The sequence below is a fragment of the Myxocyprinus asiaticus genome, chromosome 33, assembly GCF_019703515.2.
Source record: "Myxocyprinus asiaticus isolate MX2 ecotype Aquarium Trade chromosome 33, UBuf_Myxa_2, whole genome shotgun sequence".
In the NCBI taxonomy this organism is placed as follows: domain Eukaryota; kingdom Metazoa; phylum Chordata; class Actinopteri; order Cypriniformes; family Catostomidae; genus Myxocyprinus; species Myxocyprinus asiaticus.
The window spans coordinates 21,421,424-21,482,371 of NC_059376.1; the positions used below are offsets into that span (position 1 = coordinate 21,421,424).

General features: G+C 38.0%; 1 protein-coding gene across 2 annotated transcripts; it reads right to left on the reverse strand.

Moving 5' to 3' along the window:
• Positions 1 to 24,826: 24,826 nt before the first annotated feature.
• LOC127424368 (apical junction component 1 homolog) lies at positions 24,827 to 44,442 on the reverse strand. 2 transcript variants are annotated; one of them, XM_051669495.1, is made up of 2 exons: positions 44,362 to 44,442; positions 24,827 to 29,262 (listed from the first exon to the last, which is right to left on the reverse strand). In XM_051669495.1, the coding sequence occupies exon 2, from the start codon at positions 29,219 to 29,221 to the stop codon at positions 26,033 to 26,035; it is 3,189 nt and encodes a 1,062-aa protein (XP_051525455.1). In that variant the 5' UTR covers positions 29,222 to 29,262; positions 44,362 to 44,442; the 3' UTR covers positions 24,827 to 26,032. The 2 variants fall into 2 exon arrangements, with proteins under 2 accessions (XP_051525455.1, XP_051525454.1); XM_051669494.1 differs by lacking the exon at positions 44,362 to 44,442 and adding an exon at positions 36,530 to 36,760.
• Positions 44,443 to 60,948: the final 16,506 nt, after the last annotated feature.

Below are 60,948 nucleotides of genomic sequence, written 5' to 3' on the forward strand. Positions count from 1 at the left end.
CCCTTCGCAAACACGTGCAGACAGTGAGCATGGAAAGCCAGTAATATGTCATTAGAGCACAGTCTAAAATATCTTGCAAAAAAGGCAAGATTGTTTCCTAACACTCAGCAGATTTGTAAGATAGATCTTTTCCACATCCTGGAATGCAAAGCTAAAAAGGTTACATATACAGCACTCGGCAACTCAGATTCACCTACTTTACATTACTACTTTAGGTATAAAATAGGAGATTTTAGGCAGAATGTTAGCCTCAGTCATCATTCAATTTCATTGCATATTTTATTTTTTTTTTTCAATACATTGAAAATGGTGACTAAAGCTAACATTCTGCCTAACATCTCATTTTGTGTTCCACAGAAGAAAGTCATACAGGTTTGGAACAACATGAGGTTAAGTAAATAATTTTTATTTCATTTTTGGGAGAACTTTCCATTTAAAGTGCCGGCACGCTACACAAGTGTTTGTTGGTAGCTTGCTAACCTGCTTAGCATTGCTTATTATACTGTACGTTCATCATTTTATCCTTTCCATTTTACCGCGTGCTTAATTTTTTTTCCGCTTTTCTACTGTTTCAACTGTGTGTATTTTACCGGACGCACCCGTTTCTCTCTTTTGTCTTTCTTTTTTTTCTCCGCTTGTGTACATCTCGTTTCTCAACTGCATGGATTTTTTTTCTCCACTGTGTTTTACACAGATTATTGCATCAGTCTCAAACCTCTGCTGATCAGGAACCCCATCAAACCTCATCGATCTCAAACTCTCGCCACTCAAGAACAACTATAACAAAAACAGCAACAACAAACAATTTCGGTAAGTCATGGCATCCGCTCATGTTATTTCTTTCTGCATGCCACATGTTTACTATAGCTTCTTCAGTCAGTAGTGAGGGATTTACATGTGATAAATGTAAGGAATTAGTCAGGCTGATGGAGAAGGTTAATGAGTTAGAGTACGCATCCGAACGCTAGTGGAGAACAGTGAGAAAGAGAAGCCGGTAGATACAGTTTCGGGTGAGGGTAGAACACTGAGCAACTCACACACTTTGGTTCGGGCTGTAGAGTCCCTGCAGCAGGGCATTTGGGTGACGTCTCGGCGGCATACTCGCTCAGCAAAGCGAAACCACTCTCCCATTTCTGTTAGGGTTTCCAATCGATTCTCACCACTCAGTGATGCACCCACTGAGAATCATTTTGAAAGAGCCTTGGTCATAGGTGATTCTATTGTAAGGCATGTGGAAATAGAGACTACAGCCACCATTGTTAAATGCATTTGCAAGGCTCGAGCATCTGACATCAGAGCAAATTTTCTAGTGCTGGCTATGCAAAACGTAGATTTTCTAAAATTGTTATTCATGTTGGCACTGAATCCGGCTTCGCCAATCAGAGATCACTAAAGATAATGTTAAAAAGGTGTGTGAACTTGCAAAAATTATGTCAGATACTGTAATATGCTCTGGTACCCTCCCTGCTCATTATGGTGACAATGTTTATAGTAGATCAGTGTCACGAAACAGCTGGATGTCTGAGTGGTGTCCGGAGAATAGCATAGGATTTATAGACAATTGGAAGAGCTTTTGGGGTAGACCTGACCAGCTAAAGAGAGAAGAACTCCACCCTACAGGGAAGGTGCCGCTCTCCTCTCTAGAAATTTGGCTCATAGTCTTAATAGTGTTAGAATTTGACTAACTGGGGCCCAGGTCATGAAGCATACAAACTGGTTAATCCGAACGTCTGCTAGCTGCCTTGAGACGTCACACAGGTCACATAAATTACAACACATAGAGACTGTATCACCTAGATATCATATAGAGACTGTGTCTGTTCCCCGAACTAACAAACACAATCCCCTCACTAAATCATTGTAACCAGGTTAAGGTTGGGAAATGAGGAGGCGGGAACTGGCTGAACAGTCAAAATAATATTTAATAAGAACTTAAAAAGACACAACATGAACACACACATGGCAGCTGCATGTGGCTCTCTATCTCCCGAACTGCTGCGTTCCGCCGCATTTATCCCTATCCTCGGCTGATTAGCCCATTTGGGGGCCGGGTGTGCATAGTCACGGCCCAGCCCCGCCCTCCTCCTCATCACAATCATTTAGACATTTTTGTTACAGTCAAACTTGAAAAAAACTAAAAAAAGATAGATAAACATCATATAAAGGTAGGGCTACTAAACATTAGATCTCTTTCAACTAAAGCATCATTGTAAATTAAATTATTACAGATCATAGTTTGGATGCACTCTGTTTGACTGAAACCTGGGTTAAACCAGATGAATACTCCCCCAGGTTATTGTTATAAACATGAGCCTCGTCTGAAGGGTTGAGGAGGAGGTGTTGCTACAATTTACAGTGAAGTTTTTGGTGTTACTCAGAGGACAGGATATAAGTTTAAGTCTTTTGTACTAATAATGCTTAATGTGACACCGTCAAATATAAATAAAAAATATCTGTCGTCTTTTGCCCTTGCTACAGTATATAGATCACTCGGGTTGTACTCAGATTTCCTTGGTGAATTGCAAATTGTCTATCATATCTTGTAGTTACTGAAGATAGAGCTTTAATTGTTGGTGACTTCAACATTCACATAGATAACGAAAATGACACATTGGGATTAGCATTTATTGATATTCTCAGCTCTCTTGGAGTCAGACAAAATGTGACAGGACCAACTCATTGCCATAATCATACTCTAGATTTAATTCTGTCATATGGAGTTGATGTTGATACTATAGAAATTCTACCGCAGAACGATGACATCTCAGATCATTACCTCATCTCTTGTTTGCTGCAATCAGCTAATTACTCAGTCTACACCATGCTATTGTTCAGGTAGAGCTATTCTTTAGACCACTAAAGATAGCTTTACTAATAATTTTCCAGAATTGTCTCACAAACTCAGTAAGCCAAAAAGTCTAGAAGAACTTGATGTAATAACAGAAAATATAAATGCATTCTTCTCTAGCACTCTTGATATTGTCATCCCACTTCCATTAAATAAAATTAAAGAAAAAAAGCCTCACACCATGGTACAATGATCACACTCATGCTCTCAAGAGAGCAGCTCGGAAAATGGAGTACAAGAAGAAGAATACAAAATTAGAGGTATTTCACGGTGCATGGAAGGATAGTGTCTGTAGCTACAGACAGGCACTAAAAGCTGTCAGGTCCGCATTTCATAGAAAATAACCACAACAATCCTAGGTGTTTATTCAGTACTGTGGCTAAATTGGTTAGGAATAAAGCCTCAACAGAACCAGATATTCCATCGCAGCACAAAAATAATGACTTCATGAATTTCTTTACTGATAAAATAGAAATCACATGAAATAAAACTGGAATTATGCAATCAACTGACACTGCACCTCAGAAAACAGTGTCTCATAAATTTCCTCACAAGCAACTTCAGTCTTTCACTGTCATAGGTCATGAAGAGCTAACAAAAGTTGTCAAAAAATCAAAAGTACACTACCGGTCAAAAGTTTTGAAACACTTGACCGAAATGTTTCTCGTGATCTTAAAAATCTTTTGATCTGAAGGCGTATGCTTAAATGTTTGAAATTAGTTTTGTAGACAAAAATATAATTGTGCCACCATATTAATTTATTTCATTATAAATCTAAAATGTAATAAAAAAAATAAATAAATAAAAAACAGTTTTTGAAACTGATGACTTGGACCAAATAATAAAGAAAAGCAGCCAATAAGTTCCCAACATAGATGGAAACTCCTTCAATACTGTTTAAAAAGCATCCCAGGGTGATACCTCAAGAAGTTGGTTGAGAAAATGTCAAGAGTACATGTCTGTGAATTCTAGGCAAAGGGTGACTACTCTGAAGATGCTCAAATATAACACAGTTTTGATTTATTTTGGATTTTGCTTAGTCACATTATAATTCCCATAGTTCCATTTATGTTATTCCATAGTTTTGATTACTTTAATTTTATTCTAAAATGTGACAAAAAATTATAATAAAGAATGAGTAAGTGTTTCAAAACTTTTGACCAGTAGTGTATGTTAAATCCAATACCAACTAAGCACTTAAAAGAGGTATTCCCTGTAATCTCAGAACCTCTTCTTAATATTATTAACTCCTCACACTGTTCGGGACACAGACACACTCACTCAGTTTAAGTCTAGACTAAAGGCTCATCTATGTAGCCAGGCATACACCTAATTTATCCTTCAGTTCACAATTAGGCTGCTTTAGTTAGGTCTGCCAGAACTAGAAACATCTATCATGATCTATAACTCTGCATAACATTGAATGGCATCTACGCTAATATTATTCTATTTGTTTCTATTCTATTTGTTTCCATGTCTCAACCTCGGGATTCAAAAGAATAGATGCAGGTTATGTGCATGTGGGTCAATACATTGCAGTCACAATGCATAACCTGGTACCACAGTGACCTGTTTTAATGTTATGCTATGTAAGATGTGGCCCAATTTTCATGACACTATTCATAATGTCAGATGAGGACTAGATTAAACAGAGAATGATATAGATATGTCATACAGGAAATGTATAGCATGTTCACACCCGCAAGGTTTCCAAGAGATTTGAATTCACATTCGCAAAATCTTAGTGAGGTCACAGTTAAATGTGTTGTCACATGTTCAGGGTTCAGACCTTTTCTTATGATTTTTGCTTTTTAGGTTTAGGCTTTAAGAGAAATGAGTCTCTATGGCGAGGAAAAATGGAAAAGATTGAAAAAGAGAATAGAGGGAATACTCTTAGTCAATTCTCTTAGGAAGATGGCATATTGTGTGTGTGGCTTGCCATCAGTTGTTACCCAGTTTGTTTGTTTTTATGTGCTTAATATATCTTTTAATTCAGAATGTATCAATGACAATGGTGTACAAACCCTTCTCAGTATTCAATTTACTACTGATGAGCTCTTCAAACAAGATCAGAGAGGACCATACATTGACCCCCCTCCCTTTTTGGCGAATACACCTGCTTGTTTGTGCCGGATGCCGTGTTCTCTACCCGGGAGGAAGTGTCGCAGAAGATGAGGAAAGCGAAGTGGCATGGCCTTCACACTAAAGTCTCGCTTGACGTCTCAACGTGTGTTTCACCCATGCCTGGGCTTTACAGCACATGGAGTAAACTGCGATCGCTTCGTCTAAAAGGAAACTTGGTTAACTTTTGGGGAATTAAGCCCTTTTTCTGAACTTGTACCCTCTGGCTGCAAGTTTTTTAATTCACCCCGAGCCTCAGGTCGAGGGGGAGGACTGGTATCCATTTTTAAAAATAGTTTCTTCTGCTGGAGTTAATGACTGATGCCTATTCAAGTTTTGAACTTCAGCTGTGTTTTTGTTTAAGTTTATCATTAAACTATTATTTATATTGTCAAGCCGATTCTCGCCTCCTCCTTTCCCTTTAACCCCTTTACACTGGTGCCGAAACCCGGGAGGGTTAAAGGGAAAGGAGGAGGTGAGAACCGGCTTGGCAATATAAATAATAGTTTAATGACAAACTTAAACAAAAACACACAAACATGAACACATACAGGGCAGCTGCCTGTAGTTCTCTCTCTCTCTCGAACTGCCGTCTCCGGTCACCTTTATCCCTCGCTCACCTCTTCAGGCTGACTGGGGTCCAGGTGTGCATCATTCCGGCCCGGCCCTGCCCTCCTCCGTGCTACACAGCCTTATTTATTCATTTGACTTTGCTCAACTGGTGAAAGGCCCCACAAGGTCACACACTTGATCATGTATTGTCGCATGGCTTGTCTGTCTATGATGTCGAAATCTGTGATATTACTTTCTCTGAGCATATGCCAATAATGTTTACTGTTTCACTTTCACATCAGATTGCCAATACTCATATACCTGTTTGTTAGTCTCGCATGATAAAATCAACTACTAGAGGTGATTTTTCACCAGGGTTTGAAGAGGAGTGCAGAGGAACGGCTTACCATGTTTAATTCTATTTGCACTGCCATTTTAAATTCTGTTGTGCCTCTGAAGGCTAAACATCCTAAAACCAAATCTGAGCCCTGGTTAATGATACCACTCGTGCTCTTAGGCAGGTCTGCAGAAGAGCTGAAAGAAAATGGGAAAAAGATACGCTTCAGGTGTCATATGAAATATTAAGGGATGCCTTGTCTAAATTTCAGAGAGTTGTCAGAGCAGCCAAGTCTAATTACCTCTGTGATATCATTGAAAATAATTGTCATAGACCTAAAACTCTTTTCAGTACTTTAAAATATGTTATAATTCCCCCTGTTAGTGTTTTTCCTGTTGTGTCTACATCTCTCTGTGAAAGTTTTGTTAGATTCTTTGCTGACAAGATAGCAGATATTAGATCACATATAACAGTTTCTGCTCATGATCCGTCTGTGCACTGATGTGTTAAGCCAGTTTGACCCCATTTCACTTTCTTCCTTACAAGAAATTGTTGGCCAGCTAAAGCCTACTGTTTCTCCCCTTGATGTTATTACTGCATGACTACTTAGACATTTTTAACAATGTTGGGCCCAGTATCCTGTCACTTATCAACAAGTGCCTTACAACAGGAAATGTACCAGATTACCTTAAACATGCAACTATACAACCTATTCCCAAAAGGCCTAATCTAGACCCTACAATTATGTTTTAGACCTATTTCTAATCTCTATTTTATTTCGAAAATTATAGAGAAGGTAGTCCTTTGTCAACTTCAGAGTTTTTTTGAATGAAAATAAGATATCTGAATTCTTTCAGTTGAGTTTTAGAACTTTTTTTTTAGAAAAACTAGGTTTTTAATGATATTTTATTAACTATTTATTTAGGGGATTATGCAGTCCTTGTGCTTTTGGATTTGAGTGCTGCGTTTGACACAGTGGACCAGAGTGTTCTCATTTCTCACCTTGAGTAATGCATGAGCATCCAAGGAAATGCCCTCAGTTGGTTCAAATCTTACTTGAAAAATATAGGTTTTTCAGTTAATATTGGTGAATTTTCATCTACTAAAGCTCATCTTACTTGTGGGGTTCCTCAAGGTTCCATTCTAGCTCCTATTTTGTTTTCCATGAATATGCTTCCTTTAGGTTCTGTTTTTAAGAAACATAGTATATCCTATCATTGTTATGTGGACGACACCCAAATGTATTTGCCCTTGAAAAAAAAGACAAGTGTGGCTTGGAACCCTTTCTGGCTTGTTTATCTGATATAAAATCTCTTATTTGATCTAAAATTTCTTAAACCTGAATAAGTCTAAGACTGAGATTATTGTGCTTGGCCCTTCTGAGGTCTCTGGTATTCCTAATCTTCATTTTGGTGAATTATCTCCTTATTTTAAACCGTTGGTGAAAAACTTGGGTGTTTTATTCGATAGTGCCCTTAAACTTCATAAACAAATACATTCTTTAGTCAAATCTATCTTCTTCCATTTACAAGTTTTGGCTAAAGTCAAGGCTTTTCTCTCCTTCAAGGACTTTGAAAGGGTGATTCATGCTTTTATTTCATCTAGACTCGACTACTGTAATTCTCTCTATGTAGGAATAAGCCAATTATCTCTTGCATGGTGACAAATGGTTCAAAATGCTGCTGCCAGGCTTCTGACAGGTCTACGCAAACATATAACTCCTGTTTTAGTTTCCCTGCACTGGTTGCTGATTCGTTACAGAATTGAATTTAAATTATTACTATTTGTTTTTAGTCCTTAAATGGGCTAGCGCCATCCTATCTCTCTGCTCTATTGTCTGCTCATCAGCCAGGTCTAAATTGAAATTGAGAGGTGACCGTGCCTTTGCAGTAGTGGCTCCTAAGCTTTGGAACTGCCTACCTGTTTTCATTAGAACTGCCTGAACTAAATCAAAGTTAAAAACTCATTTACGTTCACTAGCTTTTAATCAATCTTAGATGTATTTTGATGTGTAATGCACTTTATTTCTGAACAGTATTTTTTATACATTGTGTACTTCATTGTGCACTACGGAAGCCCTGAACCACAAGGTGAAAAAAAAACTTTACAGTGAAAAAACCCCCCAAAAAACCAGTGTCTCAGTTCCTTCCTGAGCCTAAGTCTTAAATGTTTTTCTCTCTTCAAAATTTTTTTTCTTTCTTCAAAAAAGTTTTTTTTTCTCTTACAAAAAAACAAATATTTCTCTCTTCAAAAAAAAACACATTTTTTCTCTCTTCAAAAACATTTTTTTCTCTCTCTTCAAAAAAATGCATGCAGTACCAACCTTGGCCACCATGCTTTCTCTGTTGCTATATAGCTGAATAATACATTTATTATTTATTTAAGGGTTTGCAAACCTTAATCAAGACAAAATCAGGTTACATATGTTTGATATGGCATTCGTTGTCGTGTAACAACTGGAGTTATTTTTTTTGTTTGAAATTGTTGGTCTTTCTAAACCATCTATGCCGTTTGCTCAGTGTTATATGGTGGAACCCTTCAAAGGACAGACATAATAATAATTTCCCCATGTTTCCCGTTTTCCTCAATACATTCCTTCGCTTCCACCATGTAACACTGAGCAAATGGCATAGATGGTTTAGAAAGACCAACAATTTAAAATATATATATATATATTTAGAAGAGAGAAAAATAAATTGGAAGAGAAAATATTATTTTTTTTGGAAGAGATAAAAAAAAAAATTTGAAGAGAGAAAAAAAAATTAGGAAGAGAGAAAAAAATGTAAGACTTAGGCTCAGGAAGGAACTGAGACACAATTTTTTTTTTTTTCACCGTTATTTGATTATTTTTTTCCACCTTGCGGTTCAGGGCTTCCATAGTGCACTGATCTGGGCACCGTATGTAACATTGTCAGAGGGTATACCTCTGAAACACTAGAAGAGACACATGTGAGATTAAATGGGTCTTTTTCTCTGGAGAAAATCATGAAAAGCAGGAGCCTCAAGCCAAAGTTTACATTTGCTCTCCATTGCTGTCTAGGAGAAACAATTGAGACTTTTCTTTCTTTTTTATGGGGATTACCTCATGAGTTATGGTTAATTCTTATTTTTCACTCCATATTGTGTAATAACTTTTACACAGAGCAGATGTTTCAATGTGTGTCAGTCCCATAAATTTACAATGAGCAGAAGAGATGTTGCCTAATATTATGTGACAATTGGACTGGATTAAGAAGGCTGCCACAGAATTCCAATGCTTAACATTATATCAGAGCTGACTGTGTAAACTTGTTCTGTACAGCTGTAAAGAATGTTAAATTAAGCATACAGTGAGTTCCAGGGAAAAGCTGAATTAAGGAACACTATCACTCTGTCCTTAATTGCTATGCCAATATATAGATAAATAACACTGTGTCAGCTGAAAATACTACACTGAAAACCAAGCAGCTGATGCTGGAAATGGGTGAAATAAATTATTATGGGTGAAATAGGCTTTTCGTTATGAAATAAAGGTAAATAGTTACATGAAAAAATGCTAAATACTTTATTTTTTAGAAAATGCCAAATAACTTAATGACAAAAAGGGTTAAAGGAAGTTGCCCTTTTTTAAATAGCAGTTAAAGACACCCAATTTATATTAGGTGCATTTAACTGCTATGTACTTAAGCATTTGATACAATGTACTAATTCTGTTTATGTGTTGTTGCATTGTACTTGCACTTAAAGGAAGTGCATTTAACTACATCTGTTTAGGTACCCGGTGGAAACAATAAACGGCGACAGAGTAACAGACACAAACAAAGGCTGTGTCTCGATTGGAAGGCTGCGTCCTCCAGAGGTCGCATTTATCGGCCGCATACGTCATCCACATTTTGTGACTTTCAGTCGAATAAAAGACTATTTTTCCAGTCATATACACTACTGGTCAAAAGTTTTGAAACACTTGCCTGAAATGTTTCTCATGATCTTAAAAATCTTTTGATTTGAAGGCGTGTGCTTAAATGTTTGAAATTAGTTTTGTAGACAAAAATATAATTGTGCCACCATATAAATTGATTTAATTATAAAACTAAAATGTAATAAAAAATAAAAAAAGTTTTTGAAATTGATGACTTGGACCAAATAATAAAGAAAAGCTGCCAATAAGTGCCCAACATAGATGGGAACTCCTTCAATACTGTACAGGGTGATACCTCAAGAAGGTGGTTGAGAAAATGTCAAGAGTACATGTCTGCAAATTCTAGGCAAAGGGTGACTACTTTGAAGATGCTAAAATATAACACAGTTTTGATTTATTTTAGATTTTGTTTAGTCACAACAGAATTCCCATTGTTCCATTTATGTTATTCCATAGTTTTGATGACTTTACTATTATTCTAAAATGTGAAGAAAAAAAATTATAATAAAGAATGAGTGTGTTTCAAAACTTTTGACCGGTAGTGAATATAGTGTTAAAATATCATCTCACTGTTAATTACAGCAAATTACAGATGAGGTTTTTAAGTTTAATGTGCAATCAATTTTAAATAAACAAAACCTACCTCCCTACCCTAAACCTTAAACCTAAACCTAACCAATAGTGTCATAAAAGCAAATGTGAGATGAAAAACGAAATTGCTGAAGCACACGTCATTTTGTAGTGCTTCAATGACACTTTTCATGTGTCGAATCACGTGCTTTGCTGGATTCATATCCCGGTCCTTTGCATCACAAGTGCAACGCAAGTAGGCCTTTGCAATTTTCTATTAAATGGAGCTAAGAGTTAGTTTCAAAAGGCAAAGAGGAGTGTTGGCTAATGTACTTCCAGGGTCTCTAGAGGGTCTAGAGAGGAACAGGTGTAGGCCTCATCATCGCTACGGGCTGCGCTACGATATACTGCCTCATTGAAACAACTGCCTGGATCTTAACCATCTACAATTTCAAAGGATTAAAGTGCTGGACAGTGCTGCGCACTTACTCACACAAGAGGAATAAGGGTAATTTTTTGACATTATTTTAAAGATGACTCTTTAATGAGCACAGCTGTCTCTGTCTAGTCCTGACTAAACCAGTGGAAGACATTTGTGAGGGGCATTATGTCCTCATCACAGCTGTGCAGCTGTAGCATTCAGTACGATAGGCATTCCAGAAATGTTTGGAATACTTAGTGGTTTTATTCTGGAGCCTTAAGTCAGTATCAGTAACTTTTTCATTGGAATGGAGACTTGTTAACCAAACATTTGTTGTAATTCTTCAGTGGATAAGCTGTAACTGAACGACGTCATACAAGCTTGTCCTGCAGCTATTAATCTGATATGAAATGAACTCACTCAAGGTCATATCGATAAAAGTTAGCTGTTGTTATTTTATTTTTTTTTTAAATATAATTTTAAATAATAAGGGCCATCTTATTAACCCTTAAATGGACCATTAAATAATTGTGCCAAACCTTTCATGAGAGCCCAATATTTGAAGAAAATATGTCTTGGAGAGTATTTTATTGTATGCGTGATTTGCCTGGTTATATAGGCATGTTCTCTTTAAAAAAACACAAAAACACAAAAAAAAAAAAAGTTTCTCTTCTTTTCCCTATAGAAATACATTTGTAACTCTAGTAAACAGGCTTTTTTCCCCAACACTAAACCACAGCCCCAGTATATGACACAATGACAACTATGTCTATGGCAAAATTTTATTTATTAGATTTTTTATAGATTTTTACTTACATAGATTTATATTAAGATCACTGTTTATGAGTACTGTGTCACAACAATAACAGTATTATAACAGTCACAGTATTAAATGTAATCAGTCAAAGTGGGGTACTTCCATCCTGCAAACAGTATCACTGGGATGCCCCACTCTAAATATAGAAAATAAGTTGTACTTTGGCCCTGACAGTTCTGGAATGGGCTACTGCAGGCAGAGGAGGATTAAAAGAGTATTCTCTGTACTGGGATCAGTACCTTTCCTTATGTGGGTTACAGACAGGTTTAGTGTAATGAGATAAAAGGCTGTTTTTAGTACCGTTTTATCTGTTTAAAGAACAGGCTAGACCATTTTTAGTAACTGTTGGCTTGTGATTTCTATTTTTAGCTCATTCATTTTCCAAATGCAGGAACATTCCTGCCTGAAATATCTGTTCATGTTTCAAGCACATCAGGCTATTTACTTTAGCATCAAAGCGTGAAAAAAACCATATGGTCAGTGTTCATATGCTGCATATGCTGAAAATTTAGAATAGCGGTTTTCAAACTTTTTGAAGCCAACACTCTTAAAAATGATGGTTCCAAAAAGGTTTTTTTGCAGCGATGCCACAGAAGAACTTTCTTTGGTTCCTAAAATAACCTTTAGGTTTTTTTCAGTCTAAAGAACCTTTTTACACTACAAAGAACCTTTTGTGCAATGGGAAGGTTTCATGGATGTTAAAGGATCTTTATGGAACCACACATGCTGATAAAGGACCTTTACTTATAAGAGTGAAGGACCCCCAAATATGATGATCCTGTTGCAAGGGACCCCCATCCTAAAATATAAATGCAGTTACATACAGTATTTTCATAATAAAGAGCCATTTGTACTGTGTGAGGAAAATTGGAATCTGGTTATTATAGAGACAACATGTTGTTTTATGAAATTAAGTAATTACATTGTACTAAAGATAACACAAAATATTAAAATGATCTGGAAAGTATTTACTTTATATAACATGAGCATATCTTTTTCTACCCCTTATTAGAATAATCTTAGATTACCTGAAGAGAAACATTTTCATTAAAATTAAAATATTTAAAATTAAATTAAAATGAAAAAAAAAAAAATATTAAATGTATTTGCTTGTATCACTTTTCTAAATTAATATAAATATTGAGAATATTGCCTTCCAACCCCCAATGAGCAAAACACCAACAGTGGCAAGGAGAAACTTCCTAGAAAGATACAATACAAATATCAATATTCTCGAACTGAATTTCTGTGTTGTATGAACATTTTTCCTGGGACCCCTTGCACCCCCATTGAGGTCTGTGGACACTAGTTTGACCCTATTTTAGGAGATAGAAGCAGCGTACAATTTTTTGTGTAGTGTAGTGTAGAAGAAAGTATTTTTGCATCATCTTCACAGGTCTGCTGTTTCATTTGCTTAACTGGTGCCTGTCCAACATTTCAAACAAGACCATGATAACACAGATTTAATAGACTAAGACTAAGGACATGGTATTTCACAACTATTCCCATCCCACTTTGAGTTTTGCAGTGCTGGTTTTATTTTGCTGAATTGAGAGAAAGCTCTGCATGGTGTACAGACAACACAACATTTCAGATCTTCTGGGGGTGGTGCTGTGGTTTGAAAATGTTTGCAGGGGAAACACGCACCATTCTAAGAGCAGCCACTGCTCAGGTGGAGCTTTGTCATTTCAAACTCTTGATGTTGCTGACATATACAAATGTCAGCTGAACTATTTTCATTACATGAGCATTATCCACAAACCGCATAAACACTGATATATATCAAAAAGGAACTTGGCATATGAATAACTGCTCGGAGCTCAGCAATTCAGTGCCTATCAAACAGTGAAAAATTGAAGATGAGGGATAACAGATAAATGGCAGCAATTATCTTCCATCTTCACATGAGGTGCATGTCCAACAAGCTGTATTCATGCACGGTTTGAGGTCAGGTTGAGGACAGGTAATTGTTATAGCCAAGGATCTGGGTTGCTAATACAAAGGTTGCAGGTCAAATCCCACGTAGCACTTGTCCCTAGGTTGCTCCAGGGAGGATGTCCATCCATGCTATTAGTGTAGTGTCAGTTAGTTTGCACAAAAGCATCTTATATACTTCTAAATATTTACACAATTTCAATTTATGAGAAACAATTGCTAATTAAGCAACTGATCATGAACATATAAACCAGCGGCATTACAAGGATGACATTTTGGGATGGACATGTGGAGACAATATCAGAAGAAATCAAATAAAAATAAAATTTTGCTTAGAAAAAACAATTTTGCCATACAACATACTACAATTAGACCATTTCAATGAAGTTAAGAAGGCCTGAACAAATCATCTAATCCTCCTGTATGACAATAAGATGAATAAGTCCAGACTTATCTTCTATTCAAATAATGCTTTTCCTTTACACCCTATATATTTAAAGCACAATTTATAATGTAGTATCAATATGAGAGTCTTAACGATCTAAATGTGAGGTCACAGGGACCAGATTAATTTTTTTTCACTATTACCAGTGACACACTAAATGTCACTGGTAATGTCCTGATGAAAGGCGGTTGGGAGGGGGTGTTGAAATGGGGAGAGGAACGAGCAGCCTTGTTGCTAAACCACAAGCACCTTATGGTTCAGACAAGCTCCTACTTAGTAAAAGGAAGGCCTTTTCTCTTATTAACAAAGATTTAATTTCATTAAGTGCAGCGGATGCTTAGATGGCAGATGATCAACAAGCTCCTTTGATAAAGTTCTGCCTTTGACCAACAGATGTCTGTGCCCGCTGCTTTGCAAATGGGTCATGTGTAATTCTTTTGGGTCAACAAAGGGCACTTGATTACTTGGTATGCATGCTACTTTAGATTTATTTAGAATTTATTTTCAAATGTAATAGAGCATGGACTGACTATCATTCAAACATCAAAATACAGGACAAATAATTCACAGGAGTATGCTATCTTTAAGTGATGTTTTCGATTTAGTAACAGAGGCTTATGCGCATCTTTTTAACTAGCAATGGCAGATCCTGATCCGTGGCGTAAGAAAGTAGTTTCATGCACAAGTGCATTTTTAGTTCTTCCTCATTTTTAGTTTTTTATTTACTTGTTCGTTGAACTGTTGTATAAAAGCAATATCACACTCACAATTGTGCTGTATGGCCCTAAATTAGCATGGCTGTGATTACCTGCGGCCAAATCACAGCCATGCTGATGCAGGACCATACAGCACTCTTGCTTGTGTGAAATTGCTTTAATACCTATTTTTCATTTTTATGTCTTGACATTGCTCCTGGTATACAAAGGAAATCCCCTAAAAGTAAATACTCATATGCTTATCCCTGAGGGCACTGGTTTGAACTTTGCTTTCAATGAATCAACAGTAAACATTTTTGCTTAAAAAAATTCAAGATTTTCTGGTCATTGACAAAGAATGTGCAATATTCAATAGCCCTTTGAAATAGATATTCTGGAATCTATTTTGAATGCTTATAAAGCCTATTACTCATACAGTGGTGTGCAGAGATCAAACAAACATTAAGCATTCCATTGAAGAACTTTTCAATATTTTAACTGCAGATATACTGATGAAGAACTAAACAAAAGTAGTACTACTTTAAATAGCAGAGTAGCTGTATTAATATTATATGTGTATCTAATTTTCATGGGATAGGGATGTTTTCACTGAGTGCTCTTACAGTGAAGGTCATGAGTCATTAAAAGGCAGCCATAAATTTCTGTTCCATACTTAGACCACAAGTGTTTGTAGTCTAATCAAAAGCTTTACACAATGCTGAGTCATTGGCCAAGATTAACGTCATGTCAAGATATTAATGGCTTATGTTTGCCACCTGCACCACCAGGCACTGTCATGTACAGTGGCAGACATTGCAAACAGTTTGTCTATGCCACGGAACGCCACTATTACTGTTTTTATGTTTAGGGTCCCTGATACCCCAATGACAATCGGATGAATATAATAATAGTAATTCTGAAATAAACTTCTTATTTTCCCTTTAACCTATTTTAATAAGTTTCTCTGACCTAATCAAACCCCAGTAGGCAGATATAATCAAAGCTGTAGCCTCAATTGTTCCACAGAGCATGCATGTGCTTTTCAGAATGTGACTGGTATCCATTCTAGTAACTTTGTTTCTGTTCAGGGTCTATTTGAACCTAGCAAAAACACAGAAAAATACAATAAAAGGAACCAATTTAAACAACTGTCAGGAGTTTAACTTTACATTGCATATGCCAGTGAGAGAATGTTAGCATGTGATAAGTCACTGCATTTTTTCATGTTTTATATCTGGGGTCTCTGAGACCCCAAACAGAAGATAACATTTTTCATGGAGGACTTTTAAAGCATGATATCGACTAAACAGAACATGAGGCATAGGAAAATGCTTCTCCAAAGAAAGTGGGCCAATCTCATCCATACTAGAACCTATGTCAGTCCATAGTGTGTAATGCCCTGACATTTGCAAAAGCAAGTGCAGATCAGTTGTGCCACCTGGGAGAGTATTTTTGGGACTTTATTATGACTCATCAAAATGAGATGTGTTAGCAGTGGAAGAGCAATACAACCCTGATCATGTTTCCAGCCCAATGATTAATTGCAGTGCTGCATCAAGCATAAAGGAGAAAGCACTGTACCATAGCTGGCCTGAACATCTGATAAATCTGGGATCTCGGGCACATACAGTGGAGTACAAAAGTCTGTGACCACACTGAAAATCTGTGAGGGCAAACCAAATACCAAGAATATCAGTAATCCAGAGTTTTGGACCTAATTTTCATCATCTGTCATCTGATTCAAGTCATCTGATGTCTGATTCTAATAGCTTTGTGAGGAAATTTAACAAAAATGCTTTGTAATTCCATTTAGAACAGAAATGTTCCATGTAAAGTAACCCTTTAAGGCATACCTTGGGTCTTTAGTGACCTGGGACCTCATTTCACCTCATCCATTTTTTAGTTATGCCCACACCTCTTTAGTATTCCTCAAACTTTTTCTTCTGAATAGTCTAAAAAAAAAAAAATCTTTATAACTGCTTGATTACCAAAAGTGTATAGGGTCATAAAGACCCGATACATGTAATATTGTCGCTTATTTCACTTCCATAAATCATAGCCAGCTGGTACGTGATAGCTGTGAAGTATATGTAAATCTCACTCCCCTGGTCTCAAAACACGCACTAGCGACTGACACTAGGGGCTGTAGCTTTTAGCCTCCTCGTTAGTGTGCCCGCCTCCCATGCCGGCTGACACCGGTTCGAATCACGCTCTGAGTGGGTTGAGCAGGACCAGTTACATATATAAGTTTACTATCACAGGATATATATTTCTTTGTTTATTTCAAGACAAATGAGTACTATGTACATACAAATAACTACTATATCACGTTGATTTTATGTGTGACAATGGTGAATTATCAGTATTCCATATGCATGTTCACATACAATACATGCTGTTTCTTCCTCAAGGTGGTGCTGTTGTTTCAGTGATTGACTTGATTCACATTTGTCATTGCTATTTGATGAAGAAACAACATGGAAGTAAACTATAGCAAGTGTAACACATGAACAGTATAATTTGGCTATTGACATGTGGGTGTACTACTGAAATTGTGTTAGTTCTATTTAGACTGAAAAAGTGCCTGAGAAAATATATATGTGTAGCTCAATATGTGTTTGACAGCCAATTGCATCTCATGAAATTTCGATGTGGAAGTAATGAATCCTGTTCTATATTTGTTGCATCATCTCTTTGATATTTGAAAAATAAAACTATAAAAATATGTCAGAATATATTTTATTCTATTACTTACTAATTGTCTTGAAAATGTTTTCAAAATTTGACACTATCCGGGCATTTTGTAAATCTGTTTGTGATTGTGTTACTCTCTAGCATAGACTGCAAAAAATAAGTAAAATTGGACCCACTTTATATTAGTTGGCCTTAACTACTATGTACTTAACCATTTGATACAATGTACTTATTATGCACATACATTTTGTTGCATTGTAATTACATTTAAAGTACTTGCATTTAATTACATTTGTAGTTAACTTTACCCCTAACCCTAGAGAGTAACACAATGTGCCGGGACGCTAAAGACCTGAGTATGTAAAAATGTTTGGCGAAATACACATTTAAGGGTTAATAGTGCTATCATATAATTTTACGGTCACATTTTGTAGTAGGTGGCCTTAACTACTATGCACTAACATTAAATGCATACATGACTTACTGTGTAACTACATGTTGTTCTGCAAAATTCCCACATTTGCTGCTACTGAGGTTGAGGGTAGGGTTAGGGTTAGGGTTAGGATTAGGGGTTAGAGTTAGGTTTTGGTGTAAGGGTTGGGTTAGGGGTAAAGTTAACTACAAATGTAATTAAATACAAGTACTTTAAATGTAATTACAATGCAACAAAATGTATGTGCATAATAAGTACATTGTATCAAATGGTTAAGTACATAGTAGTTAAGGCCAACTAATATAAAGTGGGTCCAATTTTACTTATTTTTTGCAGTCTATGCTAGAGAGTAACACAATGGACTTTTTCACAGAGCAGCTAATAGGCAGTAAATGCCTTTATGGCATGGCAAATGACCCGGGTTGATATGCCCTGAGAGCTGACAGATATAGTGTGAGGGTTAATGTCAGAGGAGTTTGAGGTTAAGTTTAGGGTTGATGTAAGGATTTGGTCAATCTGCCCCTTGTACACCTCATACCATAAAGAGCGAGTGCTATTAGCCTATCTGTTAACATGTTTCAGTTTTTTTTTTTTTTTCATGATCAAGGAATGAGATGAGAGAGATGAAGATAAAGCAAAAAGCAGCTTGTTGCTTTTAAAAAACAGTGGCAACTGGCAATAGCAATACGATAAAATGTTAAATAAATTCACCAATGTTAAATAATTAGTTACATACAGTACATTAATAATCTATCTAACTGTAGGGGGTTCATGGTTGCCAAGCAAAGTAGCAACATGCCACATTAATATAGAATGTATGGTAACAGGTGTGTGTCCATCAGCATTTTATGATTTTGAACGCAACTCATACGATCAGAATTTAGAGTCAGAGTTTTAAACAGAATTTGCTAAAACTCACCATTTTCCTGAAAAGAGCACTTCAGTTATGTGAAGAATGTGACATAATGACTCAGATATGCCAACCCTGTATGCAAATGAGAGGTGTTTGAGTGTGTATGAGTAAATGTGTGTAAAAGGTGAGGGTGCAAAACTGTGTGTAAGGGATCTTTCTGTGTCAGGGTTCCCCTTGATTTCTTGGTTTCCTGTGTGTACTGACAACAAGCCCCTTTCTCTGTCACATAGTATGTTTTCCGGGAAAGTAGAAACCTGCTAAATTCTCGTTTCTCTCTGTGCTCAGAAATGTCTCTGAGCTGAGAAATGCATCCATTACAGCCTGGGAAACCATGCAGCGATCAATATATATTAGGAAATAGAATAGAGCTGACATTATCAGTCCGTCTCATTTGCCAGTAACTGTAAACTGCGTTATGCCATAATTTTATGCTTTTGGACTCTAATACATGAACAAGATTAATGCAGTCATTATCACTTCTACATAATGCTATGATATTTGCTAATTTTCTAGATGCACTGATGCATTTAAAAAAACATAATATTCTTCTCGATTCAGGGACAATGATAAAATTCTGAATAGCTTAAAATGCCTTTCAGTCTAAATCTAAAACACACTTCAAATCCATACTTCGAGCTATAAGGTTTTTTTTATTTTTTTTTTTATTTTTTTACAACAATAATTATGATAATTAAAAAAGATTATGTTTTACACTTTGAACATAATTGTCCTGTGTTCTTCCAGAAAGACATATCCTTGAATGCTAGTGACAAAGCATACTCATTAGTTTTAGCACTTCTTCAAACATAATTTATTTAGGTGCATTTGTGCAAAGGGTTGGATGCAATAAGCCCTTATTGATTTAACTGTGCAATGTTCTGCTTTTAAACTGTATGTGTTTTGCAGGTTGGCAACAGTGGTTTCTTAGATGTGCAGAATTGGACTGTTATGGTAAACATGACATTTCAGCTTCTTTAAATCACACATTATCACCATTGTTACCATATTATCTGTGGTAAATATAGGGGTATCACTAGCTCTAATGTTATGATGTTTACCACAGTGACTCAGATCATGGGGTTTCCTTATAGACAATACAATGCAATATTCCGAATCCATAGTGACAAACACTAACACTGACACAAAGGTTCCTCACATGAACTCATACACAAATGACCATGTGGAATAAGTGGGCAAGTGTTAAGGAGAGCAAAGGTTGATATTCTGTTGAGCAGTATAGACACTACACTCTTTTTGTCCCTTTTAAGGTGACTCATTATTTCTCAGGATGGGTGATGTGATCTAGTATTTTAGCCTCAGTCAACACACTAGACTGGTGTTTTAAAAGTGCAACAGCATTGCAGAAAATAGATCAAGTGGACTCAATAAGTCTGAAACAAAAAACACATCTACTTTGCTTAATGTAATGCAGTTTTTCCATTACAAATTATAACGTAAACATAACAATTTAAGTGTAATGTTTAATTAAAACATGTACTTAAATTTCAGAATTTCTTAGGACTATTTCTTTGGTCCCCCTTTTTTCTTTAATGCAGTTTCAAAACCCTCTCCATGTTATCCCAGCACTATTTGAGAATATTCAGAATGATCACACTATGAATAATGCAAAAGTAGGTCAAACATTTTGCTGCCAAAATTGGTCTGTGCTTACCGAAATATGAACCACTGCCCCCAGTGGCCATATCTGGAAGTGTTGTTAATGTGATGTCACTGGATGGCGCCAAAAGTGAGTTATATTTGTAGTTGTAAATGATGTAATACAGTCAACAAGAATAAATATTTTATTAACCTTGCACCCTTACCCAAACCCTAAACCTAAACGTCAGTGGAGTAAAAATTAAATTTTAGAGCGAAAATGCAACCTGCAAATCACGCTTAAGGTTGTTTACATGAACATGATTCTTGATACTTCCTGGTTTTCACTGGACCAGAACCCGTGTGCGTTCTATCAGTAGCACTTCAAGGAAATGTATACACCTTTGAATTCATGCAAAAACTGTCTGATAGGGGATGGTGCTTCTCAGTAGTTGAGGAGAATGGGGTTGATTTAAGGGAACATGAACATTCGGAAGCCGTATGTCGATTTCCAGTGTGATCATGATGGAATATTCCAAAAATGTCTTGAGTGCTTCAATGGAAGCAAGAAAGTCTGACCTTTTGTTCCATGGTCAGTGCCACAAACTTGCTTTTTTAAAAAGTGACCTAGAAACAGTGAAGAATCTTTCATATTTCTTATTCATTTTGTCAAAACATTCCTTTGTTAATTTATTTATTAGATTTTTTTTCAAGTAGAAATTATATTTTGCATCACATTTTTTCAGTGTGGTCTCAGACTTTTTGACCGCACTGTACATGCAATTGTCATTTGTATCGCATTTATTTTTTGCATGTATTATATTTCAAATAGGTGTTATTGCCTATAGTGCTAAATGTCTCTATGTATTACAGCTGTAGCAACACTGCTGTCCTCCAAACAAAGTTCAGTAAACAAAGAGCAGCTTGGTTGTTGACTTGGTTGAGTCATCTATGCTCCTGCACAGGAGAGAGGGAGGGGAAAGTTTCCATCAGAGGGGATTCAAATGTCTATAACCTGTTGACCAAGCAGGGAGCCAACCGGCATCTTTTGATTTACACATGCAGCACTAAATATGTATTAAGTGTCAAGTGTCATGGGATCACATCTAATCCAATCAACATCAAGGTCAGGTTTCCAGAGTAAAAATACATTTGTGCACATATACATACATGAAAGTATATTTAAAAATTTCTTAAAAGGATATTTGTGCAGTACTGGCCTACATCAGCCAAACCTCCCACAAGCTGACCCTGGGAGATTGCTTTACAGCTGCACTTCCCAGCTTTTTCAGCATTTTATGTAAGCCGTCTCTAGTAGTGAGAAGAATATTGACTTAGACATTAGAGGAAGCGTTGGAGTTGCTGGAAATAATATCGTCTGCATGAATTGACAGCATGAGGTGCACAAGTGTGTACCTCTACTGTTTATTGGAAGTTGTGCAGCAAAATTATTTTCACTACATTTTCTTAGAATACAACTCCTATAGTGATCTCTATTGATTTCAAATGGTTGTCAAAAGCACCTGTCAGTTATCAATATATATTAAGTATCTGCCTGGACAGTCTTTGCTACAGTCAAGTATCTTCCTACTAAACTGCCTTTGTCAGTATAATAATTTTCACTGTGTCAACTTGCATCAAAATGATTCTTTTGGGATGCTTGGTTTTCATAATTTACAACATTTTAAAATACTTAACATCAAAGCACTCAAAGATTGACAAAGCACATATCTAAGAGATAAAATATATCTCATTTTGAAAGTAAATGTCAAATAAGGTGGCATGAAAACCAGAAATGAGGACTATAGCATTGATATGATTCTATTGTCACCAAAGTTGGTGGGATGACTTGTGCTTTGGCCATGCTTACAGCACCTGGTGGTCATGTGGGTTGGGATGTGTTAGGGCATGTGGTGATTACAAAGACAACAGCAGTTCATCTCTCCCTTACAGAAGATGAATCACTCATGACTCATACTGACTCATACTGAGAATGGCTGTCTACCACCTTCTATTGGCCATAGAGTGCACCTGCACATACTGTAAAGTACAAATGATGCTCATGCATTCTAAAGAGGTTTTCCTTCTCTGTCTGTCTTTCTCATCAGCATCATGTATTTTAGTCTCTCATAGTCTCTCTCCCATCAACTTCAAATATGTTCGTGAATTATGTCTTGCGAGTTTAATACATTGCCTGTGCACTGCGTCTGCATGCAATATGGGAATATAATGCCATCTAGTGAAAATTAAATGCACAACTCTGAGGAAAAAAAAAAAAAAAAAAACAAAAAACAAATAGAACAAGGACCTGATTTATCTGTTTGCAACAAATTTGGGAGCATTCTACTATCCAAAATACAAAAACAGCCATTCACTTGCAAATCAACATTAGGAATTATACTTGATGAATATGTTTTGTTTTTTTTGTTTTTTTCATTTATGGACAAAGAAAAAAAAACTGTATATCTGTGTAAATCTGTAAATAATTACTGAGAATCTTTGGATGGTGGTTAGAGCATCTGTTGTATTGAAAATTTTACTGGAAGAAATTTACTGTATGGATGGAGACTTCCCGTTTAAGTGGAGTTCTTCCTGAAGACTGGTGTATCAGTTTGCCATCACACGATTTCCCAGCAGCCCCCATTTATCACCCTGCCTACAGGCTGAAGTGCCTGGATGATCACTCAGCTTCCTGTTTCCCGGCAACAAGCATCTCAGTTCTGAGCCTCCTCCCTACCTCCGGGAAATGTATATATATATATATATATATATACATATATACATATACACAGTACACAGGGCATACTTCATAAATAAATAACCACAGGGCATACTTCATAAATCAATACAGAATTACTGCATATCTAATTACACATAATAATTGTTTTAATAGACATTTTAATCAAGAATTTGTTTTAGTATTGCTGGCTGAGCAAGTGGGGAGAACTTGAAGTTCAACACATGCTCTAAAGCTGCTTGCTCTTGGACTTTGATTGGATCATCATGCATTTGTGTACAGACATTCATCCAGAGAGTCAAGGGTGTGAACCCTTCAAAAAAAAAAAAAAATAATAATAATAATATTAATAATATATATATATATATATATATATATATATATATATATATATATATATATATATATATATATATATATTCTCATACAATTGTATCAATTATGAAAGGGTTGTGTAAACTTATTATTTACACTTGATTGTGTAAAGGGGGAACACAAACTTATGCACTCTACTGTATAAAGGCTATACAGTATTTTTGCACTTTATCCAAATACTAAGATTGTTATGCTTTCAAATACCCAAAGAGATAAAATAAACCTTTTTAGTTTGTTTACTTGCATAATAATACAATGATGTAAACAATGCAAATGTAAACAAATCCGGTATGTCATAATGAATAGGTAACGGCAAGCTCTGATCGCAACTGTATGGGAAGAAGGGGTAATCTGGATTTTGAGGGAAAGGACATAGCTGAATGACTCTTGAATCAAGTCCTTGATGAATTCAACTGCACTTGTCTCTTGAATTTCCATTTTACACTATTATAAAATCAAACTACTTCATGGAAATGCCCTTGGTTTGGGATGTTCTGGAAATAAATGGCTGCTAATTTAATGTTGCAAAACTTCAATAATTAGGTTCCATTATATTGATAATGTCCACTTGTTCATATTAACTACACCCACAATACGCATCCAAGTATTCAGTATTAGTCAACACACGGTTTGAAGCAATGTTTCTACTAAGATCAGTAGCCTATTTCTCTGTTATAACGTGGATTTGAGATATTTTTAACCATTACGTGACTGGTAAGTACATTGAAAACTGATAATTCTTATGAGTAGCATATTTAAGGCCTTTTTCACTTGTACTAAAGCATTGTAACCAGCAGATGTCGCTGCAGTAATAATTAAGCCGAAGCGGTTTTTGTTTTCAAGCGGTAAGTATGCCATCAAGAATTGTAATACAAACATTACATTTTGAAAGCACTTTCTATGGTCTTATTAGATCTGAATATTTGGTGTTACGCTGTAAAACAAGTAAGACACTCCCGTACCGCTTTTAAACGTCTTTAACCTTCGGCTACATCATACAGATGCACCGTGTCGTTTCCCAAATAGTGTTTAACTGCTTCTAGCAATAACGTTAATGAAGCAGAAAATTCTTCAAGAGTAAATAAAAACTTAAGTTCAATTTTACTTTACCTACCTTCACATGCCTGAGCTTCGTGCTCGGTAGTACAGGCTACAACAAGTTTCTTGGCCATGGAAATCAAAATACAAGTCCATCCATGAAAATGAACAACGCGCTTATGTGCAGAATGTCTCCGTTGAAAAATATTTTGTAGGTAAAATGTAAAACATAAATAAATAAATAAATAAATACTTTTGCATGTATGTTATTTTCCTACAAGCGTGCTCTTAAATGTGTTGGTGTGAACTGGCAAAGCAGAATAGTTTATTATTATTATTATTTATTTATTTTTTATTTTTTATTGACTATCAAATGAGAGTCAAATGAATGAGCAAATAAGGACATTTGGGTATTTCATTTATTGACCATTGTACAGAAATAAATCTACATTTGTCAACAAAACACAACTGGTAATAAACAGTTTAAATAAATAAATTATGGCATTTAAAATGGCAAGAGAAATAACTACTATTGCTATTATCACTAATCGCTGTGAGGTGTGTTGTATGCATGCTGTTGATTACATAATCTAAATGGGCTGTCTATAAATGTTGCTCCTCACTGGTTTAATAAAGTGCTAAATCTAACACATCCTTACATACAATGGTATTTTCCACCATTGCTCGAATACTTTTTAAAATGACAATTTTCTAATGAAATATTACATTTTAAATATAGGCATACACGTTTAATCAGTCATTATAAATTCTTAAAATACAAATAGCATATTTTATATACATTTTTATAAATCTCAACACTGTCTTCTTTCAATGAATTTTTCAATAGCAGGTCTTCATAAAACCAGAACTTTAGAATAATGTGAAACACAAAAAAGCATATGATAAATAACTATTCATTTCAGATGAAAAGATTAGTAAGTGATCTCTTTTATATATTGAAAATGTGCAGGTTTTCCTGTCATGTAGAGTTAAAAGTTGCTTTTCAGCTGATTTAACCATGTAAATAGATATAATACTCCATGAACACAATACAGAAAGCAGTTGCCATGTACAACACAGTGAATCTTCAGCTAAATAAACTCTTCAGTTTATTTGACTTTCTCCAAAAAAGAAGGTGCCTGACATTAAGCTGTTATCTGCAGTTCTGATCTATGAGCATAATTTGTTTTAAAGACATGACCAACCATTTTCAAATTTGCATTTTCCTTGCCAGCATGCATCTCCATGCAAGTGCATTTTCATTCTCTCAAGGGGCTAAAGACAATGAATTTGAGATACTATTGTATTGCAAGAGAAAATTTGAAGGTTTCCTAAATGTTATATCACCACTGCAACATAAAGTACTAGCACAAGAAATATATTCATAAGAAAAACAGTACAGTCATTGCTAACAGATTATAAGACAATGCATATGTGCTCATATCTCCTATTTAATACTATACATAGCTTTTTATCCCACAGGCAACTCTTATTAATTTTAGTATTTAGTGGCAGACAGAAAAAAATAAAATAAAAATAAAGTCTCACTATTAAAATACATATCTTAGTATACCCAGCAAATGCTTGATAACACTGGATGCATAGGCTTATATAATGTCATCTAAAAGGTGTGGTGCATCAACCCAATCCAGCATTCTTGGTTCAGATGCTGCCATGATCATACACATGAACTGTTTTCCTGTTCTCTTGTCTATGGGATAGATAGTGGTAGGAGTGAATCTTTTGTTGCTCTCAACAAACTCACAAAGCTGGGTGTATATTTGTGGGAACTCGTGGCGAAGAAAGACCCCTCTGGTACGAAGTTCCCTTTGGATGTTAATGAAACAAATCTCTCTTGCCTTCCTGCCTTCTTGGCCCTCCTTGTCGATTTCTGATGTCCCAGGAGGCGGGGTGAGAATTAGTGTCTCCATTTCACATTCTTTCTTAAAGATTTTCTTATCTGGGCTTGAGGAGGCTAATGAGACCTTGGCATACTTGCGAACTGTATGTGTTTGCAATTTGGGTGAAGGAATTTTAGGCACTAGGTCTCCAACAGCTATGGATACATTCAAGAGGAAACATTCAGTGGGGTCATACTCCTTGCCTGCATTCTGCAAATCTTTGCAGTATTCCCCAAGGTTGTCTTTGAAACTGTCTAGCTCTCTAAGGGACAGGTATGTCGGAGAGATCATAAGGCTCTCAAGACCAACCTGGAGAAAGTTATCTGCAGTCCCTGGGTTCGGAAAACCCAGGAACAGAACTCCTCTGCCACGGGACAGATACCCCACCCTAGCAATGCGTGAAAAGGCTTTATGAATTTCAGAGTTCTCTCGACAGTGTTTTAGTATATGCCTGCAAATGCTACTGATGCGGCCGTGAAGACAGCTTTCTTTATGTATGTCCCAGTCTTCTCGCCTACAGTTTCTGGAACAGTAGTATGTATAACAGCTGTGGCAAGACTTGAAGTACAAACAAGCATTAAAAGTAGTGTCTTTGCGTATGCATTTCCTGTTGGAGCACACCATTGTGTCATCCTCATCTGTCATGTGGTTCAAAGAGATATCCTCAACGCTCCTCTGAAACCCCTCACAACCACTATCTGGGTCTTTAAGTGTATCTGGGCTGGTCTTTGAAGAGTCTGTGTTCAAAAGTCCTGAATCCTCTTGATCTGTTTCCATCTTCCCTTCTTTTGTGCCATCATCTTCAATCAATTGTTTGAGTTGGTCTATCAAATCCGTGCTTGGTCGCCTGCTATTTTGAGGTTTGTAATCAATGACCAAGTCAGCGAGCAGCTCGTCAAGCTGTTCAAGGCTTTGCTGCAGTGAATAATTATTGTTTTTTCTCTCTGTGGGTTCGGGCGGGTTCGAATGTCTCTGTAAATTATGTGTGTTTGCAGTTTCTGATCTGTTAGATCCCCCATTTCTCTTGCTGCTGTTCACTGCACGGATTTCATTATCAGTAATTGTAATCTCTGGGGTTACAAACCAGTGCTGCCCTGCACTGTTTTGTCTTTCACCAGCACATTTCTCCAGACAGTTTTCAGAGAGGGATAAGGCAGCATAACGTCTGGGCGAACTAGAAAGGTTCAAAATAACTGATTGTTGACTATTATTAGGAGGAACTCCTGGCCTCCCATGATGGTAAAGGTTCTCATAACTCCTGTCTCGTGAAACACCATGTTCTCTGTCCATGTGAGGGATGAGTATGTTGTCCCAAGATTTTGAGTAGTTCCTGACATCTGCGCCTAAACGGCTTGGCCCAGTAAAGTCATTGGGGTACCAGGGGCTTAACGGTGGAACCCGCTGAGGGGTTGCCTGTGAGGATGCATACTGACTGGAATATGTAGCAATGCTTGACCGCTGCCAGTCGTCTGAAAAGACCTGGGACATACGTGGGCGGCGGTGTCCCTCTGTATGGTATGCTCGCATAGGAATGTGTAATTCTGCTGGGTGATGGCAAGGCCGTGTATAGAACATCTTTGAAGGGTCAGAAGGAAAGGCATATGCTCTTGGATCCTCCTGATAGTATGTTTCCGTCTGAGGGGTAGATATGAAGTATGGCCCTGGCTCACTCACTGAATATGGTCTATTGTAGTATGCATCCATGGGTTTACGGTGAGTATCGCCATAGTATGAACGCACAGGCAAAGTATGAACCCAGCGAGTCCTTGGGTCAAGAACATACTGATTACTGGGAGAGGGATTTTGGCTGGTACTGCTATTAATACTGTATTGGTCATCCTGGTAATATGTTCTACTGGGTGGCTGAGCTGGATATCTGCAAGGATCATCTGTGTAGAAGAACTTGGTTGGAATGTTCGGGTTAGACAGGGTTCTGTACTCCCTCGGGTCTCTAGGGGAAGTCCTTTCAAAAGGGACCTCTCCAGGCTGAATGTAACTACTGGACATGGTGTTTGGATACTGATGTGCTGGCCTGTAGTCCATACTGTAACACTCACTAGGAGTAGGCGTTCTGGAGGCGGGCATCTGACTTGAAAAAGAAAGGTTCCTGATCCCTGATGCAGAGGAGAGCTGCCAGGGAACATTACTTCTATGAGTAGACATCTTTCTTGCAGTGTGCTGGAGAACTGAGGCATCTGGCTTAATATCGACACGGCACTTGACATGGGGAGTGTTAGCTTGTGTTTGCTTCTCCTGTTTGTTTTCCTCAAAACAATCAGAAACATACAGTGGCGTATGAGGTTGAAGCTTGATAGGATGAACCTCGTTAACTAAAGCTTTGTTTGTTGAATGAGAGGTTTCTCGGTTTGGCAAACCTTCAGGTCTCTTCTGGGGGTCCAATGGCGATCGACGCCTCATGGTTGCAGGTGGAGAGACTGTGATGGGTACAGGGGTCAAGGTGGCTCTAACTCTTGAAGCACTTTTTGAGCGAGGCTTACCATGAACACTAGTCCTTGCTGTGTCATTGCCTTTGTCTGTGCTAATTTGTTGCTGGAAGAGTCTCGAGTTGAACAAATCTGGAGAGGAATAACGTAAGTGTCCCCGCTGTCCAATGCCATTCCACACTGCATCCTTATTTATTGTTTGCTGATCAGACCGGTAAGGATACTCCATGGACGAGGAAAAGGTCTTTGGATCATCCAGAGACTCAATAAAATCAAAGCTACGGCAATGTCTTTTGTTTATGGTTTCAAAGTTTTGATCAAGTGGGCCAACCATTTGAGAATCACATTGTTTAGAAGATACAGAATACTGTGAGAGCCCAGAGTTAGGGCTAATTTTTATGTCTTGATACAAAGTTGATGTTAATATATCAGGGGAATCTGTACGTGTCATCCTAAAGGGACCCCGTTATTTTTCCCTTCAGTTGGTGTCTCCTAGAGAATTAAAACAGTCTTATTAGTCATACATTTCCTCCAATCCATCAATTTAAATTTATGCATGGAAGAATCTAATTTGTCAATTGCACATTTGGGCCATGATTGAAAACAACCAACAAATCCCTAGAAAATGATATAATAATTTAAAAAGGAGATGGAACTGAGAAATTTATGACTTATCATTGGATTTGCAAGATGCTTCACAGGCATTCCTTTACACATGGTCTTGAAGACCACTATTATACTATTATGTACAAATTTGCACACAATAAATTGTAGACATCATTCATGTACAATAAAAAGGTCAATTCAATAAGAGATGCTTGAGAATCTAGATATTTATTTTATAAGCTAATGTTTGGAGGATATCCTTTTTGTATTACCCAAGTAGTCTACAAATTCATCATGTTTTTTAGGCACAGTAAATATATAGAAGTATATGTCTAATCAGAGAGAGGCATGGGGAAGCAATGACTTTAAAAGTCAGCTAAAACAACAAGTCCTTCATCAGAGATGTGGCCTGGTGGCGACCCAAGTTCTGCCTCAGGTTACTTCCAGATTAACCCAATTCTTCCCGATTCTAGTTTATCAATGTCAGTGTTATCCCTCAATAAAATGTCATGTCATGCATAAACATCAGCCTGTGCAGACAAATCACTGTATGCTAAAAAAAATAAAACAACACTAATTGAAAAAATATGAATGAATTATAAAGATGTGGAGTCCTTGCAGCATCTCAGAAGAATAAATTAATGCATAAGAAAGCTAGTTTCTCAGTGAAATACAGAACACCCCCCTTTAAATCAGTACATTTACTTACTCTGTGAAAACAAAGATTTCATATTTACTTAGTAATCAGATTCTTATTAATCGTTATTGAAGTTCTCAAACATGAACATGATGTAATGATAACTCAAAGATTTAAAAGTTGTTTTTGGTGTCCCTTTACTTTGCAAATAGCAAGAATAATATATACAGTTACAGTAGATTTATTGTATTATAGTATGAATGAAAGGGAATTTAAAAAACAAAGATATATTTTTTATAATTATATTTTAATTAGGGACATGCAGAAGTTTTTATATAAAAAATAAATAAATGCATAGTTTTACTGCATCGTACTGCAACTTGCAGATTAATAATACTGCCACTTTGTTCAATGTGAAATATATGAATAGAGTGGAAATAAGGTTAAAAGGGGGGAGCATATAATCTAGTAAATGCCAAATTCTTGTCCTCCAATAGAGAGCGCAAGAGGAGAGAAAACCATTGGGAAGCAGGAGACAAAAAATAATAAGAAAATAAAAACATCACTCATGTCTCCCGAACCGCTGTCTCGTCATTATTTTCAGCTGATTTTTCCCTTTCTGTGCAAATCAGTGCAATTACGGGTGCATCTTTCATGTTGTTTGTTGAGGTGTTATCACAAATAAACTCTCCCGTTGCTATGTGATTGAGTTTGTGAATGAATTTCGGGACCATAGTTTCAGTCGGGGACGATGGACGTGTGGTTGATACAGTCCATCCAGTCATTCAGTTCTGCAGTGTGCGCTTGGCTTTAGTATATGAACGTCTGACCATTTGTGTCTCTCTCTGTCTCTGGCGCGCACATAAGCGCCACTGCGCTGCTGCAGTTTAAACTGAACACAGAACTGATTTTTAAATTTTCAGAATTGATTGACATTTACCCTGGGATGGGAGCTGCTGTAAGAGAACATCATTTTGAGGATATTACAATGTTTGGCTTTTCAGGGGTTTATTATTTAATGACGGAAGAAGCCACGAAGCCCCACATACTGGCTACCTCTCTTCAGCCAACCCTGAAAACCATCTGTTCATCCTGCTGACAGAGCACTGATAAGGAGTCTAACACACAGACACACACCTTCTCATTTTACTTTGGATTAATTTACAACATACAGTATCTAAAAATAAGAGCTTCTAGAGATAGTTACATTATCAATGTATTGTTAAATGTTGGGTGCTTTGCAGGATAGTCAAAGCATAGTCAACAGTGTAAATAACATGCCTGTGTGATGCAATATTACCATGTGCCTAATTTCAGATATTCAACCAAGTGGTAATGAAAAACAGTTAATTGATTTCTACAGATGCAAAAGAGATTAAAAAAAATTATACTGAAAATCTATTAATTTCATATTCATCGCTCTCCAGATAAGGATCAACATAACAAACTGACATTTGTGTTAGTCAGTGTGGACTAAAACTGGACTATCAGTTTCAGTAGTTAATTTACCTTTACAGTGTATCCTAACCAGATGCGGTGTGATAAAGTGACCAGCATGAACAAGTATCTCTTCCATGTTAATCAGATTTTTTTCCCTTACCAGCCACGACAAGCGAAGAGCAACAGGACATTTTGTCATTCAGTTGGTTTCTATTTCTGAGGTATCGTGCCGAGTCACACCGCCCACTGTGATCTCACTGATCCAAAATCCCACTCCTCATAACAGTGCATTAAACACCAAATATCTTCTGATTGACTATGATTGTGATGCATCACACAGCAGTTTCACGTCCATTGCTTGTTGCTGGAATTGTTTTGTCTGGTTAGGACACAATGTTATTTAGGTCTAAGGGAAGGAATGGATTGACAATCAATACCTGTATACAGTGGAAACTCATAAAAAAGTCTCATATTGGCAATACAACTTGATAATAAATGGTAATAAAACTCCACTGGGGCTCAGATCAGGTCTGGTGCAGCTCTGTGATCAATGCCCCTAAAGTGGGACTGGATGACTTCATGACTTTATTGTGTTACAGGTCTATTAGGAACAATTTTTGGGTACAAGCACTAAGCACTTTATCCACTTTTAGCAGCATTTGCTCCAATGTCTCTGCAGCAAGGAGTGACTGTGCAGAGTTGTACAGCCTCATGTGTATGCCTGATTACCCATAACTACGTTGTGTCACACAGTCTTTTCAAGTCTTAAATGCCGATTAAACCTCTTCATTTACCCACTGTTTAATTGAGCTGAATTGCACATTTTAAAAGCTATTTATAAAACACTGTCACTCATGGCAGATGCTTACGAATCAGGTTCCTTTGGGCTGTCACTTTCACTGGTACTGTTTCTAGCTGACTAAGGATTTAGATGTCCTTTTGGTGAGGTATTATCCAACCACCATCTCTCGATCTCTTTCAACATTGTAGGTCACAATAGGAGAAGGAACATAATGCAAAACTATTAGATATAAAAAGTAAAAATTGTTGCTGATAAGCATGATCTTATTACACATTTAATGACATGTATCACCCCGGTTTGACTTTAAATTGCCCACCTCTGTGCTCAGTATTAGATTACACTGAATCACTGAGAACAGAAATATACTTTCTTTCGGTCAGCAAATGTTATTTTATGCCCATCTAGCCAGCATTTACCAATAACTTAGGTGGACCCAATTATTTAATAGAAAAGTGCCACAAATAGAAACATAACGAGGACAAAAAAATAGAGCATGCATCTGACAATGAGAAAGAGAGGGAAAGTTTTGAGGACATTTTCATATTTCTTTTATAGGTTAAAACATTACAAAGAAAAAAACACATGTCCATCTTGGGGTAGGAGGATGTTAAAAATTCTTCCATTATGCAAGGTGGCTGATCAGCATGTTTTCACAGCTAGCAGCAGAGCCAGTACCTGTGACCAGACCTGACTGCTCTCACACAGTCAATCACAGCCTGTCTGACACACTTTCATCACAGTCTGCCAAGACTAGCCTCCTCACACTTGTTCCCCATCATTCAATCTTGGAAACAACTCAGGAAGTACAAATTGACAAGTATGCACCAAAAATATTGCATAATCAGATCTGCAGTAAATTTATTCTTGAATAATTTGGTGTGTATGATGGGTACATTTAATGTCAGTTACAGACATTGTGAGTCACTCAAAGAGAAATTTCTCTCAGCTACAGTCTGACTCCAAGAAACAATGACAGCAGAACAAAGTGTTAGGAGCAGCACTTAATCTCACTTGTTGCATATTTCCTTAGATAAAAAAAATAAAAAAAAATTCCCAAATGAGCTAGCAAGCTTTTTGGCTGCATATGAGGTAAAGAGGCTATATTTGGACACATAGAACATTGGGAAAGGTGCATCTGCGTATCTCAGTGCACTGAAAAAAATATTTTGTGGCAAAGTAAATATAACAGAAAAGATTATGTACTTTCTACATTTAATTTTAAGTCTACATTTGAAGTTTAAGCATGCACTTGAAAATATTAAGCATTTAACATTCAAACATGTAAAAAATAATGCTCTAGCTTATAAGTAAATATTATTTATTATTGTTTGCTATCTTTACAGTGTGTCATCATGTCACGATCCTAAAGTAGAAAGCCCTGTCATATTTATTTGCTTAATTGAGTAAATTTCCCTGGTAAATAAAATAAGTACATTTTACTTTTCGAAGCTGGTGTTCATGCACTGTGCTTGAATAATTAATGAGATTGCATGGTTTCACTGTTTGCAATTTATTTACAGCATTTTATTGTTAATTTTGTTGTTACATTTGGTAACTTCTTGTTTTGTGAAGTCTGAAGTTCATTTTCTACTCAAAATTCCAAATTCATGATAAAAAAAAAAAAAAAGATCTGTTAATTGTCACCGTCATGCTGTTTTGTGCATCAAGAGTTGAGTTCTGTGTGCGCAGATCAAATTAATATTGTGCCAAATGTGGGCTCAGCCCACTTACATCCAGCCCTGCCCCTAGCACCTCCTGGCGGCCTCCTTAGGGTCCCTGGACTCCTGTTCAAAAACCCCTAGACTATATAGCATGCATTAAGTTTCCCTGTGGGAGGATTCCGTCATGTGGCACATGATTAATCACGTGTTTGTGAGGAAAATTCCAAATGTGACATGTTCAAATAACGTTCATTTACATTTTTAATAAAGTTTACTGAAGTCCTATTTGTAAGTAAAAGTTACCATATTTACTAAAATGTTTTAGTTTAATTTTCTCACTTTAATCAATGTTATGTTGTTTATGTCATGAAGTTAAGTAGATTTTACTTAATTTTATTCTATTAAGATTTACTTAGAAAAACTGTGTGCAAAAACTTGTGATATAAAAATTAAGTACATTTAACTAGACATTTTTTCAGTGACTTGTACAGTTAAAAAGATTTGGGGATGAAGTTTCTTTCCTTTGTCAACAGGAAGGCTCAGAGAACTTATAACTGTGAGCAACTGTGTAAGTACCTATAAATCATAACTGTCATAGAGCCTCTAGTATATAAGGCCATGAACAGAACTAAGTGATCTTCATGACAAAGTGAGTTTTTTTCTCCAAACTCTGTTTTCCCAGCTTTCTCTGCTCCTGAGGATTTTCTAGGTTATTGGAGGCCCGTTTACTTTGTTAATGTACTAAAGAAACTGGATTTAGACAATGACACTTGGCCACACATTACTAAAAAACATGCTTCTTTTTAAGCTAAATCAACAGCATCATGATCCACTGAGCCCTTGGGGGGTCACTGCCCTTATCAGTTCACTTTTAAGGCACTCATGTGTGTCTGTTTTCAGTAGCTAAAGTGTCTAAAACAAAATGAAGCAGATATTTGTAACTCTACAGCCTACATCAAGAGGATAATTTGGATGTTTGCATTATGCAGAAAAGTGGCCTCAGTGGTAGTTATATTGTACAAGCTACAAGCATTGTTTTCCCTTTTAAAATCTTGTTATGGATTAACATCCACACAACAAAACTTTGTTAAATAGCTATATAATAAACACCGGCAAAGACATCGGAATGGGTTTCCTTCTTTTTCACCAGTCATTGCATTTATATGGACCATACTCTAGTGAGAGAGTTACTGCAGTGAATATACTGTCTTTAATGAGTTTTCACATTTCTGGTCTGTTTAAATCAAATGTAAACGACCAAGACAAAAGTTTGAAACATTCTATTTATTTGTTGGTTTCTCCCTCTTTCGTTTCCTCTCTTTGAATTTTTGTACAATTTTCTTAGTAAGGTCCTGTGTTGGTTATCCTAAGAAACACTGGTAACACTTTACAATAAGGTTTGTTCATTAATTAAAGGGATAGGTGTAGAAAATGATTCTGAAAGTGAAAGTGAAAGTGGAGATTTATAGTTAAAAAAGGACTTAAATATTGATCTGTTGCACAACCACACTTTATATATCACGTTTGAAGACATGGATTAACCACTGGAGTCTTCTGGATTACTTTTATGCTGCCTTTATGTGATTTCTGGAGCTTCAAAGGTCTGGTCACCATTCACATTGCATTTTATGGACCTACAGAGCTGAAATATTCTTCTAAAAATCTTCATTTGTGTTCTGCAGAACAAAAGAAATTCATACACATCTGGGATGGCATGAGAGTTTGTGAAATATGGTAGAATTTTCATTTTTGGGTGAACTTTCCCTTTAACATTAGTTAACATGGAATAATGAACAATACATTTACAGCATTTATTAATCTTGCTTAATGTTAACTTCAACATATACTAATACATGTTTAAAATCAAAAATGGTCTTTGTTAACATTAGTTAATCAATGCACTATGAATTAACATGAACTAACAATGAACACCTGTATTTTTAATAACTAACATTAACAAAGATTAATAAAAGCTGTAAAATATATATATAGTTTATTGTTTGTTCATGATACCTAATGCATTAACTAATGTTAATAAATGGAACCTTATTATAAAGTGTTACCGAAACATCTTTACTACAGCTAAATGTAAACATATATACGGTAACAACTCGCTCCTCACAAAGCCCTCTCCGGACAACAACATGCCACATGCTCTGTCGCCTGATACCTTTTAAAACATCTGAGTTCACTCTGCGCAACATACTGGGAGTCAAAAAGGCAACCTACTTACATTATTTGCAAGGTCGCCGTACAGCGTAGTGTTTATTGTAGACCTACATCTTCGTCGATCTCAAATGATGATATCGTTCAAATATCTGGCGAAGTCCTGCGAAACTGCTGTCCAAAAACTAAACCTTTGCACGTCGCATCAAATGTAGGCTATCACAAAAAGCACACTTTGTTCTCATGTATTGCTGCGGCACGACCCGCGCACTATCGAGCATCTCTCGTAAATGACCCTAATGTTTTTCGGCGCAAATGACATCAGTAAATCGCAAAGATATTGCAATCCCATCAGACTTTAAACTGAATCATATGTAAGTGACAGAAACATAAGTTTTGTTTAACCTGTGTATATCAAGCATTTAGAAGTGTGCGCATTTGTCTTACCGTCTTCATCCATAGTTCAGATCCAGATCCTGCTGATAATCTGGGGGTTCTTAGGACGCAACTCTTTAATCAGCGACTGTTTATTATTTTAGCGATCATGTTGTCTCCTTATCTTATTAGCTGGTGTGGGTGGGCGGCATCAAACTCCTTAAATATTGTTGTTCGCCCACGGGTCTCAAGAGCGTACTGAGATACGACGAGGGGGTGTGACCGCATCCCTCTTGCGTTCTGTTTCTTGGGTGAGATGCGGAATGACTGCGCGTGCGTGCGACGTTCGCTTGCACGCTTGCGCTGTATGTGCGTGGATCTCATGCTGGACGGTCACAAGATGTGTTTTTAATTATGGACGTGTTATAACATGCTGATATGCTCCCATCAGGCTCTCAGGTCTTTTGTAAAACCGTTAAAACCGTCTTAAAGCAATCGTATAACTAAAGGAGAAGTGTGGTTTTTAAGATAATTATTAAGATAAATAAGTGGTTTGCAATTGGTTTTGCGTACAAAAGTAAATATGTCCTTAAAATATTGTCCTTAAACAATGTGCTTAAATATTTAAAAGTATTAAAATTACCATTAACCATAGGCCCTACCATGTTCAACATTATTAAAATTATCTAAGCTGAACAGAAAATGTGACAGTTTTGTACATGTTTAAAGCAGTGGTAGAATTGTGATTTGCCAGCCTAACCTATAGAACAAACACTGAGTTTGTTGAGTTTTATTAGCTTGTGTTGACTTTGAATTGTATTATTATTATTCTCCACATCAGCAAGTAACAAGTGGATATGCACTAAACACTGTAGATTGGACTCAAAAACTTTGTCTCCTTCCTTTGAAAAGCTGATAAGAATATTTTTGTGTTTATTTTATATTTGTTTTATTTTTTTGCAATCCTATGACCAAATATACACCGATCAGCCACAATATTAAAACCACCTGCCTAATATTGTATTGTTCCCCCTCGTGCCGCCAAAACAGCAGCAACCCACATCTCATAATAGCATTCTTCTCACCACAAATGAACAGAGCGGTTATCTGAGTTACCATAGACTTTGTCAGTTCAAACCAGTCTGGCTATTGACCTCTCTCATCAACAAGACATTTCCGTCCACAGAACTGCTGCTAACTGGATGTTTTATGTTTTTGGCACCATTCTGAGTAAATTCTAAAGACTGTTGTTTGTGAAAATCCCAGGAGATCAGCAGTTACAGAAATACTCAAACCAGCCCATCTGGCACCAACAATCATGCCACGGTCCAAATCACTGAGGTCACAATATTAGGCAGGTGGTTTTAATGTTGTGACTGATCGGTGCATGGTTATTTTACATTGTTTTTTCCCTTTGGTCTGCGAGCCTATCAAAGGGTTGAGACCCACTAGCTGAGAATTAATGATTACTTTTGAAGTGATTTGATAGTTTTGCATTTAATTGATCAGTTGCTTGAAGTCCTTGCAAACCATCAATAACACTCTTGTAATAGTGATGGCTATGTTGAAAAACACAAACAATTGTTGTTCTATGATAACTTAAAGGAATAGTTCACCCAAAAATTAAAATGCTCTCATCATTTACTCACCCTTATGCCATCCCCGATGTGTGTGACTTTCTTTCTTCTGCCGTACAGAAATTTTAGAAGAATATTTCAGCTCTGTAGGTCCGTTTAATGCAAGTCAACAGGGTCTAAAACTTTAAAGCTCCAAAATTTAAAATAATCCATACGACTAAATCCATGTCTTCAGAAGAAATATGATAGGTGTGAGTGAGAAACAGATTAATATTTAAGTCATTCTTTACTATAAATTCTCCTACCTGCCTTGTAGGTAGGTGATATGCACAAAGAATGCATTAGATTAATAGTTAAACATTTAGTTTCTTACCTATCATATCACTTCTGAAGACATGGATTTAACCACTGTGTCGTATGGATTACTTTTTTGCTGCCTTTATGTGATTTTTGGAGCTACAAAGTTCTAGCCACCATTCACTTGCATTGAATGGACCTACAGAGCTGAAATATTCTTCTAAAAATCTTCATTTGTGTTCTGCAGAAGAAATAAAGTCATACACATCTGGGATGGCATGAGGGTGAGAAAATTATGAGATACTTTTTATTTTTGGATGAACTATCCCTTTAATTACATACTTTTTTCTCATTAATAATGATTTTAGAGAGCAACCTAACACCAACCTCTCTTGTATGTAAGGCTGGAGATGACACTGACAGAATCCCGTGACCCATGTGTAGCCCAAACAGCTCCCACCCTGGCAACTGGGAGGAAGTGGACCCCATCGGCAGCTTCACAGCATGCAAAGTCAGCCCTAAAGCACAGGGACATTGTTGGTCATGTGTAACAAGGGAGACAAGGCCTCAGCATTGGAGAGAGCAAACCATCCTGGTACAAGGCAACTCCATCTCAGCGAAGAGGTCTCGTGGTCGAGGAGGTGCGCCGGCAAGAGCAGGCAGCGAGGTGCGCAAAAGCTGTTTCTCAAGTAAAGCAAGGGCAGTGTATGAGATGGGAGGGAGTTGAGAAGAGAAAGTTCTCTTGGAAGGAGTTGTGGGACATGGAAGCATTTCGAAATAGCTTCATTATACGAGCCACATACGATGTCCTGCCATCTCCCAAAAACCTCAGCCAATGGTACGGCGAAGACCCTACATGCCCACTCTGTCCATCCCCAGCAAACCTGAAGCACATTCTCGTCGGCTGCAAGACAAGCCTTATACAAGGCCGTTACACCTGGCAGCACAATCAAGTTCTGAAGTGCCTAGCAGCTATGCTGGAGAGCAGATGGACAGCCATCAACGCCCTGCCTCCTCAGTCATCCCATCTTGCATCAGCAAGAGAGTTTGTCCGGGAAGGTGCGAAGCAACCCAAAGCCTGCACTTCAAAACCAGAGGCCCGGGCAACTGGGAGTGGCACGGGACTGGAAGCTACTGATGGACCTGGAACAGAGGCTCTGCTTCCCAACTGAGATTGCTACGACCAACCTCAGACTGGACCTCGTGCTTTGGTCCACCTCAATTCGCACCACCTACATCATAGAGCTTACAGTGCCCTGGGAGGATGCTGTGGGCGAGGCCTATGAACAGAAGAGACTTAAGTACACTGAGCTGGCAGCCGACGCTGAACAACATGGCTGGAAAGCTAAGGTTTGTCCAGTGGAAGTTGGCTGCAGAGGCTTCGTAGGCATGTCAACTACTAGGCTGCTTAAGGACATGGGAATCCGAGGCCAGGCCCAACGTCAAGCCATCAAAGCCCTCTCCAGTGCAGCTGAAAGGGCAAGCCAGTGGCTCTGGATTAAGAGGAAAGACAACACCTGGGCTCCAAAATAACATCAAGAACGAGATGACATCGAGGGCGGTGAGCCTGGGACACCAGGCCTCATCGCTGAACCCTCTGGAGGTGTAGTGGGCTCATCAGTGAAACGCTGAAGTAGGAGGTCACCCACTTGAAAACCCTGAGATGTCATCATCATTCCCACTCATAACAGCAAGGGCTCAAGGTATGTGCAACAAACAAGGGATTGTATCACCTAGTCCTAAATAGAATCGATATGCACTACTAGGCCTTTCAAAGAATCAGGGGCAGTTCTAGGGTCAGTGAACATCCGGGGCTTAAGCCCAGAGACCTCCATGTATGCGCCATTATACACAAGATACACTTTAAAAAATATTTTAATGTTACACTGGTAAAGAGTCAATTTTTAAATTAAGCAAATCTTTGAAAATTGTTTGTTAAAGAATTCTTCTTCTTCTTTCGGCTGCTCCCGTTAGGGGTCATCACAGCGGACCATCCGTGATCCGCATTTTTGACTAAGCACAGGTTTTAAGCCGGGTGCCCTTCCTGATGCAACCACCAGTAGCTGGGAAACTTGTTTGTTAAAGAATACAAAGCATAAAATTTATGCCTGAGCATAAAATGAGACTGGTTGAAAACTTTTCAGATCTACCAACTGATTTATTCCACCACTATAGACAATCATCTGCAATTCCAACGTAATAATACTGCTCAATGCTATTATAATTTGTGATCAAACTCATTGAACACATAGGGTGTATGTTCTAAACCTACAAGTCAAGATGACACCAATCTGCATTCCTTATCTAATTAGGAACCTGCCTACAGAACATGCACAATTATATCATTTTCATCAACAAAAATGCATGACCACAGAGTGAGAATACCAGACATTCAAAGATGTTAGATTTACAAACAAAAATACAGCACAGTTACATTGTAAAAAATTACCAGGATTTTACAAGGTTTAACAGTAAATTCTTACAGTAAAATACTGTTTTCAGTATTTTACTGTAAAATCAGTGCAGGCCAGGTCATTTTCTGTCACAACACAACAAATTACTGTGAGAAAAGAAATTGGAATATCACACTGCATAATGGGAAATTGGTGTTTCATTTGAAGTCACCATTACTGTGTTTAGTGTCTACTTTGGATGGGAACTTTTCTTATTTGTATTTAATTGAACTTCTCCCAGTTGGTACAGTTGTGTTTAAGAACATAAGTTATTCAGCTATATTTTGTAATTGTAATAAACTGTAGAAATACTTCTGTAAAATATACTGTGAGAGTCATGCAACTAGTAGCCAGGAATATGCTGTAAACTCACACACTACTGTAAAGTTTAGCATGTGCAATGCTGCAGCCATTGATGACAGGAAATTCAGTCCATTCCTCTTTCATATTATGTTGATAGTGAGTCCCAACTTCTTCATAACCACTACATTTTTGTGAGAATAAATACATATGTAAAGAGGAAGCGAGAAGCAGCTTTTCCTGGTTCAGGTAAGCGTTTATTTTCTTACTGCAGTCAACACAGTCTTTCAAGGCTTTTGCGCTGTTCAATAACGCAGTCTAAAATCCACAAGCTATTTCACAAATAAACTCTCAACTTTGCAACAACAGACTCTTGGCTTCACAATCAGTGCCCAGGCTCTCTCTCTCGTCTACTTGCGGTCTGGCTCTATTTATGCCGCTCTCCCCGTGCTCACTGAAATTAGAGACAGGTGTTAGACATAATTTAGCTCAGGTGTAAGCGCCCTTACCGCTTTCTCTCTCCGGAGAGATGCTTGACCACGCCCCCGCTGCCACATATCCCCACTGCCCGACTCAGGCCGGGGCGGCATCCGGCCTGCCTACCACTCCCCCCCCATTCCTGGAAAGGAAGTCGGCGACAGCCATCTGCGCCCCCGGTCTGTGGACCACCTTGAACTTAAACGGCTGAAGAGCCAGATACCAACGGGTGATCCGGGTGTTAGTATCTTTCATGCGGTGGAGCCACTGGAGTGGGGCGTGATCCGAGCAGAGGGTGAAGGTCCGCCCCAGCAGGTAGTATCGGAGAGTGAGGACCGCCCACTTGATGGCGAGACACTCCTTTTCCACGGTGCTGTACTTAGTTTCCCTTAACGAGAGCTTACGGCTAATGTACAGCACCGGGCGCTCCTCCCCCTCCACCACCTGCAAGAGTACGGCCCCCAGACCCCCGTCTGAAGCATCTGTCTGTAAAACAAAAGGGAGAGAGAAGTCAGGTGAATGTAAAAGCGGCCCCCCGCAAAGTGCGGCTTTAACTTGCGTGAACACTGCTCCGTCCACTGGACCGGATCTGGAGCTCCCTTTTTAGTGAGATCAGTCAGCGGGCTGGTGACGTCCGAATAATTAGGCACGAACCTTCTATAATAGCCAGCCAGCCCCAGGAACTGTCTCACCCCCTTTTTGGTCTTGGGTCTCGGGCAGGTCGCAATCGCCGCTGTCTTGTCAATTTGGGGACGCACCTGCCCGTGGCCCAAGTGGAACCCCAGATACCGTACCTCCACCCGTCCAATCGCGCACTTCTTCGGATTTGCTGTGAGTCCCGCTCGGCGCAGCGATCTCAGAACCGCCCTCAGATGTTGCATATGCCGCTGCCAATCATTGCTATAAATAGGCAGCGGCATAAGCTGAATGCGGTCTGAGGATTCAGTCCATGAGGCACTGAAACGCAGCCGGGGCTCCAAACAAACCAAACGGAAGTGTCACAAATTGGTGTAATCCAAACGGTGTGGAGAAGGCGGTTTTCTCATGGGAAATTGGTGTCAAGGGGATCTGCCAATAACCCTTCGTCAAATCCAATGTCGAATAAAAACGAGCAGTGCCCAACCGATCGAGCAACTCATCAACGCGAGGCATTGGATATGCATCAAATTTAGACACCGCGTTGACTTTCCTATAATCCACACAGATTACAGTCGCTCTTAGGCACTAGAACGACTGGACTGGACCAATCGCTGTGGGATTCTTCTATTACCCCCATATCAAGCATCGCATCCAATTCTTCCCAAACAATTTTCTTTTTGTGTTCGGGTATTCGGTAGGGGCGGCTACGTACCACCACCCCCGGCTCGGTCTCGATGTGGTGAGGTTTGTACATCCTGGTAGAGGGGAGAACACATCTGCAAACTCCTGTTGCAACTTAGCAACCTCCGCGAGTTGGCTCGGTGAGAGGTGGTCTCCGCAAGTGACTGGGGTGAACTGTTTATGTTTTGAACTCACCTCCGGTCCGAGCTCCGCCTTCTCGGGAACCACCGTAGCCAACGTCACGGGGACCGCCTCCCTCCACAATTTTAGGAGATTGAGGAGGTATATTTGACGTGCGTCCCCTCTATCGGTTCGTTTAACCTCAAAATCGAGATCTCCCACTCGTCGTGTGACCTCAAAGGGTCCTTGCCACTTGGCGAGTAATTTAGAGCTCGATGTGGGAAGCAATACAAGCACTTTATCTCCCGGTGCAAATTCCCTTAGCTGAGTTCCCCTGTCATACAGTCGGCGCTGTCGTTCTTGAGCTTGGAGCAAATTCTCCTGTGTTAGTTGCCCCAAAGTGTGGAGTTTTGCTCTAAGATCAAGAACATACTGAATTTCATTTTTACTGTTTGAAGGTCCTTCCTCCCAGGCCTCTCGCATTACATCAAGCACGCCGCGTGGGCGTCGCCCATACAGCAGCTCGAATGGGGAGAAGCCAGTGGAGGCTTGCGGGACCTCTCGTACTGCAAATAACAGGGGGTCGAGCCATTTATCCCAATAAATTCGTTGCACGAACTTACGAATCATGTTTTTGAGGGTTTTATTAAATCGTTCCACCAGGCCATCCATTTGAGGATGGTACACACTGGTGCGAATCGATTTAATATTTAACAGTTTGTACAGTTCGCGTAGTGTTCGTGACATAAATGTTGTGCCTTGATCGGTGAGGATTTCTTTCGGAATCCCCACCCGACAGGTGTAAGCGCCCTTACCGCTTTCTCTCTCCGGAGAGATGCTTGACCACGCCCCCGCTGCCATAAGATAAAAAAATTTTGTATTTAAAAAAAGATTTTTAAGTGAAGATTCCTTACCAATTTGTCAAGCACATATTCAATTTTATATCATCTATTCTTTTTATACACAAACATGTAGATACAACACACACACACACACACTTGTTGAAGTCAATCATAGTTAAACATGGGGCATCCAGATCTGATCAAGTAAAAGCCTGTTACAGGCTACACAAACCACACGCGAATATCACGGAAACGGAGCGTTCACATTATTGCATTGTGTGTGTGTGTGTGTGTGTGTGTCTTGGGAAGACTGCAGCTGTGCGAGGGCTAGTCAGAAACTTCACTAGCTTTTCTTCCTCACAATCAGAAATCAGAGAAACAATTTTTATTTTTTGAAAATGAAAATAATATAATGATTAAATCTATGGTTGTCACTTAACAGTTACAGGGCTGTTGAGCGACAAATAGTTAGCCTCATCTGACAATGCAGCCAAAAATGTATACAGTATTACACATACCTGAAGCAGCCGCATCTTGCTGTTGAAGTGCTGATGACAGTTGAGGCTGTTTTACTTTTACTTTTTTCAAATGTCAATTTCAATATTCTAATAAATCTCTTCACCAAGACAAGTGCACACCATGAACTGTCTTTCTAAAGCAATCGAGGTAATTTCATCTAAAAGTTCCAATCTCATTGGATGGATCATATGTAACTTCTTATTGACAATTGGCCAGTTTCCATGTCAGTCAGTACTTCTTGTCTGAGTGGGCAGTTCTTGTCAGGAGTGAATGAATGTAAAAGGAGACACTGTTAGATGCGCAGCAAGCAGAATAGATGTTCTCAAGGATTTTATATTACTGCATGCATGAAAACTATAAAAACATTCTGGGCTTTTCCTGAAACATCTGGGGCTTAAGCCCGTTAAGCCCAACGCTAGCGCCGCCCCTGCTAAGAGTAGAAACTTGCATTGCTGCACCTGCCTGTTTATTCAATTAGCTGAAAACTGAAGTGTGCAATGGCAGAGTACAGCTTTAAGTGATCAAATGAGACGCATGGAATTGATGTCAACATTAGTTTGATCAATCCTGTGGACCATTTTTCAATCTTGACAACAAAGGCATGTTCTATATAACTCCTCAGAACATGGTACCCTGGCACACAGCATGAGGAAACCAAATGATTGATAAAAAGCACGTGACATTGTTGTATGAGGCATTTCATGGGAGCAAGCCATAAAAGCCCAGGCTTGTTGGTCTGTTGAATAGCATTATTGTAGCTATAAATCCAGCTGTTCATTTAACATAATGTGAAACTTTTGGTTCCTATATCTTGTCTGTGTGCATCTTACAATCTTAAATTGACTGACTTACTTGTAATTCAGTGGAAATAATGTCGTCGCACAGTCAGTACAAAGAACTGTCTTGCTAGCGCATTTGTATTCGTTCCAATTGCTGTGACAAATACTCATTGTATTTGATGAGCACTATTTCCCAGTCAGTCCTAGCCTTTTACAGTGCAAAACACTGCTGACAGCCAACATGTCATTATTTACTTTCTTATTATCTACATATTATTTTCTTGTGTACTGAAGTGTGACTCAGCTCCTATTCTGTGCTACAGGGCTTTTCCCCCGCTTCTTTCTTTGAAGTTTTATGTACAATTAAAAGACAAACTCATCATTATTCTGTACATTACACTACTGATGTGCCTTATCCCTCTGTCGAGGCTGAATTTATGGCTTTGTCCTGCTGATAGCAGACTCATTACAGTGTCCCCAGTAAGATCATACGACAGTGTCTGTGGAAGAGGTATCTTTAGGAAAGCACAGAAGAGATAAATTGGCAGAGACAACACTGCTGAGCTCAGGACTGCCATGTTCATAATAGTTGATAGCCACAAAGGGCATGGAGGAAAAGAAGGCTTTTAATAGTTTGAAGCTGACTATGAAGAGTTTAGCAGGATATAACAGGGTGATATTATTCATATTAATTGGTATTTTTATACATCAAGTGTACATGTAGGTTTTTGTTTTTTGAATGCTTGGAGAGACACTGAAACATACATGATTTGACAGCATCTAAAACATGAACTTTTTTGTATATGAACAACACAACAAATCCTCTGACGACTAGTTGGAACTGAAATTGCTGGATTATTTGCGAAGGTATCGCCACAATCTATGTATGGCTGAAATGAATTATCATCAAAGTATGAAATATAAGTGAAATATTGTTGTCACAGTGTAACATTAACATGTTTCACTAATTACTGATTTGTATGTGTGTGCTGCCACAATGGTTCTGACCAGTCTTTATAAAGCAGACACAGCACAATTAAGCTGCTATAATGTTAAAATAATTTAATACGTTAAAGGAATAGTTCACCCAAAAATGAATATATTCTAATCATTTACTCACCCTCTATCCCAGATGTGTGACATTCTTTCCTCTGCAGAACACAAATTAAGATTTTAAGAAAAATATTTTAGCTCTGTAGGTCATCACAATGCAAGTGAATGGTGACCAAAACTTTGATATTCCAAAAAGGACATAAAGGCAGCATAAAACTAATCCATAAAACTCCAGTAGTTTAATCCATGTCTTCTGAAGCGATCCAATCAGTTTTGGGTGAGAACAAACCAAAATATAACTAATTTTTCACTATAAACCTTTGGCGATCATGATTTAAAGCTTGCTAGTGTCATCTTGCACTCTGTGCATGTTTCAATCACTAGGAAGTCTAATCAAGTTTGATATCATAATTGTGCCTAGAGACTACAATAGCAAGATGTGCAATGAAACATACATCTTGCCATATTGATCTGTTCTTACCCAAAACTGGTTGGATCGCATCTGAAGACATGGATTAAACCACTGGAGTCGTATGGATTACTTTTATGCAGCCTTTATGTGCATTTTGGAGCTTCAAAGTTTCAGTCACCATTCACTTGCATTGTATTGAACAACAGAGCTGAGGTTTTCTACTAAAAATCTTCATTTGTGTTCTGAACAAGATAGAAAGTCATGCACATCTGGGATGGCATGAGGGTGAGTAAATGATTAAAGATTTTTCATTTTTGGGTGAACTATTTCTTTAACTGCATTAATTCTTATGAAGTTTTACATATTTAATTCATTTCATTTATCATAAATACAATAAAATTAATTTAACATTCTATGAACCTAAAGGGATTCTTAAAGATGTGTACATCGTACAAAAAACGATTTACATTTTAGATGCTGTCAATATGTTAATCTTGTACAATTCAGCATCTATCCAAATGTACGAAATGTATGTGTGCTTGTATTATACTTTACGTTTGAATACCAACAAATACAAATACAAAGATCACATTGGATTTAAAGTTAATTGATGGTTTTAAAAATGCCAACAACAACAGAGGCTATCATAACAACATTCTTGACATTTTATATACAATAATACACTGAAAAAAAAAAATCAACCCAGTACAATTGAAAACATGAGTCTAATTGCTGCCTAATTTTTTTAAAGTGGTGCTAAAGTTAAAAACTGGGTTATTTTCGACCACTTTTAATTACTGATTAAAAAAATTTGCTGAACCTCTGAAAAGTCATAAAATCAAGTACAAATGACACTATTGACATTATTGTGACAAGTTAGTGTAAATAGAGAAACATTAAAAAAAAAAAAGATGTTGTTAAAACATAATGATGAAAACATTATTTACAGTGGCAAGTACAATTTTCATATTATAAGATAATGTGCCTCTGTCCCTGAGAACTCATTGCTGCTATTGGCATGGCAACCCAGCTTCCTATTGGTTTAGACTGTCCACCATCTGTCTACTCCCATATGGGTTTGAAATGATGCAGCATGACAGGAGGCATTCCCACACTGTGCAAGGTGTGGAGAGCCAGGGCCCTGCCTTCCACACAGCCATGAAGAGAAGCTCAGTTTCAAGCCCACCACTTTGATCTTTCAATGCATTTATGATGCAGCACCTTCAGCAACGTCCATCAGCCGCATGCTAGCAGGTGTCTCTGCTGCTCCAGAGACTCTTAGAAGGAATAGGGAGATCAATGATAGATCCATGTTCTCCAGAGGATCAGTCAGGTTGACACCATTACACTGTGAACACATTAAACAAAGTGCAACAGCAGCTATTGGAACAGCACTTATTGACTTCTACATAATCCTGGTTAACCTCTTATAGTAGCATCCAATTCGATTTATATGATGCATGTTTCATGAAGCATGATTGATTCAAGAATGGCAAATGACACCTATTTGGTAGTTAAAAGTGTTTGTTTGATCATTTGTGGAGTGTAAGGATTATATTAACAATCAAAGTGCTTACAGTGGGTTGTTGATTATCATTATCATTGTATAAAATGATATATAGTTGCAAGCCCTTTAGTGTTCAATCACATACTGTACTCCTACATTTGAGCAGCCTTAACACCAGCATTAACAAAGGATCTACATTCAGTATGTGTTTGATATAATAATCAGACTTGAGCTCTGCTCTTCTGACAAGAACTGTAATTAGATACTGCCATTGACTCCAGTCTCAAGCAGTCACTTAACAGCTGTACATGTAAAATCACAGCTAGAAAGAGCCCTCTAATGGAAGATTGATGTAATGCTGGGTGAAGAACAGCCAATGATGCCTTTAGGAGTTTTGCATATATTTGATTTTCATCCTCCTCATGCAGAGTCATTATGTTTATGGTAGCAAACCCTGTTGATCTGAGCGAACAGGAAACTTTATAAGCACTCTCCCACCTGCTGAGGTAAGTCATCTTCCCCCAAAAGACTTTGAATGGTCAAAGTTGCTAATTTTTTTGAGTAAGATACATTTGTTACTTCTTTACTCTCCCAATTTGGAATGCCCAATTCCCACTACTTAGTAGGTCCTCGTGGTGGTACGGTTACTCAACTCAATCCGGGTGGCGAAGGACAAGTATCAGTTACCTCCACTTGTGAGACCGCCAATCCACGCATTTTATCACGTGATTCGTTGTGCATGACACCGCGGAGACTCCGCATGTGGAGGCTCATGCTACCCTCCGCGATCCACACACAACTTACCACGTGCCCCATTGAGAGCGAGAACCACTAATCGCGACCACGAGGAGGTTACCCATGTGACTCTACCCTCCCTAGCAACCGGGCCAATTTGGTTGCTTAGGAGACCTGACTGGAGTCATTCAGCACACCCTGGATTCGAACTCGCGACTCCAGGGGTGGTAGTCAGCGTCAACACTCGCTGAGCTACCCAGGCCCCTACATTTGTTACTTCTAATTTTATTAATGGATGCTTTAGAGCTTGTAGATTGTAGTCCTAAAACACCAGCGAAAATTTGCATTTCTGAGCCAGTTGTTCCCTTTTGAATTTCGAATGGATATTTTTAAAATAATGGGTAACATAAATGACACATAGACAGACATACCTTATGAAACTGTTGCGTGCTTAAAAATGTAATTTGCTAAATGTATTTTGTTATACATGTTATTTGTGAATCACCCATGACTTGAAAATTCTCTCCAGGTTTTAAGACAATAAATTGAAAATTTTTATAAAAATTCATTTGAAATTCAAATGGGAATTTAAGGTGAATTAGCCTTTCAGGTTGGCCTAAATTGACATAGTGACTGAACAGCTGTATATAGCACAATCGTAAGACATGCCTACAGTTTATAAAAAAAAAAAAAATACAATCTCTTGTTACTCTGCTTTTTATACTCTATGATTTATTACTGAGCAATGGATCTGTCATAGCAATAATTGAGGACAAAATTAAAGCTGTTCCTTTAAGAGGAGCCCTTGGTGGGTGCAGACATCACAAGGGCATTTGCTAATGACTACCCTCTGTAAAAGCATAAAAAGAATATTATATATATATATATATATATATATATATATATATATATATATATATATATATATATATATTATTATTATTATTATTATTATTATTATTATTTTTTTTATTATTTTTTTCTTTATATAATAAAATGTGAGATTATATTATACCTCAATATTGTGTCAGATTTATACATAATAACCTAATTGACTATTCATGCTTAATGTGCACAGTGTGCTGTATTCACAGCATGTGTTATTTAAATTTGATGATACTTCTCCCTTCCACAGCTGTACCACAATTATGGAAGAGGGTGAACAGGGAAAGTGCATTAGGTTGGGACACAAGTGAGCAGAATTTGCTTGAGAAAAGATTAGGCACTCATGTGAAGATATTGGTGGATAATGGGTTTAAGACACTTTGGGACAAGTTAAAAATGAAGAACTTGATCCCAACCTTGTGCCTAGACACCCTGTTGATAGCTAAATTCAGATTAATCTGTGGCAGTGTTTTCCAAACCAATCTATATAGAATGGTGATTTCACTAGCTCTTTAAATTCATAATAAAGACGGCAACTGCCCTGCATAAAATTAAAAATGCACTCTCTCTCTCTGGTATAACTAATTCACTGGATTAATTTAGTGCTCATTTCATTAATTCATTACATTGCTCCCAATTACTGAATTAATATTGCTCTCTCTCATTCTCTCTCTCTCTCTCTCTCTCTCTCTCTCTCTCGCTCGCTCACTCACTAGCAAGCTCTTCTCTGTCTGTCTGCCCGTTTGCCTGTACATCCATCTAATCATCTATCTTTCGATAGATTGATCTTACATCTTTTTTGAAGTGCATCCCTCTCATTTTTTGTGGTTGTCAGGAAAGCTAATTATCCTTCCCTGAAAGCCTCAAACTTAGAATGTGCAGCAACGCTTTTTGAAAGCAACCTCTGTTCATAGTGATGCTTGGTAAAGTCTAGTGAAATATCTTGTCAGCCCGTCTTGGCACATGGACAGAGGGTGGGATTGTTTTTCCTATCCTGCATCCTTTAAGGTAAAGTCAGCTGTGGTGATTGCCCATTCCTCTCTTGATGCCTAATCTAGGCATGTGTAACAAAATATTTGAGTAATATCAACTAAGAAGTATAAGTTGAAAGGAACACACTGATGTTATGGGAAAATCAGTGACAGGAAATTGAATATTTTGTCTGCTAAATTAATGCTGAAACTACAGTCATGTAAATGCACAACAGCGGCGAGACTAAAACTGCATTTTTCACTATACCTCTTTGCATGGATGTTACGTAAAAGGGCGTGTCCGACTTTTATTTAGGGGTGTAAAAATGTGTCAGTATTATGATGAAACTTTGATGCATCGATTACAAAACTTAATAATCAATCAATTTTAATGACTATAATAATACCCAATCTGTTACAGAGGCTGTCTCAGATTACACGCGTACTCTCGCAACAGACGTGGGGCACGTCTCAATTAAGAAAATTTAGGCCGGATTTCTGCCTAATTGTTCATAATTGCGCACATTATATAAGCAATATAAAGTTAATTGTTGTTCTTTTCTTCCCCAATAACGATATTACGCATATTGTGGAATATTTGGAGAATACACTTGGAAAGGTAGGCAATACAGTATTGCGGCTTTACTCGCTATTTGTCCTTAACATGTTACATGCCATTAAGTTTTAATTCTGTGAGCCTGCTTGGCTTAAAGATTAGACTTATATGCTTGTATAGATAACAGATTTTATTTATATTTTAATTATTGGTTTAGTAATGTTAGTTTGCATAAAGTCAGACATGATATTATCCTTTTTTCATATCGACTCAATTAACATAACAACAGTATTATTTCTTTTTTATTATGAACCAAACCTACTGTACCTGTTCTCCATAAATACAATGAATGACTGGAAAATATGTTGAATCTTCTTACAGTTGTGCATTCTTCTATTCAACACAATGCATTACGCATTTATCCTATTTCGTATCCACAATTAAGTTTTTTAACCAGTAAACGTAACCTAAACACATGGTATTTTTTTTGTTGTTTTTTTTTTTGGTCAATTTTCCTGTATTGTCCCACCATTGTGAGGATCCTGACACTTTAGTCATTCATGTGATCCTGACGCCCATGTTCTGTGTTTGCGTTTGAGCACATGGCTTAGTGTTTAATTCCTGGCCATGTGTTCTCTGTCTCACTTATGTCTAGGCCCCCTTGTTACCTTGTTATTTAGGGTTTATTTGCCTCACCTGCCTTCCCTAGTTACCCTCCTCATTTCATTCCCTATTTAATCTCCCTGTGTTCTCTGTCCTGTGTTGGATTGCTTTGTTAAAATTGTGAGTTGTAGGTTATGTCTCCAGTCTGTTCCTGAACCTTGGTCAGTCTTGTGTTTGTTTATCTTTTAGTTTGTTTATTGCTCTGTTTTGTTGTTCATCTCCCTCTTGAGAATTTTGGTTTGTATTTTGTTTCTTTTGAATAAAATCTTTTTTGGAATTGCCACATTTGGGTCCTCTCTCAGATTCCGTGACAACCATTTATATTTTCATCTTTAGCATATTTTAGAAGATTATTATGAATACAAATTTAATTGAATTTTATGGCTTATTATTATGCACAATATTTTCAGACATTAACAGGCTTAGGGCACATTGGGGCTAAAGGTACACCTTAAGGAATATTAGCTTTTTTTTTCTGGTCACAAAGTTTATCAAAATTCAAGAAAAAGATTTATTTGGACTGAATACTGACGGAGCAACATAATGTGTGAAAAGAAATAGCAGAATTTTGTTCTGAATAATTTTTTTTTTTTTTTAAAGGCAAAGGGACCTTTTAAGCCCCCAGGGGGGTTATATTGATATAGAGTAGATATAGGGGCAATAAATATAGGGCAAAATTTGTTGACTTATGCAGATACCTTTGAGACAGCAAGATGCTTTTTTGAGTAACTAACTAACTAATATAATGCTTATTCAAAATAACCACTTCAGAAAAGGATGCATATTTTCTTGAACTTGCCTCACCTGAAATAAGCAAAAATAAGCGAATAATTTTTTTTTCCATGTGAAGGAATTTTCATAATAGAAATTATAACAAGCATAGTATACAGTAGCATATACAGTGTGAAGTATAATCTTTTCAAAACATTTATTCTTAATATTAAATATATCCCCAAAATTTAAATACTTCAAAAGTACATGTGGCCATCTAAAATCAATTAATAGCCAAAATCTCTGTCAGAATAAGTAAAAGGGAGAAGAATGGACTCAGATGCAGAGTACTGTGATTGGGCTTTATTAACTCAAAAACTGCAAAAACAAAAACTACCCCAAAGGGGAAAAATAACAGTCCAGGGCAATAAACAGACGGAGCCTCAACGGCCGTGCAGTTCCAAGCCCAGTAACTGAAACCAACAGGAAACATCTTCGGTTACACATGTAACCTCGGTTCCATGAGATAAAGGGAACGGGACAATGCGAGAAACCGCTATGGGGAAATCCTTCTCTGATGACATAGTTGAAGCCCTTGTACAATAACGGCAGTCCTGTGATTGACAATGGTGCTTGAGCCTGCCCCTTTAGGTGCGCAGTTGGCCTAAATAAGCAGTTGTGAAATCACAATTTCTTCATAATTTTCTAACTGAGGGACAAGAGCGCATCACTCGTACCTCAAAACTTTGCAGTAGTGAGGGTAGCTTTCGCAATGTCTTATTCTCTTCATCTCAGGGAACTGAGGTTACATGGGTAACCGGAGACGTTCCCTTTCGATTCAGTTCACTCTACATTGTGAGAAACCGCTATGTAGAACAGAGTTCCATCATGCCGCAATACATGACGTCATACCCCCAGAGGTATAAACACTTTAAAAAGAATATGTATTCAACTATCCACGCCTTAATATGCATATAAGAATATGTATAGGATGTCACAGGCCTACAGTAAGGTGACTTAAAGACATGTCTTTAAGTGTATAAATTAATGAATAACCCCACATGGTGAAAACCAGATGGAAAGTTAATCTCAGCCTGGGAATCTATATGAACCATAAAATACACAGTATAAATTTAACCCCTTCACAACCAGAGGGGGGGGGGCGTGATTCATAGGCAAGGACGATCGCAGTGAGAGAGCCTTTGCTTGGAGACGGACATGACTTTTGTGCGCCCTCCATAAAAGACAAAGAGCTGATCCGACATCCAGGGGTGGCGTGTGTGCTCCAGATACGTGTGCTGTGCCTGTACAGGGCATACATGGTAGGCGGACCACCTGAGCCCTGAAGGGTGTGGCTAGAACCTTAGGCACATAGCTATTCAGAGTTTGATGGTGGCTTTTGAAAGACCCAGCCCAAATTCTAGGCATGAGCTGTCGAGCGACAGCGCCTGCATATCACACACCTGTTTAACTGAGGCAAGAGCTAACAGGAGTGTGCTCTTTAGAGAAAGCACATGCAACTTAACAGATTCCAATGGTTTGAACAGGGAGCTCGTGAGGGCATTCAGCACCAGGTTTAAATCCCAAGTTGGGACTGTAGCAGGGCGAGGAGGGTTTAAGCACCTCGCTCCCCTAAGGAACTTTATGACTAGGTTATGTCTGCTTATAGAGAAGCCAGCCTCTGGGGCGTGATATGCCAAGATAGTCGCTACATAAACCTTAAGCACTGATGGGGTAAGACCTGCATCCAACTGCTCTTGAAGGATTGTAAGGATCTCAGCTATGCACACACAGCTCAAGATGAGGATGTGTTCTTGCCTTCAAACACAACTTTAATTATCTAAATGATATATATATAATTATTAATAATTATTTAATCATTATATATTTAATAGTTATTTGGGCACCTTTCTCTGCAAATATTAATATATGTGATTACTTTGATTTATTAACCATATATGATGTAATTAATTTAATAAAAAATTTTAATCGATTGACAGCAGTAATTTGAACATAGAAAAATTACACACTTCTCTGCTTAAAAGACAGTAAACATTTAAATGAAATACTTCACACAGGGTGGTTTTCCCAGACAATGTCTACACTTTCTTCAATCAAAAACAATCCTCAATCAAAAATAAATGTCCTAACTTCCGAAAAAACTCTTAGATGCCTGTAGTATCCATGGTTACCTAAACTACGCAAAAGGCATGGGCCTTTCTTCATCCTTGCCCAGGACGTCAGTTCATCCATCCTTTTTAGCAGTCTAGCTGTACATGGTGCTGTCGGCAGGAGGCTAGACAGCACCATGTGGCAAAGCCCATTCGCAGGTCCTTCAAGTAATTTGACACCAGGCTCCTAATGCTGTGAGGCATGTGGAAGAACTCGGTGGCATAGCTGATGAGCTGATGTGGCACTGATCCATACGCATTCGCAAGGTCAAGGCCAAATCACAGATGTGTATCCCACACACCCTGAGAAGCATGAGACCCCTGCCTTCTGGCAGCTGGTGTCAACATAGCCATTCTCTGTGAGGTAGTTTGTTATTCTCCATGCCAAAACGGAGAAGATCTTTCCTTCAACGTTGAATTGGCTGATCCCTCTGGAGTCCTTTTCCACTGCTCTTCACCACTCCGATGGGATGCATTGCTTTTCCAGGCAGCTAGCATGAGGGTCCACAGCAGCTTCAATACTGCAGGACAGTTCTTATAGAGCTTGTAGGGTATCCTGTTGGGGCCTTGTGGGAAATCAGGAAATCAAACAGCTGTTTGTGTTTGCAGTGAGAGCTGGAGAGGAATATAAGGGGAGAGAGAGAGCTAGAGAGACAAGAGGGCTCTCCGGCCCCCGGATACACCATCATATGATGCTCAGCCAGCAGGACTGCCTCATCCAGCGACGCTGGTCGGTGGCACTGGACCCACTCTGCTGTCCCTTTAGGTAACCTAACAATGAACTGCTCCAGTACCACCATCAAGGATCTACTCAGCATCACGATCTTCAGCTAGCAGCCACCTTTGGCAGGTGTCACAAAGCTGTCGAGCGAATGGGCGGCCGAGCATCAGCGAGTGGAAGTGTTGGCGTTGTTGCTATGGGCTTCGTCCAACCCGTTGCAAGATGGCTTTCTTCAGATCTTCGTACACCAGGAGGCTGGATGCAGGTAGTTGGTGGGCAGCGAGTTGGGCTTCCCCGGACAACAGCGGCATGTGGCGGGCTGGCCACTGAGTGCTGGACCAGTTCCATGCTCCCGCCGTCCACCCGAAGAGCACAAGGAACGCCTCTGGGCCATCTTGAGGTCCCATCTTCATCAGCGAGACGTGCAGTATGGCCATGGTGGGTCCGGGGTCATGGCTGAAGACCCCTCCTGGTGTACCAAGCTCCATAACACCTGCCTGTCCTCCACTTGAGCCAGAAGGAGCACCTGGAACCGCTGCTCCTGTTCCATGCGCAGCTCAAGCAGAGCCTGATGTTGGGCTTAGTGGATGCCAGCAAAGGTCTTAATCAGTTCAGCCAGCGGCGAAGACTCCATGATGCCGCTTCTTCTTCCTAAATCCCAGGTTTCAACACCATTGTGGCAGATCACTAACTCTCTTATGGAGGAGGAAGCGGGAGCCAGGTAAACAATCAACGTAAATCTTTTATTTGCAATGCTTTTCAGCGTTCTACACCAATGTTTGCTTTTCAGCACAACAGTCACACACACACACGACTGCTACGTGCTTTGCTCTCTCTCTCCCCTCCAGCGGTTTGGACTGCCCTTATATTCCTCTCCAGCTCACTGCAAACACAAACAGCTGTTCGAGAGGATTTCCCACAGGTGTCAATCCTTACCGTTCTCTCTCTCTCCCGGCCTCGCTTTCCACAGACATCACTCGGCCGCGCCCATATGTCCACACTACTAAGTGGGCTGTACCAAAGCAAAGGAACATTTATGAAAGTTTCCTTCAGGTTAGCTGCACAATTTCTATTCTCTTGAAAGGTTCCTGGAATATTGTTTCCACAGGTACTGTTTTTGATCCTTTTTTTTTTTTTTTTTACTTCTTCAGGTGGAAAAGATAAACGTATCCTGCAAGACAATTGTTTAAATTATCACAGAGGTACTGTACATTTCTTTATGTATCTTATGTTACTATTTTATATGAGAATATTCAAAGCATATCACTAAAACAGTAAAAATAAAAAATACTTAATTTGTTCACAAACAGAAAACCATTCAAGGCTAGAAAATAGATCTAATGACCTTAATAATAATTGTTAGTGCGATGAGCAAAATGATCTAAACTGGTAGCTGCCTGGCAGCTGCTTTTCCTCTAACCCTTAAATTGTTTTTATTTGTGTAGCATAATATATTCAGATTGATTCAGATATGTTAAATAACATTTTTGCCTTCAATAAAACCAGTTAATTTTTATGTTACCATATGAAGCACGTTTATAGGTTATGTTTTTCAGTGTAAGATTGTAAAACTAATTATTATATATTAAACAAAAAAAATTTGCTCAGTTTTGAAAATGGATACCAGCAACAGTATGTATTAGTGCTGTTTTTCAATTTGTTATTGTTGTGATGAGTGCAAAATATCTTCAACATTTGCATGCAACAGGCGAACAATTGAACATGAAAGTGTTGATTTTTAGCAGAGCATAATTGTTCTGTTGTGGTGGTGCTGGCCTTGCAGTGATCTTATTTATGTGATGATATTATTGTCCCTTTTAAAAAAAAATTTATAATAATAATAGAGCTTTTCAATTTAACAATGAAAAGTGTAGGAAAGACAAAAACAACAACAACAACAGTAGAAAAAAAACTTAAAATAATAAAAAGCATTCACAGCTCATAAATACACAAATGTTGCAGACACGTATGCTTACAGAGTCAGAAACAATAAATAATACTAAGAACAAACCAAAAAAAATATTTTAAATGTATTACAAAAGAAAGATGTTCCAGTGGAATAAATTCATAAATAACATTATGCCACTGTGGTGAGTAGGGCATGGCGAGCGATAACGATGGATGGATGGGGGAGAATTATTGCTCGGCTATGCCCTGTTCTCACCACAGCCACCCTTTAATCAAAGGGGCCATGGTCCCTTTTTTTTTTTTTTTTTAAAGATAAACATAACCACATTTTCAAATATCAGTCTCTGTCTAATTTTGTAATATTGCTAAATGTTGATCTGTGGTTAACCTTTCTGGTATTGTAAGTCAGTTACACTATCAATCACTGTCAATCACTGGTTGTCCATAGAGACTTTTTAGCTAAGAAATGCTCTTAGAACCCTTGTGCAACAACATAAGGAATATGGGTTCAACTGTCACCTTTGTCATTTAGACAAAATAAAGGCTTGATTCTAAATTGAATAATCCAATCATTAACAACATAACAAATACTTAGTTCAAGCAGCAACACTCCCAATGTCTTTGTATGAACATAATAATATGTTCAGTTTCTTTAATAATTGTGTACATATTTCCTCCAAGCATAAATGGCCAGATGAGTGGGAAAAAAGGAAAGAACTTCTCTCTTGCACTCTCATATAGGTTTGATAAATGATGTCTCAGTTTATGATTAACCAATGTGTAAACATAATTTGTAAATGAAAAAGGTAGATGATGCGACTAGTTTCAAATGAATATTCATGGTTAAAGCTTAAATGTGTAACTTTTTCTGCTAACACTTTCTTCTAATTATGCAGCGATAAATTTAAGTAAGCCATTTGTAGGTTAATTACCTTCAAAATTGTCAATTTTGTGTCTTTTCGGCACTATAAAAATTGCTCTACACAGCAACTCTGGCTAGACCAATGTCTTGAGTTTGGGGTGGGACTATCTGTTTCTTTGATCAACTGCAGATGGGGGGAGTGTCGAAAAAGTTTTAGGGCCCAAGCACTGAAAGTGCGGAGGCCCTATTGATCTTCTAAAGATTATTAGGGTCCAAGCACAGAAAGAGTGGAGACCCTATTGTTCTTCTAAGGATTTTTAGGGCCCAAGAACTGAAAGTGCGGAGACCTCATTGTTTTTCTAAAGGATTTTTGTTTATTCTTCTTTTCAAAGTTTTTGGTACTTTTAGGGTAATTAACGTATGAAAACTCTTGAAAGTTTACACACATATCAGAGTTGTCAGCCATTAGGGCTTGACAAAGTTGGGGGGGGGGTGTGGCGTGCAGGGGGGCTCTGTTGCGCCACCTAGAAGATGGGCATGTACGGGGGGCTCTGTAGCACATCCCTTTTGAGCTACAGTCACCAAACTTTGTACAAATATAGATCATCAAGCCGGACAACTATTGCGCTGACAGTCATAAGCTCAACTATTGCGCTGACAGTCACAAGACATTTTGGATTGTTTGAAAAATGCATGCTCTTCATACTCCTCCTTGGGATTTCATGTTACAGGTATCAAATGTGGCGACATCATGCCAAGACTTTGGTGATGCTAAATTGCGAGAAAAGTTTTGATATGGAATGATGTTGCCATGGTGACGTGATAAAAGTAATGATAAAAGTAACATAAAAAAAATGGGAAAAAGTGTTTCATATCTTCTGTGTGCATTGTGTGATTTACATTAAAATTGAGCCAAATGTTTGGCCTTGCGGGCTGATCACATTGATGTGGCTATTGTGGGTCACGGTTGTAGCACCACCAACTGGTGGAAGGAAGTGTGGCACTTTTAACAGACTTTGAAATATCCCTCTTATGTTTACCTGAATTGCTTAAAAAAAATCTGAATAATGTCAAGACAGTGCAGATATCTTAAATAGTGTTGCCATAGCAACACATTAATTTTATTATTCCTTTCTTCCTATATTTCAGTGAAAACTTAAATGGTTTAATTTAACAGGGCTTTCACTCTGAAAGCGTTTCTATAGAGTCACAGTAGCAGCTGTGAAATACTGTGATTTCTATATTACTAAGGTGAGTATTTATTTTAATAAAGACCATATTCAGGAGGTATCAGGAGTAGGTCATTGATAAGTATTACAAACTTGATAGTCATGAAATCTTATTTATATGAGGAGGAGGGCCACATTTGCATCTAAAAGGTAAACAATAGAGCACTTTGTTCTTCTCCACCTCCACAATCAGTCTGGTATCATCCATTGTTGAACACAAATGAGATAAGTTCTGAATTTACTGATGTCACAGTCTGTCACGTGCATGTGTTTACAAGTGAAAGCAAACTCGGCTGTGATTGGTTATTGCTGAAGCCTATAGATGAAGTTACTGTTTACAAATAAATGCTCTGCCCCTTCCAGTTTCTTTTATTGCCCAGAAAAGAACTGCTGTCTATGGGCGCTTCACTCAAATTGCATGGAAACTGCCCAAAAAGTGCTGTTTGTGGGATTGGAACACCCTGTTTTCCACAGATTACTGGAGAGTGAGGCTTCTTTAAATTTCCACCACATCGTTGCATCAGGGAAAACACAGGATTTTACATAAATTATTATAATTCACGGGTCACTGTTATTGTTATCGCGTCTGCTCTATTAGACATAATTGACCTGCAGCAGCTGTTGGTTGATATTAACATTTTACGAAGAAATTATGTAAACTCTGATTGCAAACGGCTGTTTTTAATTTCCAAAGTGCTGTCGCTTTGACAGATGTGAGGTCAAATATGATCTAACAATGATCTTATCAGATCAAGATCACCATATACGATACAACAGGAGGAACAGACCCCGTCTCCACCACCGCAGCACATAGACTACTGTTTGTGAAAGGATAACTGAAAATGATGTCTTTGCATTTATTTTGAATGCAGTAAATAATATTGCTCAATCGAAAACAGCTGTAATTATGTTTTGCAACACTAGGTAACGTTATCTTAGAGATGGAATCCAGCAAACGTCCGGCTCCCAGCACAACACCGACACCTACACAAACTCTGAGTAAGCCAAAACAAAACAACAAAAAAACATTTATCTACTGAATCCCGTCTGGCTAAGCGGGAACGTGGTCGTGGTCAAGCGAAAACTTGAGTGAACATCGGCAGGGCATTTGATTCCTGGAGGGTACTTCGTTCAGTTTTGGGGATCAAAACCGACCCTGAATTGACGTTCTTCTTATTGGACAGGTAAGTTTACATAACTGCAAAGCATGTGAAATATAGTGCCATAAGGATTGATCCGTGTAATTTTAGCTAACTTGATCTTGCCTGCTAACGCTGACGAATTGAAAGCTACCTTGCTTCGTAACTTTCAAATAATTTCAACGATCTTCTCTTTATACTAAAAGTCAGGTATACAGGATAAATTTAAGCAAATACACTGGTTTCTTGATCGTAGTACAACATATGACATACAAAACATACAA

Coding starts and splice junctions, on each gene's coding strand:
- LOC127424368 (XM_051669495.1), bottom strand. CDS start 29,221: ATGACACGTACAGATTCCCCTGATATATTAACATCAACTTTGTATCAA.